This window comes from Bombus affinis, unplaced genomic scaffold (genome assembly GCF_024516045.1).
Source record: "Bombus affinis isolate iyBomAffi1 unplaced genomic scaffold, iyBomAffi1.2 ctg00000078.1, whole genome shotgun sequence".
Classification (NCBI taxonomy): Eukaryota; Metazoa; Arthropoda; class Insecta; order Hymenoptera; family Apidae; genus Bombus; species Bombus affinis.
Window position 1 is genome coordinate 3,223 of NW_026108827.1, and position 72,089 is coordinate 75,311.

Here is a 72,089-nt window from a genome sequence, read left to right on the forward strand (position 1 = left end):
CGATTAGAATAATCGACACCACGAATAGTTCGATCCTCGTATTTCGGTTAGGATAATCGGGGTGGTTGATGCGGTATAACACTGGTAGTCACTGAGTTATAATAATGTATATTTCCAACACTTTATACAATCACACAAAGTAGTAACGCCGTTGATTAAGATACAGATAACGAGAGAAGGGTTAGTCTTGGATGAGAAAAGGAGAGCTTTAGGCGCTCTAAGCCCTTGAGAGTTATAGGAACTGTCGGAGTTCTGGATAATGTGAGAGCCTTAGGAGACTCTAGGCCGTGTAGGCACCTTGAGAGTTGTAGGAAACTCTGAGAGATATAGGAACGGTGAGAGTTATAGGGAATACAGGAACTCTCGGCACCGTGAGAAATGATGAAGGAACTCTGAGAGATGCAGGAACGGTGAGAGCTATACGGATTATAGGAACTCTAAGCACCGTGAGAGACGATCAAACTCAGGAGAGATAGGAACGGTGAGAGTTATAGGAAATGCAGGAACTCTAGGCACTGTGAGAGACGATCAAACTCTGAAGTTTTATTCTAATGTGAATGCGGAGGAAAGCTCGGTATGGGTGTGCGCTTTGAACGAAGAACGCGGATTCGTTGCTTACATTTTCAGTTAGGAAAGTGAGGGCAATGATCCGCGATGCTGATTGGTTATGAGCAATGTTGGGAAGGAAGATAGGAGGAAGAAGCCTCCTACTAACTTGGGTCCTAGGCGACATCGTTTATGGGGAGACTCGGATTTTCCGTTAGGGAGATCTCCGCTTTTTTCGTTAGGCCACTACCTGCTTTCTCCGCAATTCTTAAGAGCACGTAATAAACCCAAGGACTCTTCTAAAAAACCAGCTGAAAACACTTCTGGAATTAGAAAGTCCTTTCTGGCAAACAGATTGACTTAAACCATGTGTGCGAACAATGCAGTTAGAATTTCGACTTTATGGTGGGTCCTTAGGCCTATAGAGGGTTCGATAGACGGCACGTCGACCGTTGGCTGTCACGCCGCGCGGGATGGAGTGCAGATGTGTTGCGCGGCGTAACAATTAGGTCGATTCCTGGCGCTTTATTGTTTTTTGTTTTATCAATTATGTTTCTAATTTCTTGTGCTGATGTTTTAGGTATAGTGTATTCTTTGTCGGTTGTGGTAATAGTGGTTTGTGGATCCTCCTCCGTATGACTTTTGAGGTTGCTGTTGTTGATAATGTGTGGTGTGAATGTGTTGCAGAGGTGGTTGGAGAATTCTTCAGCTTGTTCTTCGTTGCTTCTTACCCATGTGTTATCTGCTTTTCTGATTGCTGGGACGGGTATTATTTGCTTCCTTATTTATTTCGTGGCTTTCCATAGTGAATAGTTGGTGTTCTCGTGTGTGGAGAGTGTCCCTATGAACTTTGCGAATTCGTTATCGTTGTGCTCCTTTATTTTGTTTTTTATTTCCTTTGCAAGTTTGTTTAAGTGTTTTTTGTTTTCTCGAGTTCTGTATTTTTGTCATTTTGCTTTTGCTTTTCTTTTTTCTCTGATTTTGTCGAGTATTTCTTGCGGGATTGCTATTGTTTGTCTGCTGGTTGATTCGGGTGTAGTCGTTGTCCTTGCTGCTTCTTGAACAGTTGCTGTCAATGTTGCTACTGCCTGTTCTATGTATTCCGGAGTTTTCAACGGGATGTTGCAGTTTATTTTGCGTTCTATTATTTCTTTGAAAGTTTGCCATTTGGTGGTTTTATTGCATAGTGTTTCTGGTTTGCTATAGTGTATTGGTTTGTTTCTGTATTCAATTATTATGGGTGTATGATCGGAGCTGAGCTCGAGGTTGGGTGTTATTTTTAGTTTATTTGTGTTTAGTCCCCTTGTAACTGCAAAGTCCAGAAGATCTGGTTTTTTGTTCAGGTCAGTCGGCCAATGTGTCGGTGTTCCTGTGGATAATATATTGAGGTTATTATTTCTAATGTATTTTTCCAGTGTTGTGCCTCGAGGTATAATGTTTCTTGACCCCCATAGCGTGTGCTTTGAGTTGTAGTCTCCCGCTGCGATGTACTTGTCCCCTAGGTCCTGGAAGTATTCTTCCCACATTTGTGATGTTATTTTGTGTCGCGGATGCACTGCTGACAACTGGAAGTAGTTGCTGCTAGTTTGAACTGTAACAGTGGTTCCTTGTAAATATTCTTTGTTAACTTGGCTGTGTAGATAATGTTTGATATCGTTTCTGACTATCACTGCTGTCCCTCCGTGAGCTTTTCCTGAGGGGTGTTTGGTATCATATATGGTGTAGTATGGTATTTTCAAGTAGCTTTTTGTAGTGAAGTGTGTTTCTGAGACAAGTAGTTTGTCTATATTGTTACTGTATATGAATGTTTTAATTTCGAGGACCCGTTGTTGTAGGCCGTTTGAGTTCCAGGCTGCTATTTGTAGAGTGTCCGTTTTTTATTCTTTGCTTAGCACGTTTGTAATTAGTTGTAGCATGACTGTGATTTGTTGGGTTTGCTGTCTGAGTACTGCGTTTTGTTCGCTTATCATTCTGGATTACGATGTTATCTAATTAATTGTTGTCTATTTGTTTTGATACTTATATTAACCATTATTTATAACATAATATACTAAATACAATTAGTATACACAATTAGTATAAGGATTAGTATAAGAAATTTTAAACAGCTTTTTTCAAAAGAACGAATCATTTACGATCCAGGGGTTTTCTGAAACTTTCGTTTCTCGTGATAAGTACTTTATGATGCAATAAAAAATTTTGTCTGAAAATTATACTCAAGATCAATTTCATGATCCATTTTCTCTAACAGATCTCCATCTTCCACAGCTACAACAAATAATTTTTTGACACTCTATACATTTAACATCGATTATAATTCTGATAATTGAAACACCGAACATCAATGTGTTTATTCACTACGCCAACACAGATAACAATTAACATTGATATATAATATATGTCGGAGATGAAAGAACACCGGAACCCCTCCTTGGATTCGCGGGAATACCGTAACGTTGTAACTTAGATTAAACAAATGCCGCTCCGATTATTCGAGATTTATGATCATGAGCTTGGGCTCGAGGCGACAATCAATCGCCGAACGTAGCCGCGGTCAAAGGGATGAACGTTTTATCTAACAAAGGCACAGAGTAACTCTATACCTCTCCTTAAAAGAAATAGTCGTAGCGACACGTGGCAGTAAATACTTCAATAGTTTCTATCCCGCGGCCCGCCACACGCAGATTTTGTCCTCCGGGTAAGATGATCGCCGGATGTCGGCATGCCTTTGTTTTGTATGTTTAGCTAACGTGAGGACCCGTTATAGATCTTAAGATTTAGTCAAGCGAAGTCCTTCAAATAGACTTTGTTGCAACTATGGGAAGATAGGAGAAACCTATCTTCCACGATGCCCCCCGTCAACAACCACCCCTCAAGGGCGGCCAGCATCTCTTTCAAAACGCCGATATGGAGATCGACAAATTAGCAACAGCGCTAATTTCCCTCACCTTTGGAACGAAAGCTTTCGTTGACGAATCCGGGGATCTCATGTCCTTAGACATACCCATTATAGTTTTCCTGGACGGCATCATCGAGACGGAGATTCTTTCTTTCGTACGATCTCATCGACGAGTGACAGTACCACCTTACAACCAGTGAATACCTCACATCTAGTTAACAAAGAGTTAGACTTGAACTGTGCGAGAACATACGTTTATCATCCCGTGACCGCGGATTCGTTTCGAACCTATGATCATTATCACTAGTGCTACGAGTGCCTAATCTTGTTGATAAGCCTGTGCTAGTAAACTCTTTATTGTATCACGGCAATGGCTAATTGTAATGAGAATTCATCAAACGCCCCTCTCCATAATCCTGACCCTAATCCGACATATATATTTGACGATATATATCTGAAAGAATAGAAATTTCATTTAATCGACTATATGACCATACTCGGTTAAGTACCAACAACGACTATCTATCAACCTTATCTTACTTCCTCAAAGGTATAGAAAGACTTTAAAAATATCAGCCATGTGATTTGGTCCTTTAAAATTTGGAAGTAATATAACGATAAAATACCATCAAAACCTTTAAATTTCCAATATTCAAGAGAAACTTGAAATCTCGTTTATTTACTCAGCAACAAAATCTTATTTACCTTCAGAGAACCTATACAATTTTTTCACAGCTCAATATCTCTCCTTTAAACAAAACATCAAAGTATGTTATTCCTAACTTCAATGGGCTCAACTCAATTTCTTGATCAATTTCTCTCGTCCTATACGCTCGTTTCAAAGCTTATAATACCATCTACACCTTTGTCTTGTGTTCCATCCATGGTTCCTATGCATGCAATTTTATTATTATCGTTCCAAAGGATCTTCGCATTTCTGTTTCGCTCGTGATAGGTATTCACATCTGTTTTATCGTGCTGTTTCATCTTCTGGGAACGATATGGTCGGAAATGTTATGATGTTGAATACGCACAGGTCGTTAAATGAGAATTAATTCAAGATAGATTCAAACGGAGTTAATTAAGTGATCCCAATTCCACCGCCTTGGAGGCTGAACGCGTTTTCCTTCCGAACGGTTCGCTCGTGTCGAGTGATGCAAATTTCAGCAAGTGTTTCACCTACGTGTTTACTATTAAATTTATTTCTTATCTATCTATATCTTATCTTATGAGAGTTTCGCCTGGTCTTAATTGGTTCTGTTGATTCTTATCGTTGTGAAAAGTCGATTCGCTATATATCTTTTGTATAGAGAACTATTATGTGATGTAAGAGTGTAATGTTGTAATATTTGTGATCCTTACTGTATTAATTTTGTCACTGTGCCGTTCTTTGGTTCGTTGAGCAGTTCATGTTCCCTACTTGTTTCGCTTGGGACTTTCATAATTTTCGTAATTACAATAAAAGGTTTAATTTGTAATAAGTTAAAGATTTGGTCCCTTGCTTTATGATGTACGAGAACCTTTGAACTAACAACTTTGAAGTGACAATTGAACGAGAACTGACAAGCTTTCATTTCAATCTATATTTAAGATATTTAATATTTAATCGGTTTTCGTGACACCGAATAAATAATAAATAATAAATTTGAAGGGAAAAAAACAAGAGATTAAGAAAAAATTCTGAAAGAGACACAAATCGGTAGTATTATATTATATTACTTTGCGAATTACTTTTCAAGCATAAAAATAGTTTGACGGTCACTTGTAGTTCCTTCCTTGCCATTTCATTTATTAAATTCGTTTAATTTCGTAAACAAAATAGCCACTCGTGGCGAGTTTCGTGTTTAAAATAGAATTTTGTCATACAGGCTGGTTGGTAATTGATAGTACAGGCGGAAAATTGGTGATTCTACTCGAAAAAAGAAGTCGAAAATATAGAATAAAAATTTTTCGTTTGAGACTTTATTTTCGAGAAAATCGACTTTGAATTTTTGATCGGTATGCCTGCAACGCGTTGCAACATATTGGAACGGTTTATCAACATAACGTCAATCGAAACACAATCTACAATAAAATCCGTTATAACGAAACGTGATAAAGTGCACGCGTACCGAGCGAAAATTCAAAGTCGATTTTCTCGAAAACAAAGCCTCAAATGAAAAATTTGTATATTTTCGACTTCTTTTTTTTACCAGTTACCAACCACCCTGTATATCCAACAGCTCACTTTTTCTTTGTAAATATTATTAATAATTTTATCAATTTTTTATATTTCCATCTTTCATACAAGTGACAATGAATCATAAAAGTTTCATAGAAATCACAAAGATTAGGGGATAAGTATACCACTATATTTTCATATATGTATATGTATGTATATTCCCAAATTACATGATAGAATATGAATAATATTGAACAAAATATAATCAAGTATACAGTACCATGGAAATACAACAGATTACAATTTTCTACCTGTCACCGATTCATCGTCATCTCCTTTCATTCTTTTGACATATATAAAAACAAATTAACCCGTCTGAAATAATCATACCTCGCTCTTTGAATACAAAAATCTATTCAAATGAAATAAAGGGGAAGAAAATAAGAATAAATATAATTACTCAGGTATAATCTCCTCAAGGTATAATTATTCAGTTACAAATGATTCTTCGTTAACACACTACATTGTACACTACTTCTTTTCCCGGTGGCTGAAGCTAATCGTCGACGTTTATAAGGTACGAATTTTGTCAACGGCGCCATCGGAATCTTTATTGAGAAATTAAAATATTACAATTGCCATCACTAAGCTCAGCGTCCACAATACACTATGTTTTTCAAGTTTAGGTGAACCATCGACGATAACCACATCAGATCCGGACCAATACTCAGTGCAAACCTCATCCAGGCATTCGAACTCGCAACATCGGCGTCCAACGCGGAATCTCTTGCAGCTCTGTAATAAGAAGAAATCGATTAATTGTACGGATCAATCGTCACTAGACTACTCGAAAATCCAGGTCATTCAAAGAATAAAAGAAGAAAGAATTGCTCCAATTCCACCATTGCTTCAGCAAAACTAGTATTTGAGAACCATTGGTCAAATATATTATAACACTAAACGTACATTTCGGGAAGAATAATTTGTGCTATGAAACAGAATACGATAAAGTTCAAAGGTTACATCGATTTTCAAAATTTTATAAATTCAGGTGTATGACAGTATCAGTCAGCTCTTTTTCTGTCCCCAAGCGCCAAAATTCATTCCGACTACCATTTTATGTATTTTACAGAAGTAAGCCTTCATTCATCTCCCATTCCATCCACCAACATGCTCTCGACGTATTCTCTTCTAAGTAAAATATTGATGTTGAGCCAGACATCCTACTGAATAATCTTTTCAGTGTTACTATAAGGTATTTAAAACCAGGGTTAGTGCTTATACGTTAGATGTAATACTTGGCATGAAACCTGCTTATATTGATATTAAACTTATGCATAGTAGGATGTTGGACCATTGTCAAAATGAAATTACAATACACACAGTTTCACCGTGGAAAAGTGGATCTTTCTAGCATGTCTACGCAAATGATGGTTGGAGGGGCGAGGGGGAGGGGGAACTGTACATGCGCCAAACACCGTTACGTTCGTAATTTTTCACACAAATTTACAACTGTAGGGAAAAAATTATCTCTGATGTTTCAGATGTTAGAAATTGACAATATCGCAGAACGGAATGCTGTGTTCTAGATATTCTATTTTTGTTACGAAAGTGGTACAAACGAAGTCCACTTAAGAATAGTACAACAAAATCGGTTGACGTTAGGTTATCATGCAGATATCGCGGCTTTTGCTTTGGAAAGCACGCAACTGCCAGTCTCGTCGTCCCTTGTAAACGAGAGAAAGATATTGTAATTGGTCGGGATTAACATAAAACTCGTCGCATGCGATCAGATGGCCTGAATGTTTAAAAAACGAGAGTAGAGTGCGTGCTACGTGGTTCTAACAGTTTAGGCGGAAACTAATTATTGTAACCGGAGCCGAGATATGTAGCGATATTACTTTCCTCGACAAAGCGTATAAGGTGAGGAAAGAATCGCGATAAGGTAGAACAAGAGACAGGAATTCTTTACGTAAAGCAGATCTGTCAACTAGATAGAGATCCTACAGCTATAACTACAGTGAATCCGTACTCTGGCGAATTGTCGTTTCACAAATAAAGCTTCTGAAAAACGGAATTCATAGAATATAACTGCTGTTGTAAGAATCTATATATCTGATTTTGCTGCCGTATTTGTCAGAACGTTTGTTTATCAAAAAAACGCATCCTCTGTAATCTTCTGTAGTTTAACAAGGCACAGTTAATAAAAGAGATAGAGCGTTAAACGGTGACGATTTAATCAAAGTTAAATAGATATTGGTCTCTTTAGTTAAAATGCCCTATGATTTATTTGCATCATTTTTTTTCCATGCAATTTAAAATATTTAAATAAACAATATTTACCAAATATTCAAATATTTAAAGAAACAGTAGTCCATACAATATAATTTTATTTGATGGTTATTTGATATTTAATATTTTGGTTTACATACAAAATTGAAATTATACTTTGCTTGAGGACAAAAATTCTAATTGCATTCCTAACATATACCAATAATTATTGATCGAAATAGAAAGAACTGCAGGACTAGGAAGATTACTTAGCATCTTATATAGCCTGGCAAGGCTCGAACGTTTCATCTTCCTGTAGATTTTCTTTGCTTTTAGACTTTCCTTCCATTTCTCTGAATTGGTATCTTCTGTACACTATTTATAAAAGAAGAATAAATTACATGTTACATCCAAGTTACCAATCCAAATAATTTTAAGTAAGAAAAGAGATCTAATGCAGCAGTTTCCACTTAAATATAGATCCGACGATTATTTACGAACAAATAGTATAAATCTTTTAGCAATATGAAATTCGCAATATTTATTCAAATATTTATGTAGTACCGGGGCCAGAAGGCCTAAGGTATCGGCCGAACTGTAAACAATGTACCGTTGGGTCCTTTAAGTGGACAGTTTACGTGAAAAGGCTGCGTGACCTTGATCACGGGGGTTTCGGGATACCTGTTCCGAAGAACGGGAAAAGGTAGAGTGGGCAGAGCGTGTGGAGCGTGCGGAGTGGACAGAGTTTTTGATTGGGAAGCAGTTTTTGCCACGCAAACATGGAAATTGCGATTCAAAATTGAATTTGCACTGGAAACGGTTGACGTTCCCGACTTCACGTGCCCGAAGTGAACGGACAGAAGGATTGAGCTGGAGAACGCTCTTGGCGAGAACATAGACGTGGACAATCTGATCGCCACGGTGACCGCCAAGAACGAGAGCTGAGATAAATTCAGGCAATTTCGCAAGACCGTCATGTCTCACAGGAGGGTGACAGCGAAGGCCTTGATGGAAGCAAGGAGGAGAACGAGAGCAACAACAACTACGCGGAGCAGTGAAGGCAGAGATACAAGACAACAAAGAACCACAGAAGGAGATCAGCCCAGTATTCTGAACTAGCTGAGAAGATGACGAGAGCAATACAGAATATACAGAATAACTGCCTGAAGAAGAAGATACAACGGGGCATGAAAGGACAACCCTGATGACTGCCGACAGGTTTTACCGGGGTTGTCTGTCCTCGAAGCAAAGGAAAAAGGAGGAGGGGTTTTTAGTGGGTATGGCAACAACATCGGCCCGAGTCCCACATAACCCAGTGATGCGGATCACTGGGTATGCGTAACAGCATTTTTCCCTCCTCACGCAAAAAAGAAAAAAAAACTATACACTCTATCAATTTTAAGTTGATAATTTCGTTATTATATAATTTTTCTTAGTCTAAACTGAATCCAGGGAGAAGAACTTTCATCCAATTACATACTTCATTAATTCATGAATTATATTCGTTACCGTACGTACAAAAAGAAAGTTGACTGATATAAAAATTCAAAGGATAGAATTTCTAAGCTCGCGATTGGAAACAGATTCAGTTCAATGGTTTAATTTGCCATTTAATTGAATTCTCTGGCAATTTCAGCGAACTGTGGGCTTTAAAAGTGTCCCGCATTCAAACGCAAGACTTCTCCTCCATCTTTCCCTTTCTTTCAATTCCAACCTCAAGTAATTGACCAATTAATTCGAAGATATATTTACATGCTTGCAAGGGATTCAAACAACTTCGTTGCGTTAAATTCGCAATTATAACCAACACGAATGTCTCAATCAATGTGCAGCTCGAAACAAATAAAAGATAATTAACTTTTCAATATAACGATTGATATGTTTGATGAAGAAAAATGTATGAATTTTTAAAAACGTCTCCTAGTACATTTAGCATTTTTATAGTAAAAACTTAGAACACACACGCACACATATACTATTCCATGAAATGATTTACACAGCTATGAGTCTAATCCTATCATATTATAAAGGGATGGACGAACTTTTCCTAATAAATATAACTTTATACAAAATCTTGTTTAAAAAAATTAGTTTTTTATTCTCATTAAATTAATTTAATATCAGAATATATAATTTTAGTCGTTATCAAAATTTTATGTCAAATGCGTTCATAGATACATATATAAATATGTCGGGTTGACGTTAAGATTTGAGTTAGGGTTAAGGGCGTGAAACGAATCCCTATTGGCGCTAGACGTGATCATTATGCAATAGAGGAGATATTTACTAGTGCAAATATGACTATGATGAAATTGGACAAGTAATCGCGATAATTAGATACTCGAGAAGCTAATGACAATGATCCTAGGCTCACTAACGAATCCGCGGTCAAGGGGATGACGAACTCTACTTTTCTTCAACGTCTAAGTTGTACTCAATGTTAATGCATGGGGCAATCACTACGTATCTGAGAGTTACTTGAATCGTCTTTGAGATCGTACGGGAGAGTGGTTCTCCATCACGGTAACGCTGTCGAGGAAAACCATGATGGGTGTGCCTAAGGGCACGAAATCATCGGATTCGTGGAGAAAAGCCTTCATTCGGAAAGTGAGGGAAATTGGCGTTACTGTTAATTGGCCAATTTCCATGTTGGTGGTTAGGGAAGCGTGCTAACCGCCCTTAAGAGAGAGTTCGAGAAGAGGAAGCGTCGTTCGTGAGAAAAATAGATTTCTCCTATTTTCTCGTAGTTGGGGTTAGGTTAGGACTGTTTGTCGGTTTGAAGGACTTTAGTTAAACAAATCTTAAGATTTAAAGCGGGTCCTCGGGCTAGCTGAACATGTACTGTGGAGACGCGACGACATCTGGTAATCATCTTACTCAAAGAATAGAGTCTGCGTGTGGCGAGCCACGGGACAGAAATCGTTGAAATGCTTACCGTCGTGCCCCGTCCTAAGTATTTCTTTTAAGGAGAGCTATAGAGTTACTTCATGCCTTTGTTAGACAAAACGTTCATCCCTTGACCGCGACTACGTTCGGCGACTGGTTGTCGCCTCGAGCCCGAGCTCACTATCATAAATCTCAAATAAGTACAGTCGAATTGAATGACAACAGTTTCTTAATTCGGCTATGGTGAAATCTAAATTACAGTACTAGGGGTCTTCCCAAAGTTCCGAAGGGAAGGTTCCGGTGTTCTTTCATCTCCGACAAATAAATGTCTAATCCTATGTATTTATTTCAACTGAAATCTTAACTTAAATATTTATTAACAATATTCTGACGAATATGCAATGAAAGATAAAAACAAGTTTATTTTTCCTATAGAATGTCTCATGCTTCTTACTCATTTTATGTTTCTCGTTGTCAGTGCGTAACTACTTATCAGCCGCATGAATGCTAAGTTTTACTACTGAGAAACGAAGAGACATATAGATGCAAATATACGCTACCTCGCGTGAAAAAACATCAGATACATTAACCAGAAGGAATATCCGATACATATAAAATTCATAGCGTAGTTATTTATACATACGGAATATTTCTTTCTGTATGAAATATTCTTTCTTCTGAATTCTTATTATAAATGTATGTCCATTTCCTACCTTAAAATGTCTCTCCTTTGAAAAACTCCATTTAAATATAACGATCAACAAAATATTACCAATAAAAATATTAAAACGAGATGCTGAAAGAACCTTTTAATGAAGTACAAATGATTATTTCAACTTTAATTCTGTTAAATTTGAATTGAATCATTTATAAACCGAACAGGTGTATAAAATTTTATTGCGTAAAAATCATGAAGCTGAAAATTAGGAACGAATAACGAATGGGTAACCTAGTTTCATTAAAAGGTACGTGTACGCCGATCCGCGTAACAACTTCGACACTCCAATTATTATAAAGCATGTATCCTTCAGAGATTTTTTGCGCGAACGCAAGATACCTTTTACACGTGCAACTGAATAAGTGGAACGTGATTTTCAATATTTCTTCTTGTAGAACTTGTAACAACGTAACTGTTTCACGAATATTTTCCCTGACACTTTTACAACGATGCGTAGAAATCTCCTTTTCTAATTAATAATTTCAGCATTTCTCTGAACAGTTTCGTTGCGATTAAAAAATATACAAAGCTTACGACGTGCTTGTTTAAAAATATTTATATGGAACAAGATTTCGAATTTGTCGCATCAATCGCGATCTCAGCAGGTGTAAATTAATTCGTTCTAATGAACGAATAAATTAAACGGCTCGTGACAAAAATTATCCCTGTCCATGTTTGTCTTTCTAAAACTAATTCAAGGCGAGTTAAATGAATCGCTGTGTACCCTATTCGCGCAGCATGTGTTTTAACGACCAGCATGCAAGCGTTAACGGTGTACTTTAGTTTCGCATGGTTGTGCTAAGCTGGTTGCTTTTAGAATGAGCATATACTTACAAAAGGAGGTGAACAGAAGATAGCCTTGCACCATTTTGGCTCCGAATGGTAGCAGACGCAAAGGCTGCAAACCGAAGGTCCCGGCACATACAGCAGCCCATTTGAGATAACTTGTCCTTCGAAATCAGTACAGTTTTCTTCTAAAGCCACTGAAAACGATTACCAACGTCAATATCTTTGCCCCTCGACAATCGTACGCGCAGTTACGCTAACCGTTTTAACACCACGCAGCGTGATCGCTCAATTCGCGTACCGTGGTAAATTGTGCCACGACGTATGGTCACGATCATTAATTCGCAACGCGCTCAAGCGTGCTCGTCGTGAGTCATATCAGAGTTTCCTCTCGTAATTACTTGTTTTTCAAATAATCATAAACCAAATAAAAAAACCAATATAAAAAATTACCTCTTGAATCGGAAAACCAAATACTGCATTATAGAATGTTATCGCGCAAACGAAACGCAGAGCATAAATATTTCGCAAACTTTTGAGTGTTTGTTGTAACGCTTCCAGTATAACCGATGAAATGAAGCGCGAGCACGTCGAACGGTATATTTCGATGAAAAAAAACAGGATGAAAAAGGGCAGCGCGATCGCGTCGATCGGTACTCCTCGCAAATAAATAAACGAAGCTCTATCGCGCTGCATAGCACAAACCGATACGGAGTCTTGAAACATCCGACACTAAAACGGTTAATAACATTACGAAAACGACCGTACCAGGAAATTTTTGTCGAACGGATCCGCATTGCGGCTATCACGATGCTTCTTCGTTGCATCGATGCTTCGTCGATGAGATTAAAGCACCGTTGAATTAAAGCACCGAGAAGCGACACGCGTCCTCAAGAACTACGAAGGTTCTACTCGAACGAATGAAAACTTTTCTCGAGCCCGGTGTGTATATACAAGACGTGCGAATTTAAAGTTCAGATTGTATTAATTGAAATAATTGGTTGGTTTGATCAAATTAATCGTTTTAAGCAAATCGTTTTGAGTCCAATTACCGGATGTCATCGATGCTACGCTGAAATGACGAAGGTCATCCAAGTAATTGATGTCCACTGTAATTATTTGTTAATCGCGCGTGGAATCGGAACGATTCGACCTCGTTCCAACGCGAATCGTTACTAAGGCAGAGACGGCAATTAATAATTGTCGCGTCATTTGTTCGATCGTGTTCACAAATTGAAATACAGCTGAGTGGCGGAAACCATTTATAACACGTCCCGTACCGCGTAGGTCGTATACATATCTCAGGATGAATTTTTCGTACTTCGCCGCATATATTCTCCATGTCAGACATACCATAAAATATTTCGTGCAATCGCGTATTCCTGTCTAATGTCAGGAATTCTCTTTCCATAGGTCTGCGTTTTCCATATTATCTATTTTGCTTATCAGTAAACATTCTTACAATTTGTGATTAATACTGTACGTACAAGAACGTTAAGTTTTTGACGTTGTAATATTTCACATGAAATAATAATGGCTGTATATCGACTAACTTATTAATTAATTAAATTCGTGTATATCAAGTTTCCTATCATTTAATACTTTCGTGTAACTACAGAGATTTGATACTATGAAATGAAATATAAAACTTGGTAAAAAACGCGCTTCGTTAGGAAATGAGGGTAATGATGCAAATATTTTTTGTAGCCATTATATAGAATTTCGATGGTATAATTAATCAGTATCAACTTACCAGCCCCTGACGGGACGAAAGTGACGAAAATAATTTGCAAACAGATGAGGATTGCAAGTATTTTCGAGTCCTTCATGGTTGTAAAAAATCAGGTAATGTTGTCGCTGTAGAATATGGGAAAATCAGGCGTTTCAATATCAGTTGTGCGGGCACTGGAGTGCGTAGACCAGAAATATCTGCGACAAAAATCAGAATACATTTGTTTTCACATGATTCGATCAATTTTGTGTAGGACTAAGCTGATTGAACCTAACACGGGATAATTGTCCAACTTACGACCTTAACAAGCCCGCTTGATTCTCTATAAGTGCTTGAAATTGATGCTTGTATTCTTTCCAGATTAACAAGCTTTGCCCCCCCCCAACCCCCTCCCTCTCTATTTCCTTAGATCGAGTTAGACTGCCACAACATATTATCTTTCTTCTTTTCTTTTCTTTTTTTTCGATCTTTTAAAGCCTTAAATCGCTGGTTATTATAGTGTATACATTCAATTACTCTGTAAGTCGTAAGTACATGTTTTACGTTATTTTTTATTTTCCAGCTAAATTCCACAAAAACAAGAAATATACTTCCAACGTGTTTTCACGTGTCTCTAGCAAAGATCTCGAAAACAAGTTGCGGCGCAATTTAAAACGACAAATAGCACCGTGTGTCTCGTTGTGGCAACGCACGCTTCGTCAGCTTTTTAAAAGCGCTCTCTGTCTGCTTTTTTCTCCCTTCACCGCCTATTCGTTTTTTCTTAACGAGTGAAACCGTTTTTACGAGGACGGGAGCACAGAAATGACGTACTGGCAATTCTGTTTCGTGATGACACAACCAGCCCGGTTTCAGTGAATTAAACCTGGCCCCAAGCTTCCAATTATCTCTCCCTTCCTTTCCTTTATTTTTCCCTTCTATATCGAGTTTCAGGTTTTCTAAATTTCCATTAAAATCAACTATGGCTTTTCTCTATTTTATATGTTAGCCGATGATTCATGGCAAAAGCGTCGGCTGTAAAAATATTTGGAGTTGCAACAGCAGCAAGTGTGTTTTCTCAAACAGAAAATATTGGAAGCGTACTCGTTGGCAAAACAGTTCACGGATAGTTCGTCCTCTGCTTGTTATTTGTTTCAATACCGTTAGCAAATAAATTCATGAAACATAGTGGTATCGCATAAATTGAAAATAAAAGCTTTGCGTATACTTGGGAGTTGAACTTTGGCTATTATACGCATGTTATATATATATATAGAAGATTGCTTAGAATTTGGAGCTTAATAACATATCTCAAAGTCATTGACATTAAAGAAGGTGAACCTTACTTACCAAATTTCCTTCCGTCAAATGATACATAAAAATTGAAAAAAATAATATACATAGTTTTGACTTTCTTCCGCATTATAATTTGAATCACTCGATTTATTCGACTAAAGATAATCAAGCAATAACCTCACTTTACACGTATTCTCATCACGTGAAATAGATCACATCAGGGATTTTCAAAAGTCGATGGAATATTAATAGCGATTAATTATTTATGGATGTATTCTGCACGGTTAAAGCAATCGCCTAGTGAATTATCGAGTTCCAGGAATATGAGCGGTAAACAGGATTGCAGCTATAAATGACTCTCTAACGTGTATATTAGAGATGAATTTGATCATTTATCCTCATAATATGAAATACGCTTTGAAGTGGAAATCATAATTAACAATTTCTGACAGCGAAAAGTAAATAAATCGATACGTTTAAATCAATATTAGAATTTCTTAATATTTTTATCAAATATTTTTATCAAATATTTTAACATCGTAGAAGTGTCGTTGGAGAGAAATATTAGGTTGTTCCAAAAGTTTCTTTCGGTTTATAAAGAAATGATAGATGTACGATATTTTTTGCATTATATTATTTTATTCAATTATGTGCGATCCACCTTTCTCCAATTTAATATAAAATAACATAAAACAAAAAGTGCTGTGTATCTATCATTTCTCTATAAAACGAAAGAAAATTTTGCGAAAATATAATAGAAATTTAGCTTTAACACAATATAAAAATGGATTGTTATGCCCCTAGGAGATAAGAACAATATGATTAATATTAATAATGAATACGTTAACGTAACGAAAAGCAGCTTTTGCAGAAGGCTATAACCTGAAAATGTTTACTAAAGAATGATAACATGAATTTTCTTAAGTACCCCATTTGATACTTAATCTGCTTTGTAAATACTGTACGTCCTAACTTTGAAAGAAAGCAATTTTAGCCAGAATGTTTCAAATTACCTAGCCGTATTGTTTCCTTGTAATGTAATTTATATTTACATTATCTCGCGTAATTCTTTCCACTTTATTGACTTCTAAACGTTAATGTAATATAATTTTTATAATATAATTTTAATCGAAGTTATTTAAAATTTGTAGTATCTCATCCCTACTAGAATAATATTAACAAATGTGCAGAGCTCAAGTCGAATAACACCGGCTCAGATAAATGATCATCAAACTTACTTTTGTTATCGTCGATGTCAGTGATTTTGAACCAGCCAACGTCCATGGCAATCAATATTATTTAGCCGGTCTTAACGCAATGTAAAAAGCAAAAAAAAAGAGGAAGGAAGGAACAGGGAAGCAAAGAGATAAAACGAATTTTTCATTTTCTCGAAACTAGATCGAGTTTCAAGCTGCTCGTAAAAGAGTCTGTAGTCAATCCGAATAAATTCGATGAACCGCGCTTCAAAATTCCCAGAGAACTGTGATAACCATCGAAATTTGTACAATTTGTCGATTCATCGCTTGACTAAAAAATGGAACAAAATGAGGCTGATCAGCCGGCCTTTGAACTTCTAATGATCCCTATCGTTATACCCTAGGTTGAATGCTACGATATAAGCCGAAACAGCTATAAGTAGGGTTCACGTGATTGCCGCCATCTATTATTCACGCGTTACACATTCGCCAGACGCGTCTAACGGTTGACATTGTTTTCTATCCTCAGTTCCAACGCAATTACGTTGCTACGTGCAATCAAGTCTCGAGTGAAGCTAATGATAAGTTGTTGTTCGATCCTACACAATTACTAAAATTATTCAAATTAAACTAATTTAGTCTAAAAAAACAAGTAATTTCGTTATATATTTCCTTTCATAATAAGCCATGGTTGGAATATAGTAGCTGACGAAAATATTCGTATATTTGTAGAAACATTTTAGGGCTGTATTATGCATAACGGCACTATAGAATTAATACTGTAACAGAATTCTACTATCATGGTTATGCTGGTAATATTCGAAACAAATCTGAAAATCTATGTAGATGTTGTAAGATATTCAGTACGAGTACTGTGCATTACTGGTATGTACATAATCACGACGAGATAAGGAAGGTACTGTTCTCTATTGCTCATCGCTACCCGTTGCTAGTAGCAACGTACTATGCATATATATCTCGTAAAGATTTTAAATGTAGCCAACGAGACCATTTTTAATATTTGACTATCGTGACCCATTACAGTTTCATCACTTTCGATTAATTGAACACGACCCGCACCTTAAGACTAAAATACACAATATAAGTATGGCACAGAAAATCTTTTAAAATTTACGGACGACTATTTATGGTATTTAAAGGCAGCAAAGATAATAATTAGCTGCGGATTTTCCTCGAATCGTAGCATACAATATGGAATCTGATTATTAAAAATTACAGTGGAAATACAGTGGATTTCCATAAGATATTCGTGCTTGTGGCATTTTGGAAATAAATTCTTAACCCAAATGGACGACCTCGATACTCGAGAAATTTTGTGAAGCTGACGTCAATGGCGATATGTACTGTTGTTGTGCTATCATTTCATAGTAAGCTGTATTGATTGCACTTCTATTCACGGAATTGATTTATTCCACACAAAAGTTGACAACAATAATCGAAAAAAGAAAAATATATTACCGCCTTTCACATCAGCATACACAAGCACATAGGATTTCACACGAATATACACACTTGTAAATTCGACGAAACGATCAAATTTAATTATTTTTCGATTTTTCGGGCATCAAGTACTACATCAAACGTTACACATCAAACGTTAAAATACGGCGAGCATACAAAATGTACAAACAACTCTAAATTAATTAACTTTGAACGTTATTGATTAATTAAAAAAAACCACTGTTGCGTTGAGTTTTACATTTTAAAAAGTTGTTATCCATTTTTGCTTTGTTTAAAACTAAAAACAGGACTACGTTCATTGTAAGTCGTAAATATCCCTTTTATTTATTTAAACAAACAGATATTTAAACAAACAATTTATAAATATATAATTTATTTACGTATATTTGTAATATCTGTTTTATAAATTTGTACAACCATTTATCCATTTATCTATTTTATTTGCATATAATTTTTATAGACTTTTTTTTCTTTTTTTCTTTTTTTTTTTTTAAGAACGAAAAATTGTGATTCTATTTTAAGACATGTCAGGCTGAAGCGATACGCGATATATATTTCTATTCGGATTTCACCGTCGTCGTAATCGATGCTATTGGAAACGTTTCACGATAGACGTCTTACAAGCGCTTGCAATGTCCGTCATGTGTAAGGCTCTACCACTGAATCGCGGCTGCCATTTAGTGATTAAGGTCGATCACTTAGAGACGTTAATCCGCCATAATGGTGAGCAATACATCGAAGCCATTATTGAAAGCATAGTTACGCTTTAATTTCATCGATCTTATTCACAAATAGAAGTGTACAAATTATAGGATTTCCAAATATTTAGTTTAGTTAAAAGGAGATATGAAAATGACAGGTATATTCAAAGGATAAAACAGAACCGTACGATTGTAAAGTTTCAAATCATTATAACTATTTAAATTTGAAAAATCCTACTATATTTATACAATATATTTTTATTAAGAATGGAAGAAATTTCGAAAAATACGACAACACTTTTTACTGTCGTCTTGAAGCACACCATATGTTAAGCTTCTTCGTCGTTACAAATTTTATCGCGGATGTAACGAACGTTTCGAACATGTAGCACGCACGCGTCAACGCCTACATTTGGATTTTAAATATATGTTTTATGCATTAAGTGTATTAACTTTCTTGCGCAATTTCTTTCAATTTGTTACGATATGGAGGGTTTAATTACGTTTAAGATATCTATCTGAATCCTTTAAATTCGAAGTTCTTTAAAAAATTACGTTACGTAAAATAATCGTTTTTCCACTTTATTGTATCATAAAATAGTTACTTAAATTCATATTACTTAAAGAATCTTCCTACAGAAAGAATAAAAAAGAATAAAATCCTATATGTTAAATTTTACGTGATTGATGGAATACATAGCGATGACGAGAACTAACTACAGACAACAAGAAACTATTAGCGAAGGCAACTGGTGACTATGAATGTCGTCTCTATAATATGTGGCGACTAAGGAGAACAACTACCAACTACGGATAACAAGTAACAACCAACTGTCTCGTTTCTAAGAGGCAACTAACTTGCAATTATCCTCCTTTGATGGTTTCTGTAGCGTGATATAGGTCTTGAACGTAGTTAAAGAATATGGTCGCTGCTGAATGGCGATTTGACAGCAAAGCGATCCCGCCAGTTCAAAGCTTGACATTACAAGCTACCGAAAACCATTAATCTTGTTATCGAATATCTAGCTTTCAGAAGAACCCTTGTGATATGATATGACGTCATGACATTTTTATGACGAAGACGAACAAACACCGACCTCTAACGAAACAAATTTTTATTAAGTGCCGTATGTGGGTTGCAGGCCGGCCAACCAAGGAAATTTATCGAATGTATAAAGTAAAATATATACGAATATATTCGATATATCATAAAATGCCCGCGTTACATCATCTAACAGCATAAAGAAAGCTAAATTTAAGGAATTAAAAAATTGAAATACCAATTATAAGAGAGTTAATTAAATTCAAACCTATCCTATGGTCCTAACCTAACCTATGGTCTCATAAAGACCTATATTTCCTGGAAATTGATATCGTTCGAATTCTAAATTCTCCTTAGAAAGTATCATAGAGAAAATATGAAACTTGAAAAGTACATCACGCTGATGCCTCGATAAACCGTCGTGTCGATAAATCCATGTGTCCGAGCGATGAATTTTCCCCAAACAACAAAAAACTGAAGGAAAATCTTCTTTGAAGGACGTGACAAAGTAGGGGAAGCGGTAACAATGATCACGCGATAAACTGATGGTGTACGTATAGAACGAGTGTTGCGAGAGAATTATCGAGAAACAAAAAAAGAAAAAATAATCGTCGGCCGGCGCGACTATACGCTATCGACGGCCAAACAGCGACTGAGACTAACTGAAACGAACTCTGTCGCAGTATGAGCACGGGCTGCGTTCGCGGATCGATCGAACACGTTCTGCGCCTCTCCGCGGCACCGGCGTCAAAGCCACGCCCGATGGCTGCAACGCACTGGTGCACTTGCAACATTAACCACTGGTCCTTCCTTTTTCGTGTGATATTATACCAGCATCTGCGATGCCATTTCAAAGACCGCAATCAAAGCATTAAATGCCAGATTAGAGCGACGCGATAATATTACCCGAATATTCGTCCGTAAATGTTACCGTATAGATGTTTAATTAAGCATTATTATGCTTCGAATAATTTACTATCACATGTTCCACAAGAAAACATATGTTTCACTTTTCCCCGTAGTATGATTGTAATTTATAACAAATATTTATAATTTATAATTTGAAATATTTATAATTCACTGAAAGTATCTTCCTGTCACGATCATAGACGTAAAATTTCAAATTAAAAGTACCAAATTAAAAACATATGTTATCCCGAAACCAAACGTACGACATGGCGAATCACGATGATACGATAAAAATTGATCTATGTCTTGATTTATTCAAACAGAACGAACTTACTCGAACTTTTCCAGAATAAACGATTTATTCGATAATATCCGTCACCAGCTTCTCTTCCTTCAACGGTAACAACTGACACCGAAAGCTCGAGAGACCCGAACGGTGAGACGTACCCAGAAGCAATGCAGTTACCTGGGCAAAGAGTCCCAAAGACCAAGGACGTAGAAAATTTCGAGAAACGGAAATGGAAACTGGAGTGGCGCGTCAATCAGCATTGACGGAAACTAATAAAAATGGAAAAAACCAAACTAATTCGTTTCACAAATTATTAAAACGATATTATTCAAAATTTCACTGGATCTTCTCACTGCACACGTCAATATTTGTCGAAATATCAATATTAAAAAGTTAATAAAAAAAATATCTTCTTTCTTCATACCTGTCTTTCTCCCGGGCGGCGAAGGAATACTAGAATGTTCGAGAACAACGGATACTTTTTGATCTTATCTCAATATCAATTTCAATCTTTTTAAACGAAATACAATCTGAACGATGAAACGTTTGATCAAATAATGTTCTTCGTTCGATACTATAGGAAATTGAGAAGAAACATCGAAAATTCGTTAATAAAACGAATTTCTTTGTTTCTGTGAGATAATAAACTTGATATACGTATTGGTTTTTAAAATCAATATATCTAACCAATGGGCACACTTTTAACAAGGGTGATGGAACATACCAAAAATCTTTCAAGATGGTCTTGGCAACGGAAGAGTCGAAAATATGACAATTATAAATGAAAAATTCTAATATTTTACAGCTGACAACGATAAAGAACTCCAGATATTCTCCTAATTAATTTACAACAAATTCGCGTATATGATCGATAGCTGACGTCACTGTGTCCCACAGCCCTTGTAAAACGATAAGAATTTCCTGGAAAAACTTGTAGCCACGAAATGAAAAAGATGATAAAACTTCTAACAAGAGTACTGAGACGAGCAACTTTGTACTTACCCCTTCGGAGTAGGGAACGTGATTAAACGTCCGCGAGTTCGAAACTTTTGTAAGTCACTGCACGGCCGCTGCTTATGGTGGAAATGTAATAGATATAAGTACAGAGCGCGTGAGCGAACTAAAAACGCGATATAGGGGTAAAGAGAGAGACCGTTCCGTCCTTCTCTAATGCCCGCGTACTTGTACCGGAAATGTGTAACAACGGTAAACAAGCGCCGTCAGTGTCCACTAGTGTGCATGCCTGATTAAACAAGGACAGAAAATGCTTATATACAGCCTTCTCTTTCTATTTCCATGTCGCATCCATCTTACTATACAGTAGACAGGATTCGACTATTCCATCATTATATTCGCACCCTGCTTACGTGTGAACTAACATTGCCATGACAACAAATCGTTCGTCTCCTGTTTGATGCTCAGTTTTCAACGGAGTTGAAGGGAAACTTTATAAGAGAAAGGAAGTGACGGATTGTCTCAAAGTAATAAACGAAAATTCTCGTAACTATCGAGAAACGATAGTCAATACAAGGATATCATTATCACATTTAAAACTATTACAATAAACGGTGATTTATCGCTGCAAGGTACCACAAATAAGATATCTCATAATTTGCGAAAAGAGGTAAGGAATATTCTAGATTTTAGACTTTGGAACTTCCATGACAGTCATGAGTGTGTTTTGTCATTGATTTGCCATATTGCGTTTTTCACAATTGTTGTTCATTTTTTGCGATATTTTACACTCGCACATAGTATCTATGATTTTTTCTTTCGATAATTCTTATAATTATTGTCAATAATTAATTATTTATAACCATTTACGCTGTATTATATATCATTAAGATTTATCTTTGCACGTATCAAGATAGTAGATAACAAAATTATGTTTATAAATTTATATTATGTGTATATATTTAGATATCTTCTTAGTTGCAATTTTTTCGAATAGTATCGGTGACCAATCGAAATAGAAATTAGTGCGGAAAGAGGGGAAGGAACCAAAATTTGAAAATCGACATCGGTAACTCAGTAGTTATAGAATAACTCAATCGATAACGTAGATTAACTAGTTATAAATGAAAATATATATAAATTCAAACTTTAAAAATTAGAAATTAAAAAGCAGAAGGCAAAAAATTATCGCCGAGGATTTATATAATAATAAATAGACAGTACATTCTTTTTGTCTGTCTTACCGAGAAATAAAACAGTTAATTGATGATTATCGTATAGTGTGTACTCATAGCATAAAATTTGTTCAATGAATTAAAAATTATATTTTTTAGATATGTAGACATTAGCGATGTATTAATCCGGGAAGCTCGTCTACCTCGGAAATATCGAGTCTGCGACAACGTCGATTTGGAAATTATTCTTACAGAATATGAAAATTATTATTACAAGATGAAATTCCAAAAATATCCTATATTGTGCAAGAAAATAACTGAAAAGGAAATAAAGACGAGGGAAATGACAAATGCGAACAAAGTGTAAGAATTTAAATTATTTAACACTATTCAACGTTCTCAACGTATTCAACGTATCGATTACAATATCATTCAATCTTCGAAGAAGTAGTAAAACGTGTCAAATCTGTTAGCAAAGAAACGAGAAGTGAGTCTGTGAAAAGGAGGAATGTACAACAGAAGATGACGGGTGACGCTACGGATGATATTAATCTCGCAATAACATTGACACCAATTTTCGCCAATGAAAGCGATGAATCTTCATCAGAAGAGGAGAGCTATTTAACATCTTAATGGAACAATCCACGCAATCAAAGATATCAAAATAGGCTCAGAAGCTTTATATAGACAATCTGGAATTATGGAAGATTATTGAAGACATTTCATGCGTAAGTTATTTTCGATTAATATACGTATTGTAAATACTGATTTCAGTAAAGCTTTAAATAACGAATTACATAACATTTACGGAAATTAATACGGAGATTATGCGCCATTTCATCTTTGTATTGTCGCAGGAAATCATACTGACAAAATTAAATGTATATTGGGACAACATCGTAGGCCTAGAGGAATGTAAATCTGCTATTAAGGAGGCCATTGTGTATCTCCTCAAGTACCTTATCTTTTTTAAAGGCCCATTTTCTCCCTGGAAAGGTATTCTGCTATACAAGCAATTACGAAATAGGGAAGACGATGTTGGCGAAGGCAGTCGCAACAGAATGCCACTGTACCTTTTTTAACATAACGGCCAGCTCATTGGTGAGCAAATGGAGAGGTGATTCCGAGAAGTATATCCGTGTAAGTTGATTTCCTTTGTCTATGAAGAAGAGATTCTGGAATATATCATATATAATAATAATCATATATAAATAGAATAGTTGTTTGGAAAACGAAATGATATTACGTTCGTGATGAAACAATGAATTTAAGGAATTTTGAATATAATATTTAATAAATAATAAATACATTTGTTAAATTGAACAGGTTTTATTTGAACTTGCCTAAAATTATTCGCCTACAATTATTTTGATCGACGAGATTGACTGGATAGGCACAAATAAAGGAGTAAACTGTACATTGTCTGAACCTTCAAAGAGATTCAGATCAGAACTTCTTTCTAGATTGGATGGATTAGTATCTAACGAAAATTCTAATGTAGTTCTTTTGGCTGCAACTAATTGCCCTTGCTATGTATATCACGCTATTTCAATGTTTTCTAAGTAGAAAATATCTTAATATCATAATTATTCATTATCTTAATCTTAATTATTGTGTTGTTCGGAATATTCCTTCGTTATTATTAATATAACAGAACAATAATATTTATTGTAAATATATTATTAGGGACATTGATGCAGCTTTACGCAGATGCCTCGAAAAGAAAATATACGTATCATTACCAAATGAAGTTACTCGACTCGATATGTTCAAATAATACCTTAGCAACCAGTTATTAGAGAATATGGATATTGTAAACCACATAATAAAATCTACTGAAAAATATTCTTGCGCGGATATAAAATTGCTTTGTAAGCAAGCATGGCTGCTAGAAATAAGTCCAATGTGGGAAAAACTTGAAAAAAAAGAAACATCTGTTACGACTTTGAAATATGAATTAAAGAATTATGAAATAATAGCAAAATTGTTAAAAAACAATGTCACCTACAGTTACGGATGTGGATAGATATGAAGCGTGGAATAAATATGTATGCCATAAGAACATATTTTAAAAAATATAAATGGTTATCATAATATATATCATTAATATAATTATCGTTCGAAAAATTGTTCGTGTGCGTGCATGTATGTGTGCGCACGCGTTATAAACAAGTTTGAAATGTTCGTGCTACATATATGTATACGTGGTATACATCTTCCCTTATAATATATAATATGTGTAATCTGAGTGGTAATATCTCCACGTATTACATATGTGTTAGTGTATTTTATCGATAATCTGTCTTTTATTTCCTCTTATCTTATTAACGCATGTATGGGCGCGTATATGCGCCGGGCGAAAGCTATGGGTGTAGACTCAGAACACATATATGCGTTTTTTGCAAGTATTCCGCATGGCCTAAGGACAGATATACGCGTTTGTCGATTTTTCCGATCAAGTAGAAGTAATACTATTACATTTATGTGAGATAAATATGAATGTATTCCTTAGTAACGGCAGTAAGCAAATGCCAATAATGTCTCGTTATAATTGTCTACCTGTTTCGAGGACAGTCGCATCTAATTATCGAGAAGAAAATGTGTTGTTTGTGTGAAAAATAAGAGAATGCAGAAAATGCGATGTCGGATTATGTATCGATAATTGTCTTGAAATTTTTCTCATACAACTGAATTATTAGCCAAATTCTGTTGTAAATTCTAAATGTTTATTGTAAATTTCAATGTTTAAAATAAATAATCAATACTAAAAAATAACGCTCTTGAATTATTTAATCTCGTGCAAAAGAATTACTATAACTTATTACGCTTTGCGCTTTCAATAGTCAATCAACAGAGTTCAGTCTAACGAAGAAGTTCCCTCTTACGCTAACGAACTGTCCTGTTTTTGCGTCCAGGCTTTCACGACATAAATTAAAATATCGCACATAAGCACAGCGTAACAGCGGCTTAAATTTAAGTTACAATAATAATCTTAAAAAAAAAAAAAAAAAAAAAAATGTAATAATGCATGGCTATGTCGTACCGTCGCGTATCGGTACTTTTGCCTGTACCACCCTACAATCAGAATTCAGCGTTTATTCTGGAAAAAAATCATGTAAAAAAAAAATATGTAAAAAACCTGGAATTAATAAACAAAGATTTTAAAAAATCAACAATTAAACAAGGGATTGAGATGACCAACCCCGCTCACGCTGCGAACTTCGAACGCGGAAGAGTCGAGCCGTGGCCATGATGGGTGATTCCAGGAATCGGTCGCGTATGGCAGGATCTGCCATGCTTTACCGATCCCAGCCGCGCCGATTTCCGTCAACAGACACAGTAACGGAGATATTTGGAACAGAAGCAGCCGCATATTCGTCTATCTGAAATTAAAGAGATGATTTCATGTAGAAGATACAAATTTGTTCCCTGATATTGAAATGCCGAACACGAGGAAAATGAGACATGCAAATGACAAAGTCGATGATCAATAGGAAGATAACATAAACAATTGTAGATTGCAAGGAAAATTTTGAAAAATGATACGTGTTCTAATAATAGAATATAAATAATAAAAAGGAGAATGTAATTGCCATTCTTCTATGTATTTTAATTTATGAGACGTAACTTCTGAATGACCTGTAATGCCCGTTTCCGCGGCATTATGCGCCGAGTTCCGGACTACGCGTAGATCCGGTAGTGCGATTGTTCACTCGACTACATTTACCATAGCGAAGTCGAACCTCCCGCGAAATCGAACTAGAATTCGACCCGACACGCGTACGCGCCCAACCACTGAAAGTTCAACGCACCAGTACCGTCAGACGATTCGAAACTTGTGAATCATCTGCTAACGATACGTATCCACCGTCAAAATATTTCATTGCAATAATTTTTCATAACGTTGCAACGATCGCTATATTTTCAATATACATGTATGATCGTAATAAAGAGTGTCTACTCTTCTTAGACTGTTATTTGTACAACATTATACGGAAATGTATGTTTTACGTGATATGGCTTCTCTCGACGCGTGGATCCATTGGGAAAACTGCTATATTTATGGTAACTTAATCGTTACAATAACATAAGAACACGTAGAACCGACTCAAAGTTGTAAAAACATGCTTGATACAACTCAAGTGTATTATATACGTTTGAAGCATCACCGCCCATTACTACACCATCAACATCAATCATGTTCTACACCACGGTCATTCTTCTGCAAAAAACGATAATTAAAAGAGAAAGAGAAAGAAGAATTACTGCACAAACTTCGACAACCATGGGACTTCCGTATACATATACAACAATAAGATCACCGTGAAATTGTCTTATCTTGTTCTTTTAATCGCGAAAAATCTGTCCGTAAGTTCGTGGACCGTGTCGAACAGAACGCTATATACGAGATAGAACGGGTTTTTGTCCGACTGTTGCACGGTTAAGAGCACGACGAGCAACATTGTTCGTGGCGATAAAATGAAGGTAAAAAAATGCAACGAGGAAACAAAGGATAGAACGTCTAGACATAGCGGAACAAATCTTCGGCAGGAAGATCTTCTCCGTTAACATCGACTCCGCACAGTTACGCTCGCTCTTTTACAGTTAGCCTCGCGGACCTGTCTTAATTTGTAACTACGTTTCGGGACATCCTCAACACGTTCCCCAACGCGTAGGTTTCATACGACAAATTCAATGTCATAGTGGTTTAAGTCGTAATTCCGAATGTTTGAATTCATTTTTACTCTCAAACATATCTTCCCTTTGGTTTCAGAACCGATTAAGTCGTAACTTTATTCTCTACCATTTCTGTTTCCACGGTTTGAACAGATGTAATCTATTTTTACGGTAATAAACACAGAAGATTATTTGATGAAAACTGGCAATGGCCTAACTTACACCACTATGATTCTCAACCCTGTTTTCCAAATTGTGTTATATAATATTTTATGAAATGTTGGTGCCATACAGGATGAAACGATCTTAGGCGAATCAAACATCTTATTTTCCCTTACGCCATTCAAATTATAAAATATGCAAACTTTTTAACATTTAACTCCGCTGTCTCATTATGTCGATTCCGTCAACTGTACGTATGCTGATGAACAGTAGTTAATTGTCGGTTTCACGATGGGATTTCGAAGAGGAAATTGGATAGCGGATAGGTGAGGGGCTCTGAAGTAGGATAAGAACGTAATTGTAACTCGACTTTTGATGATTTATTGCCTAGCTAGCGGGATCGAGAGCGTGACTGGTGATGTAAGATACTGAGGAAAGTTAATTAAACTTAGCTTCATTACGTAGAGTAAATAAGATGTTTGATTGCAGTAGAAATTGTCACATATTTGATAAATGTTAGATTTCTATATATAAGAAAAATGTATAAAAGATATATAAGAGTATAAGACTATTTCTAAGAAAGGTAAATTATGGGTTTTTCATCAAATGTTTGAATCAACTTTGTTAAAGCATTCCCTAATTTAACCATTTAGATGTTAACTATCGAGAAACCGGTCCAGTGTGTCGTATATCTCATCATTTACATAGGAACAAAATCTCCACGTTCAGGCTGTACAGTTAATTGAAATTAAAGGCAAACACTGTAACTCTGGCACAACTGTCCTTATTTTCGCAACTAATTACCATTTGTCCCATTTCATTAAAACTTTTTAACAGCCGGTAAATAAATCGATGGAATTTCCTCGGTTCAATTTATGAGTGATGAAAATCAAAATTACTTAAAAGTACCATTCCTCGATATCTCCAAAAATATGTCATTTCTAACCGTATAATAATCTATAAGCAGAGAAATGTCAATGAAAATTTAAGACGAAAAAGAGGTAAATTTACCTGAATTCCAGAGTGCGGCCGGCTTTCAAATGTCGTTGACTGTTTAGAGTTACCACGCTTACTACGGTCCGTGAACTACGGCTTCCCGGTTTACCCCGGCTTCGTATCTGCATACCGTGTGCTGTTGTCGCAGCTAAAACACGCTCACCTCTCTACTCGCGGACTTAACTACTGTTCTCAATTGGTCGCTGTTTTTAACTGTAGTTCTTGTTCCGAAAAATAGGTAAATGGCTTCCTCTATGATCTACGAGCCAACACAATCAAAGATGATCGTTTAAAGTAGCTTATAGGAACAGGCAGACTACGGGCACATTTACGCTCCGATCGTGTGTAGAACGCTAAAAGGTAGAATTCTGAAAACTGTAGAACAAACGAGCGATAGTATTGCTAAAAAGACAAGTTAAGAGTACATAAATATGTAGTAAGAGGAAAGAAAAGATCTTCAACTGACAAACAAGTAATTGTGTCTATCATCATTTCGTCAATGCGATTAAGGATAGTTATATACATTTATACATTACATTCTAAGAGTTACAGTTGCATGAAACAAAGGAGAAAGTGATGGGAGCAACTTACCTGCTCATTTATCCTCTGCACGTTCGGAGATGCGCATTAACATTATCATAATCGCTCAGTTGAATTATGCTTGTATTAGTATGTTTTATCTTCTTCGTTAATACATAAGAAGTACTTCAATATCGAAATAATCTGTGAAATCTAAGTTATATATAAATATATATACTTTCAATGTGATTATCAATAGTTTAGTTTATTTAATTCAACATATGTATATTTTCATGAAAACAAAAGTACGTCAAATTTTAACGAGCAATAGCTTTCGTTTTACATCTCTATACGGTAATTTTCAGGATGCAAAAAGAAAAATAGAGAGTCTGATCTGAAAATAGAATGATCTTGAATAAATTGTAAAGGACATAATAGCGCTGTCATGCGCTATGGTGCATAAACTAGGGTAGAATTAAAAGCGTAGTAGAATGTAGATCGTTAACAAATAAAAATTAATCTAGGTGTTATTAAAGAAATTTGTTTCACCTTTTAAACTTTTTGATGATTGGTTTACTTTGAATATTTTGCATATTTTTGCATATCATGAGCATTTTGTACATTTCCATACAATCAAATTTTCTATGAATATAAAATGATCCGCACTCTACTTCATAGTATACTCTATACGTTTAAAATGCTCCATTAGAAGCTTAAATCTATCAAAATACAGCTCCTAAGGAAATGTGAACTTTCACATGAACACATAATATCGATTTTCTGATTGAAACGTATAGACAGGTATATATACTAGCATAAGCCACCTTCGGCATTGGACTGCGTGGTGCAGCACTACTCCCTCTGGGATATCCTAGCCACTTTCGGCATTTGGCCGTATGGTGCAGCACTAGCTCTGTAACATAGAAAACCATAGGCGTCAGTTCTTCTTATTTCCTCTCTCATATATGTTTACTTTAATGTCACTTATTCAGGCGCTTGATATATTGTCGGAATGAAATTTTAGTAATGTGCAAGTAATTGTGAGTAGATTAATAAAGTATAATAAGATATTAGATTCATATACATAGTTTCAAGTGACATCAATCTTTATGTCTAGTATATACATGTGTATTGGTCTATAAGTCAGTGTTAAAATAACAAACAAATGGCAGAAGAAGGAAAGAAGATTTCCTTCGGTTTTGCAAAATCTATTAAGAAATCTATTAAGAAAAAATGCTATTCCACAAGAAAAAAAGAAAGTTGATTACATTGAATGCCTTGATGAGAAAGGTATTAAAGTAATAGGGTGAGTTCAAAAAGTAAAATTTATAATCAAGAAACATATAACCTCAACCTAATCTATAAAAATCACCAATAGCGGAATATATATATTTGAAAACAATTTTTTTATTTCAGTGAGGAAGAAAAAAAGGATGAACCTCTAATTATTCCATTACTAGGTTCAAAACCCTGGCATGATAGAATTCTTAATAAAATAGATGCAGACATTTTCCTTCCGAAGGCAGATAAGGAAAAGGTAGGAGACGCTAGTGTTAACGAGGCAAAATCAAAGCTATCTAATGGAAAAGCATCGCCAATAATATCAATAAAGAAAGAGCCAGTTGAAGATAGTGAAAATAAAGTTGTTACTTTAGAAGAGCAAGCGGCGGAAGAAATCATTGAGGAACTTAAGTCAAAGAATGAACATGAAACTAAAACAAATGATTTAACTTTACCTTTAGTAGAAGATGAATCATTAAGAGGCAAAGAACAGGTACGTTATCAACATATTGATGTGCAATGCACAGATGTATTACATTTGCATATTATAAATATTGTTTTTTATTTTTCAGTCTACGTTAGAAGGTTATGAAAAAATTCCTATTGATGCTTTTGGTGTAGCAATGTTACGGGGAATGGGATGGCAACCAGGAAAGGGAATTGGTTGAAATGAAAAGTATGAATTTTACTCTAGATTAAATTAATTATATGTGTTTAATACATCACTTATTGGAAAGTAAACAGAGAACATCATTTTTTATTTCACAATCGTTTATTCTAACTATTACAGATTAGTAGCAGCTGTCATACCAGAATTACGACCAAAAGGTATGAAACTACAGATACCAAAAATACAGATTCCTAAAAAGAAGAGGAAGAAGTTAAAATCGAGAAAGGAACATTTGTGAAAATTATAGCTGGAAAACAAAGTAATAATTATGGTCAAATAGAAGGATTCGATGATGATGCAGGAAGGCTCATAATAAAACTAGCTCTTGGTGGAAATATAATATCTGTAAATGAATTTATTGTACAGCCAGTGACTAAATCAGAATATTCTAAGAACTCAAAAGTTCTAAGTTAGTATGAAGTGTTAGTTTTTCATTAAGGGACTTTTAAGAAAATAAATTTGAATTGACATATACATATAAAGACATAATCAGGCATGTAGAAAAACTAATTCAAGAGTTCCTGTAAGTGTGTTGTTGCATGCAATTTTTTAAAGGTCCCTTCTAATTTTATATAAAATATGATAACTGTAGATCGGTCCGTCGTGTCCAGTAGTTGGGTGACTAGTGGGTTGTGGTGGTTGTTGACTCTTGTGTTATATCTGCTTCTGGACTTGTGTATTTCATCTTTGACTGTAGGTATCTTGAGGTCACGGTGGATTGTTTCGTTGGTAACATACCAGGGTGCATTTGATAGGGATCTTAGCGTTTTCGATTGGAAGCGTTGGAGTATTTCAATGTTGGAATTACTTGCTGTTCCCCATAGTTGGATTCCGTAGGTCCAGACAGGTTTTATTACGGCCTTGTAGATTATTATTTTGTTCTGTATGTTTAGTTTGGAGCGTCGGCCCGTGAACCAATAGAATTTTCTTAATTTTTCCTTTAGTTGCTTTGTTTTTTCTGAGATATGTTTTTTCCAAGTTAGCCTCCTGTCCAGGGTCATGCCCAGGTATCTTACGGAGTCCTTGCTTGGGATTATTGTGTTGTTAATGGTGACCTGGGGGCAGGTTTGTTTTCGGAGCGTGAAGGTTACATGAGAGGATTTTTTTTCGTTTATTTTGAAACCCCATTTTTGGAACCACTTTTCCATGGAGTCGAGACTTCGCTGGAGAGTGGATGAGGCAATTGCCGGGTCTGCGTGGGTAGCTAATAGTGCTGCGTCGTCGGCAAATGTTGCTATTGTTACCTCGTTTGATATAGATAAGTCGGCAGTGTAGATGGAGAACAGTAGGAGTCCGAGGACACTACCTTGGGGTATGCCGGATTCTATTGGGAATGTTGCGGAAGTGGCGCCTAGACATTTAACTATGAATTGTCTGTTGGTTAGGTAGGATTTTAAGATGGAGTAGTATGGATGGGGTAGGATCTTTTTGAGCTTGTAGAGTAGCCCTTGATGCCATACTTTGTCGAATGCCTGTTGGATGTCTAGGAATACCGCTGAGCAGTATTTTTTCTTTTCAAGGGTTTGGCTGATCATGTGGGTTATGCGGTGGATTTTCTCTACTGTTGAGTGTTGTTTTCGGAAGCCGAATTGGTGGTCTGGGAGCGTTTTCAATTCTTCTAGGAGTGGAAGGAGACGATTCGTGAGCATCCTCTCGAATAGTTTAGACAGGGTAGGTAAAAGACTGATTGGGCGATAGGAGCTGGTTTCATATATTGGTTTACCGGGTTTAGGGATGAGGGTGATCAGTGAGATTTTCCAAGCCTTGGGAAAGTGTTGAAGGCGGAGGATAGCGTTAAAGATTGATGCGATGAGTGCAATCCCTTTTATCGGAAGTTCCTTGATTGCTTTATTTCCTATTAGGTCGTGACCTGCTGCTTTCTTGGGGTTTAGGCGACTGATTGCTTCTATGATCTCTAAAGAAGTGAAGGGTTCAATAGGAGGGGCATTTGGAAGGGAGTGTGCAGATATTCGGTAACGTCCGCTGCAGCTATGGAGGAATGGAGTTGGAATACTTCAGTCAAGTGTTTGTCAAATAGGTTGGCTTTTTCTATAGGGCTACGCGCCCATCCACCCTGCGGACGGCGGATTGGAGGTATTATTTGTGGGAGGCGCGTGAGTTTCCTGGAGGCCTTCCATAGTGAGTAGTTGGAGTCGGCTGTGGGGGACAAGCTGGCGAGATATTTGTGAAAACGGTCATTATTGTAGTTTTTTATAGTTTAGGATAGTTTTCTAGTTGCGTTGTTTAGTTTGCGTTTGTCCTCCGGTGTTCTATGGGTCTGCCATATGCTTCTTAGTCTACGTTTTTCTGCTATTTTTTTTAATATGTACTGGGGGTATTCGTGATTGCTGATGGACGTTTTTGCCGGTGTGGAGAAGCGGATAGCGTTTATTATGCTCGTGTTTTGGTATTCCGTGGCTGCTTCGATTTCTTCATTGGTTTTTAGTGAAGTTGAGGCTGAAGTTGTGTGTGTAAAGACTTCTCTAAAGAGCTGCCAGTTGGTGTGTTGGTTATGTATGGAGCCATTACGTGTATTCTCGATGATAGTTGAACTGACTGTTACTATCACGGGGGAATGATCAGAGGAGAGATCAGCCGAGGAATTGATTTGGACGTGTCTTGACGAGATATTTTTAGTTATGAGGAAATCAAGGAGATCGGGTATTTTGTTTGTGTCGGTGGGCCAGTGTGTGGGTTCGTATGTGGTAAGGTAGTTGAGCTTGTTGGTTATTATGCTGTTGAGGAGGTTTTTGCCTCTTACTGTAACCAGTCTGCTGCCCCATTGGGTGTGTTTGGCGTTGTAGTCTCCTCCAGCTATGAATCTATTGCCCAGGGTGTCCAGGAAGTCGCCAAAGTCTTCTTTGGCGATGGAGTGTCTTGGAGGGCAGTATACAGCTGAAGTGGTGATTGTACCATGACAGTCTTCAAGACCATGCTTGGAGGTAGTCTTTCTGGAATGGTGGAAGTTCGTAGTGCTTAATGTTTGATTTGATTATGATTCCGGTGCCGCCGTGGGCCTTTCCGCTGGGGTGTTGGGTATGGTAGAACTTGTATCCGTTTATGTTCAGGTAGTTTTTGTCGGTGAAGTGGGTTTCAGTTATGAGCATTATGTCGATTTGCTGGTGTTTTAGGAAGAGTTCTAGTTCAAGTTTGCGTTGCGTTAGACCGTTGGCATTCCACAGAGCTGTGCGTCTTGGTTTTATTTTGCGCCGGGGCGTATTAATTTATCCGATGTGGATACACCGTTTTTTTGTTGTTTTTAGATACAAGTGACGAAAAATTATGAAATGATATTTTAAATTTAAACTGATTTCATTCATTGATTTATTGTAGCGACAATGGTAACTTGTTTAAATAAAGATTTTATAAATAAAATATTTAAGGTCTAAAATAATAAATTAACACATGTGAAAACATTAAAGCTGTTATCCTTATTCATGGTCTTGTTGGAACGTGTTTAACGAGCGTAACGTAGGCGTGAAAACGAAAACGTTGAGACTCTTGTGGCGTAAAAAGACTGAATTCCTCATAAAAATGCAAGAAACGAGAGGAAACGTGCACATAGTTTATTCTCGACCTTGGATACATAAAACCAAAAAGAAAAAAAAAGGAAAAAGAAAAAGGAACAAAAATTTTTATTGGTTATTTACCGAAACTCATTGTATCATTTTTATTACTCTATATAAAACGTAGAATCATATACTGACGAATGTTATTTCGAATTTCTAACTTCAGAACGATAATTACATATTTGAAATTTCCAATAAGTGGTAGTAGCATTAAAAATATGGAATATTCAACGAGATGAAATATAGGTAAGGTATTTAAAAGAAAAAAGATTGAACCGTTCGATGTAAAACGATGAAATTAAATGATTGGATTTGAAAACTTGATTCGGTTTAATAATTCGATGAAAAAAGTATTCATCCTATGAAAAAAGAATTCATGTTCCTGTCGATATATCAACGACGTGCGCCGTTACTTCCCACTGCTCTGCAATTCAAATGCAATACTCGAATATACATGGCGAAAGAAATGGAAATTGAGCAATTTAAGGGAACGAATTACTCTCACGTCCACGTAACTTCAAAATGTATCACGTGTCCGTGTTTGCGAAACGAAATTCGTCGTTGTCCAACTAACACGCTTGCAGATGCTACGTTCACTTTGTTGCATATAGGGCTTAAATATATGAACAAATAGTACTGCGCAAGTGTCACTAGCGTAATTTTTAAAGTGAATTAATGCATAATCTCGTCATCTACGGTTGACCATGATTATGGCAGTGATCATTGTTATATACGAATCTTCGTGCAATATATGTAAAAATTCGTGGTTGTCCAATTAACACGCTTGCTGATGCTACGTTCACTTTGTTGCGTATAGGGCTTAAATATATGAACAAATAGTACTGCGCAAGTGTCACTAGCGTAATCTGAACGTGTTAAAGTGAATCAATACATAACTTCGTCATCTATGTTTGACCATGACTACGGTAGTGGTCATTGATATATGTGAAGCTTCGTGAAGTAGATGTGAAAATTCGTCGTTGTCCGGTTAACACGCTTGCAGATGCTCCGTTCACTTTGTTCCATATAGGGCTCAAATATGTGAACAAATTGAATGGAGCAACTGTCATTAGCGTAATTTTAACGCGTTAAAATAAATTAATGTATAATTTCGTCATTTACGTTTGATCTACGTTTTTTCATCTACGTCATCTACGGCACCTACGCGAATCTTATTGATTACGTCTTTGGCAGTGTTCGTTGCTATAAATGAAACTTAATAGTTGTTGAAACCGCTCGAAAGTCGTGTTCCTAAATCATTCCCTCGTCTCGTATCGTGTTCATCAAATGGAAAAGGAGATTGTGTTTTAATGAAATCGCTTGTTACTATCAATCTTGCTCTCACTCGCATAGGAAAAGAAAGTGAGGAAGGAGAAAAAAATTAAGGTAAGGTCATCAATGAGCAAAATGTTTAATGTACATTAAAATTGAGTCCGCTGCAACCCTCGTGACTTTTAAAATTCCATACGTATATTGTTATACGTAACATTGCCATATTAAATATATTCGATCAAATATTCAATCTCGTTCCCTGAAAGCTGTTCCTGGATATCTGGTTGGATACTTTACGCACGGAAATAGAGAGTGTTAACAGTAACAAACCCTCTATGTAGTGTTTTTGCTTTGCTCTTTTGAACAGGTAGATGACATTTTGCTTCGAAAAACGGATATATATACCACGGATATGCACATACAGAGTATGTGTATCGATATACACATTGATATACACCTTTGTACAAAGTGTCAAAAAAGTATTTATCGCGGTATTTTTTTCAAGCCATTCTACACCTTCGATTTGATGAAAATTGGTTAAATAAGTGTAGCGCAAAATTGATCTTGACCACAATTTTCAGTGTCAAATTGTTTTTCTATTGCATCATATAGTGCTCATTAGAAAGGAAAGTTCCGTTGTTTTAGAAAAAATGTTTGAAATTTCATTAATACTTAGACTGATTTTATTCATATTTTAAGGTCAAATATGGAATACAATAACATCAATACTAATATCTACTTTTTTGTGCGAATTACTTTATATTTCAATCTTCCTTGATACGCCGTGACAAGCAAAAGTGTAAACACAGCCCGTTGATTTTATGTAGAAAGCGAATGTCGAAGGTATAATGAGAAAAGAGCATTATTTGACCATTCCACAAAATAATTTACCTAAATAGTAGTTAATTCTATTGGATGTAATAAACGTGAAGTAGTACTAGTGGACGAAATATCTATGTTGAAACCTTGATTCGACGAGTATAATTAATGTGCAAAACCGTAAACATGGTTTGAGATGTCCATTTTTGTAAAATGTTTTGTACATTATTAATGTTAATGAAAATTAACTATTACATTTCGTTAATAATAACTTGTAGTTACTGTTACCTAGTCTTTACCGATCACTTGAAAAATTAGTCTTTTACATTTATGTGTTTACTTTTTTCGCTCGTCGCAGTACATGTTTAAGTCAGATATGAAATATCTGGCGTATTCCAGCGGCTTTGATTAAATCAAAGATGTTCATATCCTTAATATTGAGAATGTTGTTAGTAAAGTAACTATTTCTATCCAAAAACAAGATATCTTTGAGACAACGTGAATTTTCGTTCCAATTTTCTTAACTTACAAGTATAAAATTTTCATCGCATGATACAATCTATCCTACAAAGTTCTTGCACACGACGAAGCTGAGAACATAGATCTTCTTCAAATATTATTTTTCTCACTGCTTCGTGTGGAATTTCTACTCGACGAGATGTTATTAAACGCTTAAAAGCTTATTATTAAACGATAACATACTTTTTCCTACATGAATGAACATGAAAGACGTCGAGTGAGGAATTAGAACAATTGTGGATGGTTGGAAACTATTATGCTGCGGTCTACCATTCGTTTTTGCCTATATATACCACGGAACAAAGGATAATTTTCACCGAATTCATCCAGAGCATATTTTCTAAGTTTTACTGTATATGATTACGCCCATTATATTATATTATGTTATTACGATGTTATGTAATTAATTGTTGTCTATTTATTTTGATACTTATATTAACCATTATTTATAACATAATATACTAAATACAATTAGTATACACAATTAGTATAGGGATTAGTATAAGAAATTTTAAACAGCTTTTTTCAAAAGAACGAATCATTTACGATCCAGGGGTTTTCTGAAACTTTCGTTTCTCGTGATGAGTACTTTATGATGCAATAAAAAATTTTGTCTGAAAATTATACTCAAGATCAATTTCATGAACCATTTTCTCTAACAGATCTCCATCTTCCACAGCTATAACAAATAATTTTTTGACACTCTATACATTTAACATCGATTATAATTCTGATAATTGAAACACCGAACATCAATGTGTTTATTCACTACGCCAACACAGATAACAATTAACATTGATATATAATATATATTTGACGATATATATCTGAAAGAATAGAAATTTCATTTAATCGACTATATGACCATACTCGGTTAAGTACCAACAACGACTATCTATCAACCTTATCTTACTTCCTCAAAGATATAGAAAGACTTTAAAAATTTCAGCCATGTGATTTGGTCCTTTAAAATTTAGAAGTAATATAACGATAAAATACCATCAAAACCTTTAAATTTAACGCACCCAAACATGTCTTCTTTGCTAATGACGTACTATAAATATAAATATTTGAATAAATATTGCGAATTTCATATTGCTAAAAGATTTATACTATTCGTTCGTAAATAATCGTCGGATCTATATTTAAGTTGAAACTGTTGCATTAGATCTCTTTTCTTACTTAAAATTATTTGGATTGGTAACTTGGATGTAACATGTAATTTATTCTTCCTTTATAAATAGTGTACAGAAGATACCAATTCAAAGAAATGGAAGGAAAGTCTAAAAGCAAAGAAAATCTACAGGAAGATAAAACGTTCGAGCCTTGCCAGGCTATATAAGATGCTAAATAATTTCATTTTGACAATGGTCCTACATCCTACTATGCATAAATTTAATATTAATATCAGCAGGTTTCATGCCAAGTATTACATCTAACGTATAAGCACAAGCCCTGGTTTTAATTGCCTTATAGTAACACCGAAAAGATTATTCAGTTGGATGTCTGACTCAACATCAATATTTTACTTAGAAGATAATACGTCGAGAGCATGTTGGTGGATGGAATGGGAGATGAATGAAGGCCTACTTCTGTAAAATACGTAAAATGGTAGTCGGAATGAATTTTGGCGCTTGGGGACAGAAAAAGAGCTGACTGATACTGTCATACACCTGAATTTATAAAATTTTGAAAATCGATGTAACCTTTGAACTTTATCGTATTCTGTTTCATAGCACAAATTATTGTTCCCGAAATGTACGTTTAGTGTTATAATATATTTGACCAACGGTTCTCAAATACTAGTTTTGCAAAAGCAATGGTGGAATTGGAGCAATTCTTTCTTCTTTCATTCTTTGAATGACCTGGATTTTCGAGTAGTCTAGTGACGATTGATCCCTACAATTAATCGATTTCTTTTTATTACACAAGTGCAAGAGATTCCGCGTTGTACGCTGATGTTGCTACATCGAATGCCTGAACCCCACAGAAGATCCGACCGAATTTAATGTCACTACCGTCGAAGATTCACCCAGAAATGGTTCACTTCAGAACCATAGTCCCATATCTGGATGCGTCAGTCACTATGTGTCACATAGTCATATGTGGATGCTGAGCTTATTGATGGTAATTGTAATATTTTAATTTTTTTTATTCTATATTTTCGACTTCTTTTTTCGAGTAGAATCACCAATTTTCCGCTTGTACTATCAATTACCAACCAGCCTGTATGACAAAATTCTATTTTAAACACAAAACTCGCCACGAGTGGCTATTTTGTTTACGAAATTAAACGAATTTAATAAATGAAATGGCAAGGAAGGAACTACAAGTGACCGTCAAACTATTTTTATGCTTGAAAAGTAATTCGCAAAGTAATATAAAATAATACTACTGATTTGTGTCAGAATTTTTCAGAATTTTTTCTTAATCTCTTGTTTTTTCCCTTCAAATTTATTATTTATTATTTATTCGGTGCTTTTTCCCTTCAAATTTATTATTTATTATTTATTCGGTGTCACGAAAACCGATTAAATATTAAATATCTTAAATATAGATTGAAATGAAAGCTTGTCATTTCTCGTTCCGTTGTCACTTCAAAGTTGTTAGTTCAAAGGTTCTCGTACATCATAAAGCAAGGGATCAAATCTTTAACTTATTGATGTGAATACCTATCACGAGCGAAACAGAAATGCTAAGATCCTTTGGAACGATAATAATAAAATTGCATGCATAGGAACCATGGATGGAACACAAGGCAAAGGTGTAGATGGTATTATAAGCTTTGAAACGAGCGTATAGGACGAGAGAAATTGATCAAAAAATTGAGTTGAGCCCTTTGAAGTTAGGAACAACATACTTTGATGTTTTGTTTAAAGGAGAGATATTGAGCTGTGCAAAAATTGTATAGGTTCTCTGAAGGTAAATAGGATTTTGTTGCTGAGTAAATAAACGAGATTTCAAGTTTCTCTTGAATATTGGAAATTTAAAGGTTTTGATGGTATTTTATCGTTATATTACTTCTAAATTTTAAAGGACCAAATCACATGGCTGAAATTTTTAAAGTCTTTCTATATCTTTGAGGAAGTAAGATAAGGTTGATAGATAGTCGTTGTTGGTACTTAACCGAGTATGGTCATATAGTCGATTAAATGAAATTTCTATTCTTTCAGATATATATCGTCAAATATATATTATATATCAATGTTAATTGTTATCTGTGTTGGCGTAGTGAATAAACACATTGATGTTCGGTGTTTCAATTATCAGAATTATAATCGATGTTAAATGTATAGAGTGTCAAAAAATTATTTGTTATAGCTGTGGAAGATGGAGATCTGTTAGAGAAAATGGATCATGAAATTGATCTTGAGTATAATTTTCAGACAAAATTTTTTATTACATCATAAAGTACTCATCACGAGAAACGAAAGTTTCAGAAAACATACTTTTTGCTTCAAATAATTAAGATAAAATTTAGATACGGGGCTTTCAGCTTATGAAAGTCGAAGAGAAGATATATATTCCTCATATTGGTCATATTCTATTTAAATTCGTAACTACTCGTTCCATTTACGTTATCAATAAAACATTTTTCTCGTCAAGCTACCTAACAGAAAGACCTTTTTGTCACTCTAAATTGCCTCAAAAGAAAATCCCTTGTCAAACATACCATGTTTCTCGTACGAAAATCCAAAAAGGATTTTCCAAAAAGATATATTCAGTGAACCATGGTTTGTGACTGGTGAGCTTGAAAAGAGATGAAGCGTCGAAGCGTCAAAGTTTATATTCCACGAAGCTCTCGACCCTTCTATCTCAATAATCCTGATCAAAATTCGAATGAACTACCCAACGAAACGATCACCGTTTTCTATAGAATCTCTTTAAGCATTCTTCATTAAGGAATCGTCAGATTTTACCCCATTACGTTCTTCCATCACAATCTTCGTAATGATGAATAAAAAAATAAAAGCTTTTAAAACCCGACAGCGCTGTCATTTTCTAAAAACGTCGTCTTTATACTCCTGATGGCCACGAGCACATCCGACTATCAAATATAAAATGCATTGTGAGTGTGTCATCAGCATAATTTTCGTGAAAAGAGCAATTTTTCTTGATAACTATAATTTGTAACATAGATTAAAATCGCTGATTTGATCCCTCTGATATTGTTGTCTTATGAGAGTTTCGCCTGGTCTTAATTGGTTCTGTTGATTCTTATCGTTGTGAAAAGTCGATTCGCTATATATCTTTTGTATAGAGAACTATTATGTGATGTAAGAGTGTAATGTTGTAATATTTGTGATCCTTACTTTATTAATTTTGTCACTGAGCCGTTCTTTGGTTCGTTGAGCAGTTCATGTTCCCTACTTGTTTCGCTTGGGACTTTCATAATTTTCGTAATTACAATAAATGGTTTAATTTGTAATAAGTTAAAGATTTGGTCCCTTGCTTTACGATGTACGAGAACCTTTGAACTAACAACATTGAAGTGACAATTGAACGAGAACTGACAAGCTTTCATTTCAATCTATATTTAAGATATTTAATATTTAATCGGTTTTCGTGACACCGAATAAATAATAAATAATAAATTTGAAGGGAAAAAACAAGAGATTAAGAAAAAGTTCTGAAAGAGACACAAATCAGTAGTATTATTTTATATTACTTTGCGAATTACTTTTCAAGCATAAAAATAGTTTGACGGTCACTTGTAGTTCCTTCCCTGCCATTTCATTTATTAAATTCGTTTAATTTCGTAAACAAAGTAGCCACTCGTGGCGAGTTTCGTGTTTAAAACAGAATTTTGTCATACAGGCTGGTTGGTAATTGATAGTACAAGCGGAAAATTGGTGATTCTACTCGAAAAAAGAAATCGAAAATATAGAATAAAAAAAATTAAAATATTACAATTACCATCAATAAGCTCAGCATCCACATATGACTATGTGACACATAGTGACTGACGCATCCAGATATGGGACTATGGTTCTGAAGTGAACCATTTCTGGGTGAATCATCGACGGTAGTGACATTAAATTCGGTCGGATCTTCTGTGGGGTTCAGGCATTCGATGTTGCAACATCCGCGTACAACGCGGAATCTCTTGCACTTGTGTAATAAAAAGAAATCGATTAATTGTAGGGATCAATCGTCACTAGACTACTCGAAAATCCAGGTCATTCAAAGAATGAAAGAAGAAAGAATTGCTCCAATTCCACCATTGCTTTTGCAAAACTAGTATTTGAGAACCGTTGGTCAAATATATTATAACACTAAACGTACATTTCGGGAACAATAATTTGTGCTATGAAACAGAATACGATAAAGTTCAAAGGTTACATCGAATTTTCAAAATTTTATAAATTCAGGTGTATGACAGTATCAGTCAGCTCTTTTTCTGTTCCCAAGCGCCAAAATTCATTCCGACTACCATTTTACGTATTTTACAGAAGTAAGCCTTCATTCATCTCCCATTCCATCCACCAACATGCTCTCGACGTATTATCTTCTAAGTAAAATATTGATGTTGAGTCAGACATCCAACTGAATAATCTTTTCGGTGTTACTATAAGGCATTTAAAACCAGGGCTTGTGCTTATACGTTAGATGTAATACTTGGCATGAAACCTGCTGATATTAATATTAAATTTATGCATAGTAGGATGTTGGACCATTGTCAAAATGAAATTATTTAGCATCTTATATAGCCTGGCAAGGCTCGAACGTTTTATCTTCCTGTAGATTTTCTTTGCTTTTAGACTTTCCTTCCATTTCTCTGAATTGGTATCTTCTGTACACTATTTATAAAGGAAGAATAAATTACATGTTACATCCAAGTTATCAATCCAAATAATTTTAAGTAAGAAAAGAGATCTAATGCAGCAGTTTCAACTTAAATATAGATCCGACGATTATTTACGAACAAATAGTATAAATCTTTTAGCAATATGAAATTCGCAATATTTATTCAAATATTTATATTTATAGTACGCCATTAGCAAAGAAGACATGTTAGCGTGCGTTATCGATTTTACGCTTTTGCCACGCAAACATGGAAATTGCGATTCAAAATTGAATTTGCACTGAAAACGGTTGACGTTACGACATCAATAACATATTTCAAAAACACTGATGATATCATACGGAATCAGAGAGATTCTATGAAAAGTTAAACGCATAATCATCCTATTGTAAATAACAGGAACAGAAAGTACTCAAGGAATAATACAGAATCATCCTATCATCCTATCCTATTATACAGGATTGCTTTGATTCGAGCTCAAACATAGGGAAATCTGAAAGAATTTTTCGCAGAATTTCCTTCCCCTTTGAATTGGCTTTTATACAAAACGACTTTAACCTTTTCAGGGAAATACCTATAGAGTGTGACGATCTACGATTTTAAATAGAGGGGTATATCTGAAAAGAGGTGGATGTAAAACGTAGCATATAAAACGTAGATCAAATATTTATTCAAGGATTTTTTCTCTTCGCAGAGAATCAGGTTTTCAAGAACGATCGAATATGTATGCACTTGATTTACACGTGAAGTTGTCATTAAAAATATTGTTGCGTTTAAAAAGATAAATATTGATTTAAATTTAATGAAATTGTTAGTCCAATTGTTTTAAGCTTAAAGATATGTAGGTGTCACATTTATATATTGAAAACCTGGGAGCGGCATTAATTAACAAACCTAGTCACGCGCACACGTACTTTAAAACCATGCTTGAAAATCGATATTCCCTGAAACAATGCATCGTTCTGCGCTTCCAATTTATTTTCGCACGAAGAATCAGTCCATTCATCGTTGCCGTCACCATCGCTACTGTAATCTATATTACTCGAATAAATTCTATATCTTGATTGGAAAATCGCATATTTTAACGAACTTTCTGTGTTTTTTTTATGATTTTAATTGGCAATTTCCGAAATTGAACTATAGCTTGAGAATAAACCGATAATATTTGAGGGTATATATACATACATCATGTTTTTGATGGGTTTTGTAGTAAAATAATTGTAGAAAAAGCAAACTTTTTAAGAAAAAATTACCATATTCGAGTAATAAATTATAGAAAATTACCAATGTAATTTAAAACTTCAAAAGAAGAATCTATTACATGTAATAAAGAGAAGGACTTGTTCACGAACGGTAATTCAACAAATACATGCGTTGCAGAAACATAGTTTTACAAGAGAGAAGAATCTCTCTAGGAACTCGACGATGTCACGTCAAGAGAAAATTCAATAAAGTGATTACTAACCGTATTACCAGCGGCAATCGTGTTGCGGCAATTCGTAAATAAGTTAGTCGTCTATTTGGAGAAACGTCGCTGGCAATATCGTCACATTTTAATTACGTCAGCGCTATCAATTGGTCTTGGAAGAAAGTTTTCCATTATGTACTTTTGCCCACGGCGTCGTTCCAACAAATGAATCCGAGTTTTGAATCGCTTTCTCTTATATCACGAATTTGTAACGGTGTTTCTTCAAACTATAAACGATTGTAATGAATGCCTTTGCGTACAAAGACCGATACCTGGTTTGACTAGAAGCTTCAGCTAATTAGTGCCCCAGTTAATTTGGATGTTCACTACCACGCCACTTCCCCCGCCCCCCAAAAAGTGGCTTGGTGTCCTCCACGTAAAAAAAAAGAAAAAGGAAAAAAAGAAAAAGAGAATGGAAAAAAAAGAAAAAGGGGAAAAAAAGAAAAAAAGAAAGGAAAAAAAAGAAAAAGAAAAAGGGAAAGAAAAGAAAAAAAGAAAGGAAAAAAAAAGAAATAGAAAAAGGGAAAAAAAAGAAAAAGAGAAAGAAAAAGAAAAAGAAAAAAAAGTTAATTTGGATGTTATAAAATGTTATACAACCAAGAACTTATCTTCTACTTGGTAGTCGCATAAGAGAAGACCGAGCCATTGAATCGCTCAGATAGATTAGCTGATTCGCTTAACGTATTTTTACTTCCGATGACGTAAACAAGAGCAGAAAGTACACAAGTAATAATACAGAAATGTCAAATGTACAGAGGAATAGATTTCGTTAAATCATTAGAACGTAACATTTCCTTATAATTCTATTTGTGTATAGCAAAATAGCTTGTGTGCTTTCATGAAATATAATTGATATTTAGAAGCTCTCATATAGGTAGATATATAGCTCGTGTTAATTAGTAATTTAACAATACATCATGACAACATATCATTTTCGTTTCTTCGTTTATCTCGTTATGCGCGTAAACGAATGTGTAAATAAAGACATATAATCAACGATAACATGTAGTGGCAAGCATTATAATTATCGACAAAGGAGAATATTGGTGAAATGATTGTGGGTGATTTCACTCGGTGTATCGGTAAATAAACTTTGATAGACATTGCCGGTGGATTCGCTGTCGGTGAAATCGTGTCGATGAAATAATTGTCAGTGATTTAAAGATAACCCAATTTATTGATCTCCCCTTCATAGAGTTGTACGTCTCTCTATAATACATACTCTACCTGGAAGGGCTGAAACATTTAGCTTAGTCACACTAAACTGAACTGGACTGCAAGTAAGAAGATTGAAATGCAAAATTCACGTGTGAGCGCAACGGTTTAGATGGAAAGTTCGATAAGGCGATTATGTATATTAACCCGAAAGAAAGCTCATGGCTTTGCAACGCGTTACACGCAACACGGAATTTCCCTCGCTGAAATAATCCTATTACAACGATACGATTTTCCTTAACAGATCTCGCAATGTAATTCTCCCTCTACAACATTTTATTAGGTTTGAAACACGAGAGTTTCGAAGCTCTGCAAAGTCTCGCGAATCTAGAAGTCGAGTTTCAACGTATTTTCGCTTCTTATTTTATAGCTGTTAATAGTTATTATCTCACTCTGCACGTACATCAAACGAGTACTTATGTAAATCCAAAGGAAACGGAAACAACCGAGAATAATTGAGGATAATTCGAATACGTACCGATTAGTAAAGTGTTTGGCAAAGAAAAAAAAAAAAGGAAAATTGTATCGGAGAAATAGGGGAAAAACGGTGGCGTACATCAAGCAATCTTTATGGCTGTAATACATTTATTATTCATTTATGTTCATTTTCTATCGCGTCACAGACCTTGAAGTAACTGGCAGAACGAGCATATAAATCTTGTATCGCTCGACCTGACTTCTCCCGATTCAAAAATATTCACCAGCCTGGGATCGTGCATCGCTAATTACTCCGTTCTACTTTTCGAACGCGTTTCCATCCATACAGAAAAGCAAGAAGGCAAACTCTATCGCACAGTCATGAAGAGATGCAAAAGCAAGAAACCAACCAACGACATGACGATCGACATGGTGAAAGCAGTCCTCCAGAGGCTATTCACCATGGGACACGGACCCTCCCATTACGAGGGCCGCCAAGAGGCAGAGACCGAAGAAGAAGAAGACATCAGCTTCAGCGTCGTCATCGGCGAAGGCGATGTCGTCGATGGCGCCGGAAGAATGAACACCAAGAAGGCTGCAGGAGTCGATGGAAGACTCCTGGACTGCTGGAAGCATGAGCTGGAAGCAAGCTGGAAACAGACTGCTGGAAAACGGCCAGAGTAATACTGCTAAGGAAGCCGGGAAAGGATCCCAGTCTCCCTAACGCGTACCGGCCGATAAGCATACTCCCAGCCATGAGCAAGATCTGGGAAAAATGCTTTAAGAAGATCATCGAGAGATGCATCGGAACGGACCCGTTCCATCGGAGGCAGTATGGGTTCAGAAAGAAGAATTAGCTTAGCGAATACCGATAAGAACAGGAAGAAGCAGAAACGGGCACAACGAATAGCCCTGTGCATAACAACGACGGCATACCGTACCGTCTCCCACGCGGCACTTTGCGTGTTGACCGGGAATCTCCCGATCTACATAAAGATAAAGATGCTCGGAGAGACTTACGAGTGGAACAAGATCCATAAGACCAAGATCGGCGCGGATGACGGCAACGAGCTGAAGGAGGAACTGGAGGCGCAAGGAAATTAATACAGAGTGCGCTGCTATTTACCAAAAAGAAGATGGACATCGATCATCACACCATGCAGCTGTTAACCGGGCATGGGAGTGTGGCGGCACTCGACACTAACTAGTGTCGGACGACGGCAGCAACATCTACAGCTCCCAGTGACAATTACAGCGGACCAGGCCCAACTACTACAACTATCACGCACGTCCAATAAATATATAACGCACACACGGCCACCTCTACATTGGTGACCCCGACGTGATCGACAGTAAAACTGAGGTCTGACCGTGATAGCATTACTGAGAACTTCCATCATCGCGAATCTAGACCTGTGGCAAGCTGGACCCTACCGCTACGACGAACACGGAACGGCCCTTCCTTCAACAAAAACTCGACCCCTCACCGCCGACTCACGTATGCAGGTGACTGGGTACGAAACGATGACCGACCAAGCCAGGAGTGATGTGGCCGTCGCAAAAGTTCATGGGCATTACCACTAGCACGTCATACTAAAAAATGGAACAGAGGCCTACGACCGTACGCGGAACGCCCGCACCGTACTGACAGGTATCCACCGCCACATTGAAGACTTCGAGCAACATCCGCACGAATTGGACAACAATTGGACAATTGGACGGTTTATTACACTAAGATTCTAACGCTATCACTGGTAAGGGGTACTGTGGCGGAACTCGACAAGCCAAATACCACCACTTGACACTAACTAGTGTCGGACGACGGCAGCGACATCTACAGCCCCCAGTGACAATTACAGCGGACCAGGCCCAACTACCACAACTATCACGCACGTCCAATAAATATATAACGCACACACGGCCACATCTACAGGAGTTTCGGTGTCTATAGAAAGAGGATTGGCAAGAGCAGCGACAGCAACTGTCTCAACTGTGGAGACCCTAACGACGATGCAGAGCACGCCCTCTTCACGTGCCCGAAGTGAACGTACAGAAGGATTGAGCTGGAGAACGCTCTTGGCGAGAACATAGACGTGGACAATCTGATCGCCACGGTGACCGCCAAGAACGAGAGCTGAGATAAATTCAGGCAATTTCGCAAGACCGTCATGTCTCACAGGAGGGTGACAGCGAAGGCCTTGATGGAAACAAGGAGGAGAACGAGAGCAACAACAACTACGCGGAGCAGTGAAGGCAGAGATACAAGACAACAAAGAACCACAGAAGGAGATCAGCCCAGTATTCTGAACTAGCTGAGAAGATGACGAGAGCAATACAGAATATACAGAATAACTGCCTGAAGAAGAAGATACAACGGGGCATGAAAGGACAACCCTGATGACTGCCGACAGGTTTTACCGGGGTTGTCTGTCCTCGAAGCAAAGGAAAAAGGAGGAGGGGTTTTTAGTGGGTATGGCAACAACATCGGCCCGAGTCCCACATAACCCAGTGATGCGGATCACTGGGTATGCGTAACAGCATTTTCCCCTCCTCACGCAAAAAAAAAAAAAAAAAAAAAAAAAATAAACTATCACACTCTATCAATTTTAAGTTGATAATTTCGTTATTATATAATTTTTCTTAGTCTAAACTGAATCCAGGAAGAAGAACTTTCATCCAATTACATACTTCATTAATTCATGAATTATATTCGTTACCGTACGTACAAAAAGAAAGTTGACTGATATAAAAATTCAAAGGATAGAATTTCTAAGCTCGCGATTGGAAACAGATTCAGTTCAATGGTTTAATTTGCCATTTAATTGAATTCTCTGGCAATTTCAGCGAACTGTGGGCTTTAAAAGTGTCCCGCATTCAAACGCAAGACTTCTCCTCCACCTTTCCCTTTCTTTCAATTCCAACCTCAAGTAATTGACCAATTAATTCGAAGATATATTTACATGCTTGCAAGGGATTCAAACAACTTCGTTGCGTTAAATTCGCAATTATAACCAACACGAATGTCTCAATCAATGTGCAGCTCGAAACAAATAAAAGATAATTAACTTTTCAATATAACGATTGATATGTTTGATGAAGAAAAATGTATGAATTTTTAAAAACGTCTCCTAGTACATTTAGCATTTTTATAGTAAAAACTTAGAACACACACGCACACATATACTATTCCATGAAATGATTTACACAGCTATGAGTCTAATCCTATCATATTATAAAGGGATGGACGAACTTTTCCTAATAAATATAACTTTATACAAAATTTTGTTTAAAAAAATTAGTTTTTTATTCTCATTAAATTAATTTAATATCAGAATATATAATTTTAGTCGTTATCAAAATTTTATGTCAAATGCGTTCATAGATACATATATAAATAAATGTCTAATCCTATGTATTTATTTCAACTGAAATCTTAACTTAAATATTTATTAACAATATTCTGACGAATATGCAATGAAAGATAAAAACAACCATATTTTTCTTATAGAATGTCTCATGCTTCTTACTCATTTTATGTTTCTCGTTGTCAGTGCGTAACTACTTATCAGCCGCAGGAATGCTAAGTTTTACTACTGAGAAACGAAGAGACATATAGATGCAAATATACGCTATCTCGCGTGAAAAAACATCAGATACATTAACCAGAAGGAATATCCGATACATATAAAATTCATAGCGTAGTTATTTATACATACGGAATATTTCTTTCTGTATGAAATATTCTTTCTTCTGAATTCTTATTATAAATGTATGTCCATTTCCTACCTTAAAATGTCTCTCCTTTGAAAAACTCCATTTAAATATAACGATCAACAAAATATTACCAATAAAAATATTAAAACGAGATGCTGAAAGAACCTTTTAATGAAGTACAAATGATTATTTCAACTTTAATTCTGTTAAATTTGAATTGAATCATTTATAAACCGAACAGGTGTATAAAATTTTATTGCGTAAAAATCGTGAAGCTGAAAATTAGGAACGAATAACGAATGGGTAACCTAGTTTCATTAAAAGGTACGTGTACGCCGATCCGCGTAACAACTTCGACACTCCAATTATTATAAAGCATGTATCCTTCAGAGATTTTTTGCGCGAACGCAAGATACCTTTTACACGTGCAACTGAATAAGTGGAACGTGATTTTCAATATTTCTTCTTGTAGAACTTGTAACAACATAACTGTTTTACGAATATTTTCCCTGACACTTTTAGAACGATGCGTAGAAATCTCCTTTTCTAATTAATAATTTCAGCATTTCTCTGAACAGTTTCGTTGCGATTCAAAAATATACAAAGCTTACGACGTGGTTGTTTAAAAATATTTATATGTAACAAGATTTCGAATTTGTCACATCAATCGCGATCTCAGCAGGTGTAAATTAATTCGTTCTAATGAACGAATAAATTAAACGGCTCGTGACAAAAATTAATCCTGTCCATGTTTGTCTTTCTAAAACTAATTCAAGGCGAGTTAAATGAATCGCTGTGTACCCTATTCGCGCAGCATGTGTTTTAACGACCAGCATGCAAGCGTTAACGGTGTACTTATTAATTAACGGTAACTTATTAATTAATTAAATTCGTGTATATCAAGTTTCCTATCATTTAATACTTTCGTGTAACTACAGAGATTTGATACTATGAAATGGAATATAAAACTTGGTAAAAAAACGCGCTTCGTTAGGAAATGAGGGTGATGATGCAAATATTTTTTGTAGCCATTATATAGAATTTCGATGGTATAATTAATCAGTATCCTGACGGGATATACCAGCCCCTGACGGGACGAAAGTGACGAAAATAATTTGCAAACAGATGAGGATTGCAAGTATTTTCGAGTCCTTCATGGTTGTAAAAAATCAGGTAATGTTGTCGCTGTAGAATATGGGAAAATCAGGCGTTTCAATATCAGTTGTGCGGGCACTGGAGTGCGTAGACCAGAAATATCTGCGACAAAAATCAGAATACATTTGTTTTCGCATGATTGGATCAATTTTGTGTAGGACTAAGCTGATTGAACCTAACACGGGATAATTGTCCACCTTACGACCTTAACAAGCCCGCTTGATTCCCTGTAAGTGCTTGAAATTGATGCTTGTATTCTTTCCAGATTAACAAGCTTTGCCCCCCTCCCTCTCTATTTCCTTAGATCGAGTTAGACTGCCACAACATATTATCTTTCTTCTTTGCTTTTCTTTTCTTTCGATCTTTTAAAGCCTTAAATCGCTGGTTATTACAGTGTATACAGTCAATTACCCTGTAAGTCGTAAGTACATGTTTTACGTTATTTTTCATTTTCCAGCTAAATTCCACAAAAACAAGAAATATACTTCCAACGTGTTTTCACGTGTCTCTAGCAAAGATCTCAAAAACAAGTTGCGGTGCAATTTAAGACGACAAATAGCACCGTGTGTCTCGTTGTGGGAACGCACGTGTAACGTAAATCACATCAGAGACCAGGACACACACACACACCGCGGGCAGGATGGTGTCCCGGTTGGCATACTTCCAACCCGATGGACCGATGAGGGAAACACATGGCGACCTTGGCGACAATGTATATTGCCGGAGTACCTGAGGATTCATTTATGGCCTAACGGTCCTTCCACCAAATGTTCTAGAAGCGTAGCAACGGTCACGTACGCCTACAGGGTAGTGGGGATAATGAGGGAACAGATGTCACCGAAAGTAAAAAGATTGTAACAGACTCAGTCTCGTACGGTCACGGCTAGAGCTCAGAAGTGTCTTATAAGTGTATAAACGAAGGAAAAATGAAGTTTTCTTCTTTCTTTTAAATTTCCTTTTATTTTACGTGACACACGCTTCGTCAGCTTTTTAAAAGCGCTCTCTGTCTGCTTTTTTCTCTCTTCACCGCCTATTCGTTTTTTCTTAACGAGTGAAACCGTTTATACGAGGACGGGAGCACAGAAATGACGTACTGGCAATTCTGTTTTGTGATGACACAAGCAGCCCGGTTTCAGTGAATTAAACCTGGCCCCAAGCTTCCAATTATCTCTCCCTTCCTTTCCTTTATTTTTCCCTTCTATATCGAGTTTGAGGTTTTCTAAATTTCCATTACAATCAACTATGGCTTTTCTCTATTTTATATGTTAGCCGATGATTCATGGCAAAAGCGTCGGCTGTAAAAATATTTGGAGTTGCAACAGCAACAAGTGTGTTTTCTCAAACAGAAAATATTGGAAGCGTACTCGTTGGCAAAACAGTTCACGGATAGTTCGTCCTCTGCTTGTTATTTGTTTCAATACCGTTAGCAAATAAATTCATGAAACATAGTGTGTTTCAACCGTTCGCGGAGAGACGCGAACGCTGGATAACGCGTCAACGAGAGTCGTAAATTCTCGTTACTATTAAACAATCGACGCCACTAACTGATTGATCCTCTATTTCTATTACCAGAATAGAGGTGGTTAGGTTTGAGTGTATACGAACAACTATACTGGGTTGGTTGATAAAAGTTTAATAAAAATAACGAAACAACAAGTTCAGTCAAAGATCAACAATTATAAACGAAAAAGATAACAGTCAAGGTTTGTTTAGCGGTTTGCTTATAACGAGACCTATCGCACAAGCAACAGCTTGAGACAGACGTTATGTGTTAGATTCGATTCAATGTGTAACGTTCGACGCGTCACAAGGAACTGATCGACTTTAGATGATCTCTTCGTCTCATCTTTAAGACAACCCCCACTATACTTAGGTCATGCCACCGTTCGCGCCTATGATCACGTATGTCTGTTCTTGCGTGGAAAACGTAACGGACCAAATTCGACGTTTCGAGAACTCGCTGCTTGGCGATAGCTATGCGCTCGTCGATACATTGTATATGATCCGGCGGTCAGATAAGACGATCTGACTGAGACATTGTAGGGCCGCGAGCGACGGTTAGAAAATACAGCCTGTGTTAAGCCTCGTGGCGTAACATCCTCCCCCCGTTGAGAGGGTACCGATCAAATGATATGGTGTGGAGTCAGGTGCGTCGCTGACGAATCTCCTTCGCTCCGTGTGGGTGGTCGGACTCGTCTGGATCTGGGTGAATGGGTAAGGGGACCAGTCTTTTGACGCCACGATCCAGGGTAGTTGTTGCCGTCTGCACGGTAGCGGTCCGTATGATTCCGTCGACTCCTGGATGGACCTTGATCACGCGGCCCAAAGGCCATTGCATGAATGGTACGTTATCCTCCCTGAGGACTACTACGGTGCCTTCTCGGATGTCGTGACTGCCCTTGCTCCATTTGTTTCGGATGTTCAGCTCGTTCAGGTACTCTTGATGCCAGCGGCGCCAGAAATGTTGTTTGACCCTTTGAATGTGTTGCCAGCTGGAGAGACGATTGGATGGAGTGTCCCGAAAATCTCGTTCTCGAAAGCTTGTTAATGCATCTCCGATGAGGAAGTGACCGGGAGTAAGGACAAGAAGATCGTTTGGGTCAGATGATATTGGAGTCAGAGGACGGGAGTCGAAGATAGACTCGATTTCAATGATCAGTGTGTTCAAGTTTTCGAATGTTAAGAGCTCGTTACCTGCGACACGTCTGAGATGTCGTTTGAAGGACTTCACCGCAGCCTCCCACAACCCGCCAAAGTGAGGTGAGTTGGGAGGAATGAAGTGCCATTCGATCCATCGATCGGCTAAAAAGGAGTGAACCTTTACCTTATGATCGTCGGACTGCAGGAGGTTTCGGAGCTCTCGTAATTCGTTGTTGGCGCCAACGAAGTTGGCACCGTTGTCAGAATAAATTGTTACACAGAATCCTCGGCGAGCGATGAATCTTCGCCGAGCAGCAATGAAGGCCTCGCTAGTGAGATCGGTGACCAGCTCGAGGTGGACTGCTTTAACTGCAAGACATACGAAGATTGCTACATATACCTTGATTTTGCGTCGGTTGCGATCCTTTCGTTCCTTGATGTAGAACGGTCCGCAATAATCAATTCCGACGTTGGTAAATGGACGAGATTCCGTTATCCGTGCAGCTGGAAGGTCGCCCAGTACGTAATCCACTGGAGGTGGATTGGCTCGGCAGCAACATACGCACTTCTTCAGCGTGCTCCAAACTTGACTACGGCCGTCGATAGGCCAATAAGATCTCCTTAAGGCATATAAGGTAGCTTGAGTTCCGGAGTGGAGATTTAGGAGGTGTTCATGCTCGATAATGTGTGCTGTAATTGAGGATTTGGGTAGAATGATTGGGTGTTTCTGAGTGAAGGGCATTGGTGAGTGACTGAGTCGGCCTCCGACTCACAATATCTCGTCCTTGTCCAGAAATGGATTGAGTCGTTGCACCTTCCCCTTCACTGCAGAATTTCGATCTGTTCGGAGAGTACGTATTTCATCTGGAAAATAGCAGAGCTGTAACAATTTGACCAATTTGTTATGCGCATTGGTTAAATCATGTGTGGTTAGAGGTCCCCCCCGATCCTGTTTTTGTCTCCATCTGAAGCAACGAGCGGCAATTCTTATCAGCTTGGGCCAAGAAGAAAATCTCTCCAGTCCAGTAGACTGTGGTCAGGCGGAGTCACGGACAGACATGTTGCCTTCTTCTGCTCTGGTATTTCAGCTAATGGTACCGTGTTCCACGTCGGCCAGTATTTTTCAGGTTGTTGGAGCCATTCCGGTCCATGTTGCCAAATGGTTGATCGCAAGAAGTCTTCGGGTGATTGGCCTCGCGATATGAGATCTGCAGGGTTTTCGGTAGTGGGAATGTGGCGCCAATCGGAGGTGTGAGTCTTCTGTTGAATCTCTGTCACACGATTCGCGACGAAGGCTTTCAGCGTATGGGGTGATGTATTAATCCAATGTAGAACGATTGTAGAATCAGTCCAGTAAACGGTCCGAGAAATGTTGCTTGGTAACGCTTGAAGGACTGTAGTGGCCAATGATGTGAGAAGAAGTGCTCCACTCAGTTCCAGCCTTGGAATGGTTTGTGATTTGAGTGGAGCCACCTTTGACCTTGCAGTGAGGAGTCGTGTCCAGGCATGACCCTCCGGAGTGATGGTGCGAAGGTAGACGCATGCCCCATACGCCCTTTCGCTGGCGTCGCAGAATCCGTGTAATTCAATTTCCGCTGCAGTCTTGATTATAGTTTTACGTGGAAACTTCACGTTATTTAGCAAAGGTAGCTGTGAATAATATTTGCTCCATTCTGTGTGTACGTCAGCCGGAAGAGATTCGTCCCAGTCAATTTTTAAAGTCCAAAGTCGTTGGAGCAACATTTTAGCGCGAACGATCACTGATGCCAGTAATCCAAGAGGGTCGTAGATCTTGGCAATTTCGGAGCTGACTGTTCTCTTCGTAATTCGAGAGGTGATAGGACTGATTTTGACGGAATATAGGATCGAATAGTCAAAGGAATTCCAAACAACACCCAGTGTTTTGAAAGTTTGCGATTCGCCTAGTAGCAGCTTATCGTTTATGTCCTGCTCGGAAAGTCCTCGTAGCAGTTCCCGGTCGTTCGCTGCACATTTTCGAATGTTTAAGCCGGCTAGTTTAAGCAATTCTATGTGCTCCGTTCTCAGTGATTGTGCCTCGTCCTTTGTATCAGCTCCTGTGAGAACATCGTCGACGTAGAAGTCTCGCTGTAAGACCATCGCTGCTCGTGGGTATCGATGTCCCTCGTCGTCTGCCCGTTGTTTCAGGCACCGAATGGCTAGATAGGGGGCCGCTGATAGCCCGAATGTCACTGTGTTAAGTTGATAGGTGTCAACTTCTCCATCAGAGTTGCGCCACAAAATTTGTTGGAATTTCCGATCCACTGGACGCACAAGAAATTGTCGATACATCTTTTCGACATCGCCTGTAATGGCGTACTGATGAGAACGAAATCTTAAAAGGATAAGAAATATGTCGTCTTGTAGTTTCGGTCCCGTATGAAGTACGTCGTTTAATGAAACTCCGGTGGTTGTTGGTGCAGATCCGTCAAACACAACTCGGAGTTTTGTAGTCCGGCTGGATTCTTTAATCACGCCGTGATGTGGCAGAAAATATCCGTCGTCCGTGCAGTGGTCCGTGGTAATCTTCGTCATATGTCCTAATTCCAAGTATTCTTCTATTACGGCGTGATAGTCGGCTTCGAATTGTTTGTCTCGTTGGAATCGACGGCAAAGGGAAGTGAGTCGCTTCATTGCCATGGCTTTCGAGGATCCAAGCGGAGGAGTTGTTTCGTTGAATGGGAGAGCGACAACGTATCGCCCTTCGTTGGTGCGTTGCACGTGATTTCGAAAGTGCTCCTCGCACTGTCGTTCCGCTTCCGAAATTCGTGCGGTGGGCGGTCCCTCGTCGATTTCCCAAAAACGGGCGAGGTCCGCCTGTAAAGCCGTCGTGAAGGCGTGAAATGCGTATGCTAATGATTGCGAGGTTGGGCTCCCCCCGATGACCCATCCGAATCGCGTTTTTTGCAGACGCAAGTCGGGCCCGTTTACTTGACTGATATCAAGTTGGCCGACACAGAGTGATGCTAGTGTTGGTCCGGCGCTCAACAATATTTCGATCGGAGCAGGTCTATGGAATCTTGGATCGGCTAATTGGAGATTCCTAGGTATCTGTATAGTTGAGCGATCTACGGGTTGATTTGGGACCCAAGACGCGATAGTCGGTATGATTAGAAACGTCAAGTTGCGTTCGTATGTGCCGTCAATGGAGGTGATCATGGCCGTGATGTAGCGTTTCGAGATCTTCGATAACGTGTTGAGTGTTCCGATTGGGACCGAACATTTCCGTTGGTTGAGTTTTAATGAGTTAGCGAGCCTTTCGGTGATAAAGTTCATGCTAGAGCCGGTGTCTAGCAGAGCTCTACAACGAAATGGTTGAATTTCATTGTTCAAGATGTTGACCTGCGCTGTGACTAACAAGTCGTGCTGCAATGGTTCAAAAGGAGGCGAGGTCAATGAGTCCGTTTTCTGTGGTTCGGTCCCTAACACAGTCGTCTGATGCTGTCATTGTTTTCCTTGTCGTTTAGGACTGGACGATATAGTCGATCCCGATGCCGCCGTTCGCGATAACCGAGATTCGCGTTTCGGAGATGTTCGCGGAGACGTTCGGGGAGACGCTCGGCGAGACGCTTGGGGCGATGCTCGGGGAGACGATCGGGGAGACGAGGATGTGCGTCTCGAACGATGTGAGGAACGCGGGGTCGGTGAACTAGGCGAAGATCGACCGCTCGATGTTCGGTTGACACGTGTTCGTGGTTTGCTATGCCCATGGTCTTGATGCAGATACGTGTGGTGTCGCTGTCTACAGATGCGACATGACCCCGCGGAGCATTGAGTAAGAGCGTGTTCCTTGCCTAAACAATTGGTACAGAGCGACGCCCTTTTAGCGATTTCCAGGCGTTCTTTGGGCGACTTCGCTTTGAAGACATGACAATTCCATAATTCGTGTTGTCGCATGCAGATTTGACGGTGGCAGTCGAATTTTTCCTTAAGAACGTCAATGGCGATTGCGTAATTTGACTCGGTGATGGCTAATGACTGTATGCTTCGCGCGGCCCATCCAGTCAGGGCTAATCGGAGATGATAAAATTTCTGAACTGGTGCTAAATGTTCATTTTGATCTATCGTTGACGAGAAGGAATCGTAAAATGACTGCCAATCCTCGAGGGCGCCATCAAATGTAGGTATCCGAACCTCCGGTAGTTTAAGCGAAGCAGACACGCGACCGGCGGTTGATGCGCCGCTTGTCGATTGTGACGGCGTACTTCGTCGTATATTGATCAATTGTTTAGTTATTCGGCGTTGTAGTTTTTCGTATCCTTCCGCTAGTTCAATGCCGCGCGCGATCTCTCCCTCGTCTATAGCTACGATCCGGTTTTGTATGGCACGGAGTTCCGTCTCGTAGATTTCTAGACGATCTTTAATTTGTATCAAGTCGATCTCTTCCGGACAGCCTGATTGTTCGATGTCGTCCAGTTTTTTTTGCGAAGCGTGTAAACTGGGCGATATAGTAGCCCCGCTGTCGACGCAAGGTGGCGAATTCGTTTCCGGTTGCCATTATTTGTTATGTAATTGAGAGCGAAATCGTTTGAACTTACTTCTGTTGGCGATTGCCCACTTTGGGGCAGGAGGCTGTGTGGTTGCGTTTCAACCACCGAATTATACCTCTTCAAAGGTGACGACCCTTTACGTTACTGACCTCGCTGGGGTAGTAACGCTTCCGCTGCTGGTTGTGTTGGGTTCACGTGGCACTGTATGGTAGTGGGTGTCACTGGCGTGCACCTTTCACTTGACACTGAATCCGGCTCGAAGGACCAAATGCTTCAACCGTTCGCAGAGAGACGCGATCGCTAGATAACGCGTCAACGAGAGTCGTAAATTCTCGTTACGATTAAACAATCGATGCCACGAACTGATTGATCCCCTATTTCTATTACGAGAATAGAGGTGGTTAGGTTTGAGTGTATACGAACAACTATATTGGGTTGGTTGATAAAAGTTTAATAAAAATAACGAAACAACAAGTTCAGTCAAAGATCAACAATTAAAAACGAAAAAGATAACAGTCAAGGTTTGTTTAGCGGTTTGCATATAACGAGACCTATCGCACTACGCAGCTTGAGACAGACGTTATGTGTTAGATTCGATTCAATGTGTAACGTTCGACGCGTCACAAGGAACTGATCGACTTTAGATGATTTCTTTGTCTCATCTTTAAGACGACCCCCACTATACTTAGGTCACGCCACCGTTCGCGCCTATGATCACGTATGTCTGTTCTTGCGAGGAAAACGTAACGGACCAAATTCGACGTTTCGAGAACTCGCTGCTTGGCGACAGCTATGCGCTCGTCGATACATTGTATATGATCCGGCGGTCAGATAAAACGATCTGACTGCGACATTGTAGGGCCGTGAGCGACGGTTAGAAAATACAGCCTGTGGTAAGCCTCGTGGCGTAACAGATAGTGAGGAGGAAATAAAATAGCAATGCAGATACCAACTATAAACATAGCAACAAAGGGAGAAACATATTATATAAAAAACAAACAAATTAACATGGAGGCAGAAGAAACAAAAGAGCAACGGGGACAGGAAGAGAGCAATTCAGATTATGAAAGATACTATCAGGACGTGTTGAAGTGGTCACCACTTCTAGGAAAACTCCACATCTGGTCTTTTTAACTTTCTCAAGCGCTGAAGCCATCGACAGCACATAGACAAAAGAATAGCAGGGAGGCAGACCATAAACTCTAGACAGGCGACGTTGGCTTCGGGGTTTTCAGTCATAAAGTAACACTGCTAGCGTGCGGATTTGGACCAGCTCAAATTGTATTCCTGTATTTCATCATTAAGTCAAATATATACTTTGTATCTTACACTTTATCCACGCGTTTTTCTCTCTTTATATACCGAATAACCTCAACAGGACGAAAGCTGGAAGCTAGCGAAGGCTAGCAAAAAACGCAAAACAACTCCAGACATAAGTGCCATAGAAAACCCAGTTACAGAAAAGCAGCGATGGCTGCAAGAATTACCATTAAGCAACTCCTTCAGCTCACTAACAGAAGAAACAGACGCTGACCCCATAAATAAAACCACAATCCAAACAAATCATATTACAAAACCACCACCAATTTTTGATGAGGCCCAAATAATAGACCCGCACATCGATCTACTAAATAATCTAGACGAGAAAAACAACTACACAATAAAGCAAACAAAACTGGAACAAGTAAAAATTCAAACAAACACCCCAGAAACATTTAGGAAAGTTATAAAAGCATTAAAAGAAAAAAAATGCTATTTACCACACGTATCAGCTAAAAACTGAAAGGAGCTATAAAATTGTCATAAGAGGATTGCATCCTAAAACGAATATAAATATAACTATATAAACTAAGCGATGAGTTAGCAAAAATTGGTCATCAAACAAGAACAATAAACAATATAACAAGATTCGACACAAAGCAACCATTACCACTATTCTTAATAGAACTGGAACCCGGAAACAACAACAAGGAAATATATGATATCAAACAAATACTAAACATAATAGTAACAGTGGAACCACCACGACACAAAAAAGATATACCTCAATGCATGCGGTGTCAACAATACGGACACACTGAAAATTATTGCAACAGAAGCCCAGCTTGCGTCAAGTGCGCAAAAAACCACTTAACTATACACTGCCCATCTTCTGGAAAAATAGAAGAAGTTAAATGCTATAACTGTAACGGAAACCACCCAGCCAGCTATAAAGGATGTGAAGTAAGAAAACAATTACAACGTAAACTGTTCCCGCCCCTACGAAGCAGGACAATCACTAACACACAAGCCCAACAGGACAGCACAAATCCTGAAATAATACCAAATACAGAGCAAGCAACAAACACCAAACCCATCAGCACCAACACCATTGGTGGTCTAAGCTACGCTCAAGTAACCAGCCAATCGACACATACACACAACCAATAACACAGCAATAGTAACAATGACACTGCAGAAATCAAAGAACTGCTCAAACAATCTATAAAGAACACCGAAATGCTAACCAGAATGATAAGCGAGCAAAACGCAGTACTCAGACAGCAAACCCAACAAATCACAGTCATGCTACAACTAATTACAAACGTGCTAAGCAAAAAATAAAAAACGGACACTCTAAAAATAGCAGCCTGGAACTCAAACGGCCTACAACAACGGACCCTCGAAATTAAAACATTCATATACAGTAACAATATAGACATACTACTTGTCTTAGAAACACACTTCACTACAAAAAGCTACATGAAAATACCATACTACACCATATATGATACCAAACACCCCTCAGGAAAAGCTCACGGAGGGACAGCAGTGACAGTCAGAAACGATATCAAACATTATCTACACAGCCAAGTTAACAAAGAATATTTACAAGCAACCACTGTTACAGTTCAAACTATCAGCAACTACTTCCAGTTGTCAGCAGTGCCTCCGCGACACAAAATAACATCACAAATGTGGGAAGAATACTTCCAGGACCTAGGGGACAAGTACATCGCAGCGGGAGAATACAACTCAAAGCACACGTTATGGGGGGTCAAGAAACATTATACCTCGAGGCACAACACTGGAAAAATACATTAGAAATAATAACCTCAATATATTATCCACAGGAACACCGACACATTGGCCGACTGACCTGAACAAAAAACCAGATCTTCTGGACTTTGCAGTAACAAGGGGACTAAACACAAATAAACTAAAAATAACACCCAACCTCGAGCTCAGCTCCGAACATACACCCATAATAATTGAATACAGAAACAAACCAATACACTATAGCAAACCAGAAACACTATGCAATAAAACCACCAAATGGCAAACTTTCAAAGAAATAATAGAACGCAAAATAAACTGCAACATCCCGTTGAAAACTCCGGAACACATAGAACAGGCAGTAGCAACATTGACAGCAACTGTTCAAGAAGCAGCAAGGACAACGACTACACCCGAATCAACCAGCAGACAAACAATAGCAATCCCGCAAGAAATACTCGACAAAATCAGAGAAAAAAGAAAAGCAAAAGCAAAATGGCAAAAATACAGAACTCGAGAAAACAAAAAACACTTAAACAAACTTGCAAAGGAAATAAAAAACAAAATAAAGGAGCACAACGATAACGAATTCGCAAAGTTCATAGGGACACTCTCCACACACGAGAACACCAACTATTCACTATGGAAAGCCACGAAAAAAATAAGGAAGCAAATAATACCCGTCCCAGCAATCAGAAAAGCAGATAACACATGGGTAAGAAGCAACGAAGAACAAGCTGAAGAATTCTCCAACCACCTCTGCAACACATTCACACCACACATTATCAACAACAGCAACCTCAAAAGTCATACGGAGGAGGATCCACAAACCACTATTACCACAACCGACAAGGAATACACCATACCTAAAACATCAGCACAAGAAATTAGAAACATAATTGTTGGGAATATGATACATTTACACTGTACATGTGAATGTGTGTGTAAGCGTCAGAGGACGTCCGGGTCTTGGTTGAGACAAAAGACAAGAGCCAGTCGTTAGAAGTATCTGGAAGAGTCGGTTGACAACAAGCGTGCGTGCGAGTAGGATTTTGAGGTCTTAAGAGTATAAGATATATGTGTCGGGTTGGCGTTACGATTAGAGTTAGGGTTAAGGGCGTGAAACGAATCCCTATTGACACTGGACGTGATCATTATGCAATAGAGGAGATATTTACCAGTGCAAACATGACCATGATGGAATTGGACAGGTAATCGCGATAATTTGATACTCGAGAGGCTAATGGCAATGATCCTAGGCTCAATAACGAATCCACGGTCAACGGGATGACGAACTCTACTCTTCTTTAGCGCCTAAGTTGTACTCAATGTTAATGCATGGGGCAATCACTACGTATCCGAGAGTTACTCGAATCGTCGTCGAGATCGTATCGGAGAGTAACTCTCCGTCTCGACGATGCCGTCGAGGAAAACTATAATGGGTGGGTCTAAGGACATGAGATCCTCGGATTCGTCAAAGAAAGCTTTCGTTCCAAAGGTGAGGGAAATTAGCGCTGTTGCTAATTGGTCGATCTCCATATCTGCGTTTTGAAAGAGATGCTGGCCGCCCTTGAGGGGAGGTTGTTGACGGGGGGCATCGTTCGTGGAAGATAGGTTTCTCCTATCTTCCCGTAGTTGCAACAAAGACTACTTGTCTATATGAAGGACTTTGCTTGACTAAATCTTAAGATTTATTGCGGGTCCTCACGTTAGCTAAACATATACTGCGGAGGTATGTTGACATCTGGAGATCATCTTACCCGGAGTATAGAATCTGCGTGTGGCGAGCCACGGGACAGAAACCATTGAAATATTTACTGCCGCGTGTCGCTACGACTATTTCTTTTAAGGAGAGGTATAGAGTTACTCTGTGCCTTTGTTAGATATAACGTTCATCCCTTTGACCGCGGCTACGTTCGGCGACTGATTGTCGCCTCGAGCCCAAGCTCATGATCATAAATCTCGAACAATCGGAGCGACATTTGTTTAATCTAAATTACGACATTACGGTTTTCCCGAGAATCCAAGGAGAGGTTCCGGTGTTTTTCCATCTCCGACATATGTATAACAGTTGTGTGCTAAATAAAGGGAATTATTTGTATTTCCGAATCCATTCTATATCTTTTCATGGTAGCAGAGCGTGGTTCATAATTTTGCAAGTTATTTTAGTGCCTGTTTTTCAATATTGCGAGTTAGTTCGAGTGAGTTCTCAGTAAGGAAAGAAACGTTCAAAGGTTACAAAGAGGAAAAATACACTTCGAGCACGTAGGAATGCTTGAGTAAGAGATAAGGAATCATTTAAAATGGAGAGATCGGAAATCATGATACCTATTTTCGATGGTGAGGATTACGGTATGTGGAAGCAAAGAATAACGATGTTTCTCAGATATAAAGAATGCGAGATTGTCACAACTAGGTTGAAGACAGAAACAGACAATGAAGACTGGGACAAAAAGGATTTGAAGGCAATAAATATAATTTATAGTACCGTCACAAATAGACAATTGGAATATATTAGAGAAGAAAAAACGGCGTCTGAGATAGTAAAAAAGTTTGATGAAATGTACTCGAAAGAGTCGACGGCACTACAGATCGTATGCAGAAGGAGATTGGAAAAGATAAGACTTGAGAACTACACTGATTCAGCATCGTTTTTTAGCGATTTCGAAAAATTAATAAACGAATTAAAAGGTGCGGGTGCACAAGTGAGTGAGAGAGAAAAACTAAATTACATGCTGAATACGTTACCCGAAGAATACACCTACATAGCGGATATAGTAGATGTATTGAAAGCAGAAAATCAAATGGTAGCGTATGTAAAAAATAAAACTGAAATAGCGGAGAAGAAAAATAAGTCCAATCGAGGAGAAATGCAAACCAACGCCTTTTCTGCAAAAAAGGAAGGATGCTTCAGATGTGGAAGAGTAGGACATTTTGCGAGAGAGTGTCAAAATGGCGTCGAAGCGGGAAGCAGTAACAGTTTTTGGCGTGGGTCAACACGTGGTCGCAGCAGAGGAAGAGGAAACAAAGGAAATACGAGCAGGGGACGTGGAAATTTCCATCGTCAATCAACAACCGGCACGAGCGAGCATGGTAACTCAAGATCAGGCACATGGATAGTGTCACGACCGGCATACTTCAGATCCGATGGACCGATGATGGAGATAGAGATGTGGCGGCCTTAGCGACAATGTATATCGCCGAAGTGCCTAATGAGTCATCTGTATCCTAACGGTCCTTCCACCGAATGTCCTAGAAGCGTGACATGTCACGTACGTCTACAGGGTAGTGGGGATATTGAGGGATGACAAACAAAGAAGAAACAGATGTTACCGAAAGTCAAATTGTAAGAGCTTCAGTCTTGGAAAGTCACGGCTGGAGCTCAGAACAAAATCGCAGTCAGTGTAAATTTAGAAATAAATTCTCTTGTTTTTTTGTTATCTTAATTTTTTCTTTTCGTTCGAGCCTCCTGCTTTTTTATTTTACGTGACATTTTTGGCGATCCTGCCAGGATAGTGAAAAGTGTTTGTTCGGAAACCAAAAGACATTCATCATCTACGGAAGATAGAATTATTTGGGACTACGGTCATCCGCAACAACGAAGTAACTATCACGAACCGAGTGAAGTGACAAAGGAAGGTAAACTGGATTCCTTCGTACGTTACCGTGAAAGAAAATCTAGCTTCAGTAGCCAAGACTCATCTTCGCCCGAAAGCAGGAAGATATCTAAGACAAACGAATCTCAAACTTCTACCTCAACGGATCCAACGTTGCGAACAATATTGGATAGCATTCAAAAACAGCAAGAGAGTATTGCCCGTTTACAAGAGGATATATTACGTTTGTCTATGCAAAGTGACGAAACAAATAGATGCTGGGTAGCAGAAATCGGAAATATTAGGAGAACCGTCGCAGAGCTACGGACTGGGTTCGGATCCCTTGCGACCGATGATTCTGGTTCCATCATTACTGAAGGCAACGAAAGTGAATCGACGGCGATTAATCGCACCGGGAGTACGGTTAGGGCACGCGAACGGACCGGGTTAACGATTCCAGGCATCCCACCTGCGCACATCGACACCGAACAACCCGAGGTTGAAGAAAGAGGCTATTTTCCACCCGCTCTTTCCACTCTGCGAGTTAAGGATGCAATACGTTGTATTCCAATGCTCAACGGAGACGATGATGTAGGTGTGGAAGAATTTATCAAAGAAGTGAGCAGTATGAAAGACCGTTGCATGGAACAAGATTTATTGCTAAAAGCAATAAAGGTAGAAAAATAGTAGGAAAAGCAGCTCAAAGTATCCGCAACATCCCCATTGAGTGCTACAATGATCTGTACAACGCACTGAGGAACAATGTGGCAGCTCAAGTGACTTCGGAAGAATATCGGGAACAATTAAAAGAGTTGAGACAGGGACGAGAAGAATCAGTGCAGAGTTTTAATATTCGGTTCAGAAGAACACTCAACCGTTTACTGTACGCAGTAACCAACGAGTACCCACAACCACTTCTACGCAAGCTAATGATCGAAGAAACTACAAAGAAGATTGTCCGTGTGTACCTAAAGGGACTCAGGCGCGACATAGGCCGAACATTATTAATCATTGAACCCGTGAATCTTGAAGAAGCTGAAAAGAAAGCAGCCGACTTAGAACGCTATTCACGAGAAGAACGGCAAGCCAATTAGTCAAGTAGTCGCTTGCCTTCCGCTAGTAATCGCCTCAACAATCAATCAATGCAGGTAAGACGATCTGACACACTATCTAGATCGCCTAACGCACTAGTAGCTCAGAAACCTACCACATTTGACCGAGTAGAGAATAGGCCACCCGCTGAACGCGCGCAAATGAAGTGTTTCAAATGCGGAAAGCTGGGACACATGGCCAACAAATGCCAAAATTTTCTACAACCGAGCCAGTACGACCGACCACCCGCAAGAATTCAAGCAGTCCAAGAAAGGGACGAAACACGAGAAGTAACATCGAACCAGAGTATAGACGAACCGCGCGAAACGTACGAGTCAACATCACCACAGGAAGATTACTCACAATACCTTTGTCAACCCGAACCACAGAGCGAGTATTTCTGGTCGACACAGGAGCAGGGATAAACCTAGTGAAACGTAACAAAACTGTCAACGCGATACAAATAGGGCCTAGACAAAAATTTTCTATGGGACGAGACAAATACGAAACGAACGAATACGTAACGAAACGAATTTTTGGACAAGACCACATCTTTCACATAGTACCGGACAACTTCCCAATCATCGAAGACGGAATCATTGGGCTACCATGTTTAGAGAAGTATAACTATTCAATATCCAATGACAGAATCCGACTAAATGACAAAACCATTTTATTTCAGAAACCAATACAATTAACTCCTGGAGAAAACAGAGTTCAAACAATCTATCTGGAAGGCAAACCAACTAAAGTATGTTTTATCAACACTGGTGAGCAAAACATTGAAATTTCTAATAATATTCAAAATTCCCATGATGTTTCCAACGTATCAAAACTAAAAAGCCTAGTGAGAACAGATCACATTGAAAAGCCAATCCGCGAATCCATAGAAAAGATTATTCTCCACTACGTTGACATCTTTAATTTAGAAACCGACCTTTTGCCCTGTACTAATTTAACCCAGCACACAATTTCATTAACCAAAGATAAAATCATTAACACACGATCGTATAGACCACCGGAATGTCATCGAGACGAAATTTCGCGACAAATAGGAGACATGTTAAAGAAAAATATTATAGAAGAATCAGATTCCCCTTATAACTCTCCGGTATGGGTAGTTCCGAAAAAATTAGACGCCTCAGGAAAACAGAAATGGAGGATAGTCATTGATTTTAGGAAACTAAATGAACTCACGGAACAAGACGCTTATCCTTTACCTGACATAGACGACATTTTGACACAACTAGGAAACGCGAAGTTCTTTTCGGCGCTTGATTTATCCTCAGGATTTCATCAAATTCCAATGAACGAGAAATCCAAAAAATATACCGCTTTTTCGACACCGCAAGGCCACTTTCAGTTCAATCGAATGCCATTCGGTCTTAAAAACGCACCCGCTACTTTTCAAAGATTAATGGACAGAGCCTTAACTGGACTTGTAGGAAAATATTGCCTTGTTTATTTGGACGACATAGTGATATTCGGAAAAACGATTCAAGAACATAATGAAAACCTCGCGATAGTATTTCAGAGACTCAGAGAATTAGGACTTAAATTGCAACTGGATAAGTGCGAATTCGTAAAACCGGAACTAGAATACTTAGGCCACGTAGTTTCAGCCGAAGGAGTTAAACCAAACTCCAAGAAATTAGACGCTGTAAAAAACTTTCGATTACCCCGCAATGCCACGGATTAGGTTTAGCAGGTTATTACCGCAAATTTATTCGGAATTTTTCTAAAATCGCGAAAAGCCTTACAGACTTAACAAAAAAGGACACACCATTCCATTGGACTGACAAACACCAGACTAGCTTTGATACTTTAAAGGACAAACTCTGTAATTCCCCAATACTAGCTTATCCGGACTTTAACAAAACCTTTACCCTAACCACCGACGCAAGTAACGAAGGACTAGGAGCAATACTGTCACAAGACGGTCATCCTTGCTGTTACATTTCAAGGACACTAAACCCACCCGAACGAAACTATACCACGACAGAAAAGGAACTCTTGGCCATCGTATGGGCCGTGAAAAGACTTAGGCAATACTTGTTAGGACGACGCTTCATTATTCGAACCGACCACCAAGCCCTTAAGTGGCTACACAATTGCAAAGACCCCTCTAGTTGACTGATTCGTTGGAGACTTAGACTCGAAGAATATAACTATGAAATCGAATACACAAAGGGTAAAGATAATACAGCTGCAGACGCCTTATCTAGGGTTCACGCGGTAACTCGCAACGAAATAGTTAATCTCGACCTATTAATTGACCACACTAATTCATTCAACGAATGGAAAAACAACAACGAAAACCCGAAACTCTTAGAAATTAAACCGAATGATCAAACATTTTACCAATTAACTCGAAACGATTTAGGAGAATACGACGAGACACTTTGGATCAGAAAACTTTACAAAATTCTTAAAAATACAACAAAAATCGGCATAGGAAATAACGATTTCACTGAATTAGAGAAAACACAGATTAAACTCATGCTAATATATTTTAACGACACATACAAGGAAATTACTTATGCGCCCAACCCCATCTTAAAACTAGACGAAAGCGAAATACTATAAGCAATAAAGGAAAACCATAACGACACCGTAGGACATTTAGGGATACAGAAAACGTATCAACGGATTAAGGATAAGTTCAAAATCCCCGGCCTTTTTGAAAGAGTAGAAAACTTCGTGAAGACATGCGACACATGTCAAAAGGAGAAACTAACACGTATCAGACCCAAAGAGTCCCCACAGATCTCAGACACACCACTTCACCCTAACGACAAAATCGCTATGGACATCATAGGACCGATGACGAAAACCAAACGCGGAAATCAATATATACTTTCAATTCACGACGAACTTACGAAATATCTGATCCTTGTTCCCCTTAAAACGCAACGAACTGAATCTATAATTAACGCGCTCATTGAGCACTATATTTACATATTTTCGGCACCAAAGACGATTCTGACAGATCAAGGACAAAATTTTGTTAGCGATTTAATGACGAAATTTGAAGAGGCCTTTAAAATTAAACACGTCAAAACAACTTCATTTCACCCACAGAGTAACGGATCCCTCGAAAGAACACATGCCTCGGTTAAAGATTTAATTCGTACTGCATTACACGACAATGACAAAGAATGGGACGAAGTACATAATTTCATTTGTTTAGGATACAACACTGCAAAACATGAAGGAACAGGATTCTCCCCCTTCGAATTGACTTTTGGGCAAAAAGCGAACTTACCTTCCGCAATATCCAAATTCCCCACATTTACCTATGACGATATGTACTCACTTTGGCAAAAACAGTTAAATAAATATTGGGAAACAGCTCACAAAACACTTATTCAAAATAAGCAACGCTACAAGCGAGACCAAGAAAGAAAGATTGTTAAAACTCAGACCGTGTTTAGGAAAGGAGACTTTGTTTTAATTCACAATGACCATAAAAGAGATAAGTTGGACATTGAATGGTTAGGACCCTATAGAATCAACGATGTGAAAACTCCTTACTACATTATATCTATCGACAATATTAAAAAAAAGATACATGGTAACCGATTGAAAACGTACTTTTTCCAGGATAATGCTGACCCTAGCACTAGTAACAATACCCTTGGTTAGTTGTCTTAAATTCACAGGATAGGAATTACGATTTATAAACAAATCCAACCAATTCTACTACGATCTTAGAGGACCAAGATCAATCTAAACTGGGGGGTATGTCACGACCGGCATACTTCAAATCCGATGGACCGATGATGGAGATAGAGATGTGGCGGCCTTGGCGACAATGTATATCGCCGAAGTGCCTAATGAGTCATCTGTATCCTAACGGTCCTTCCACCGAATGTCCTAGAAGCGTGACAGCGGTCACGTACGCCTACAGGGTAGTGGGGATATTGAGGGATGACAAACAAAGATTCGTAAGATTGTAAGAGCTTCAGTCTTGGAAAGTCACGGCTGGAGCTCAGAACAAAATCGCAGTCAGTGTAAATTCAGAAATAAATTCTCTTGTTTTTTTGTTATCTTAATTTTTTCTTTTCGTTCGAGCCTCCTGCTTTTTTATTTTACGTGACAATAGCAACGGCGCACGCAGCACACAGCGGCGAGGCGAACGAGATAAGTAATAATGAAGTAATGTGGCTATTAGATAGCGGTTGCACAGATCACATAATTAACAACGTAAATTATTTCGATAAATCTATTGACCTTAAAGAACCGGTAAATATATATTTAGGCGATAATAGATCGATAAAGGCAACAAAAGTAGGGAATGTTATAAGTTATTTTGAAGCATTTGGAAAGCAAAATGAAATAAATATGAATAATGTTTTTTACGCGAAAGAAATGTCCGCAAACTTGATTAGTTTAGGCAAATTAACAGATAATAAGAACACGGTTATTTCAAAAGGAAATATTGCAAAAGTAATAAATGAGGACAATAAGCTTACAGCGGTAGCGGTTAAAGAAAAGGGAACATATAGAATGAAAAGTATATTGAAAGGGAAGGAGCACTTAGCAAACAGCGCCGAACGTAGTGGTATGAGTAAAAAGGAAGGATGACATATGATGTTAGGACACGTAAATTTTAAATATTTAAATATTTTGGGTAAAGAGCAGCTAGTTACTGGTATACCGAATGAATTTGAGAAGGAATTTTTGAAATGTAGGGTGTGTATAGAAAGTAAAATGCACAATTTACCATTCAAAAATAATCGAACCAAGGCTAGGGAGATAATGGAAATTATTCATACGGACGTGTGCGGTCCCTTTAAGACTACCGGATTCAATGAAGAGAAATATTTCATCTCATTTATCGATGATTATAGCAAAATAGCTAGAATTTATTGTATAAAATCAAAGGGTGAGGTCTTTGATTGTTTCGTACAGTTTGTAAATGAAGCCGAGAATTTAACGGGCAAGAAGTTAAAAATATTGAGATGTGATAATGGAAAAGAGTATTTGAATAATCGAATTTATAAATTTGCTAGGGATAAAGGTATCAGAATAAATAATTGCCCAACCTACGTACATGAATTAAACGGGACAGCGGAAAGGTATAATAGAACAGTTATGGACATGGCGCGTTGCTTGTTAGCGGAAGCGAAAGTACATAAAAGGTACTGGCCGGAAATAGTTTGTACAGCGGTATACTTGAAAAATCGAATACTGGCAAATACTATAGAGAGGAAGACACCTTCTGAAATATTCTTCGGGAGAAAACCAAGTGTTGAAAATCTACATCTATATGGAAGTAAAGTTTTTGTAAGAAGACCAGAACAAAAAAGAGTTTCTAAATGGGATAAGAAGGCAGATATGGGAATTTTGTTAGGATATAGTGAAGTAGGTTACAGAGTCTTATTAAGTGGGAAAATAACAATAGCGAGACATGTAGAGGTCATAGGAACAAACACAAAATGTATCGGCTTTGTTGAAAATTCATTCGATAAAGATAACGATGACATTGAGGATAATGATTTATTGGTAAACATGAATAAGGAAGAGTTAGAAAGTAGGGAAGATGAAAATGATAACAGTCTTGAAAGCTTAAACATCCCTAGAAGATCTACACGTAATAAGAGAACTCCAGTAAGATATCCAGAAAAAGAAAACATTAGTGAAATCCATGCAAATTATTGTAGAGTAGATATCCCTTGTACATTTGAGGAGGCGATTTGTTGCGAAGATAGTGAAGATTGGAAACAAGCTATGGATAAGGAAATAGAATGTCTTTGTAAGAATAAAACTTGGAAATTGGTAGAAAGGGTAAAAGGCAAAGACGTATTAGATGTAAAATGGGTTTACACGAGAAAATCAGATGACAGATATAAGGCTAGATTAGTGGTAAGAGGATTCCAACAAAGAAACGTAGCTGATGACATATACTCCCCAGTAGCGAGTAATCAGACCTTTAA

General features: G+C 37.7%; 5 long non-coding RNA genes across 5 annotated transcripts; 2 read left to right on the forward strand and 3 right to left on the reverse strand.

Moving 5' to 3' along the window:
- Positions 1 to 22,810: 22,810 nt before the first annotated feature.
- On the forward strand, positions 22,811 to 23,652 carry LOC126927192 (uncharacterized). The gene is made up of 2 exons (XR_007715273.1): positions 22,811 to 23,382; positions 23,493 to 23,652. It is a non-coding gene; the product is annotated as an uncharacterized LOC126927192 (long non-coding RNA).
- LOC126927178 (uncharacterized) lies at positions 23,379 to 24,026 on the reverse strand. The gene is made up of 2 exons (XR_007715258.1): positions 23,828 to 24,026; positions 23,379 to 23,711 (listed from the first exon to the last, which is right to left on the reverse strand). It is a non-coding gene; the product is annotated as an uncharacterized LOC126927178 (long non-coding RNA).
- Positions 24,027 to 24,086: 60 nt separating this feature from the next.
- LOC126927191 (uncharacterized) lies at positions 24,087 to 25,008 on the reverse strand. The gene is made up of 2 exons (XR_007715272.1): positions 24,800 to 25,008; positions 24,087 to 24,448 (listed from the first exon to the last, which is right to left on the reverse strand). It is a non-coding gene; the product is annotated as an uncharacterized LOC126927191 (long non-coding RNA).
- A 4,061-nt stretch (positions 25,009 to 29,069) lies between these two features.
- Positions 29,070 to 30,191, reverse strand: LOC126927181 (uncharacterized). Its single transcript, XR_007715263.1, has 3 exons — positions 29,923 to 30,191; positions 29,446 to 29,767; positions 29,070 to 29,229 (listed from the first exon to the last, which is right to left on the reverse strand). It is a non-coding gene; the product is annotated as an uncharacterized LOC126927181 (long non-coding RNA).
- Positions 29,181 to 29,662, forward strand: LOC126927206 (uncharacterized). The gene is made up of 2 exons (XR_007715286.1): positions 29,181 to 29,326; positions 29,399 to 29,662. It is a non-coding gene; the product is annotated as an uncharacterized LOC126927206 (long non-coding RNA).
- Positions 30,192 to 72,089: the final 41,898 nt, after the last annotated feature.